Source organism: Talpa europaea, assembly GCF_964194135.1.
Source record: "Talpa europaea genome assembly, chromosome: 13".
Classification (NCBI taxonomy): Eukaryota; Metazoa; Chordata; class Mammalia; order Eulipotyphla; family Talpidae; genus Talpa; species Talpa europaea.
In genome coordinates, this window is record NC_140080.1 from 22,774,567 (window position 1) to 22,846,655 (window position 72,089).

At 41.6% G+C, this 72,089-nt stretch overlaps 1 protein-coding gene across 2 annotated transcripts; it reads right to left on the reverse strand.

Moving 5' to 3' along the window:
• Nucleotides 1-4,822: 4,822 nt before the first annotated feature.
• Nucleotides 4,823-38,785, reverse strand: MARCHF3 (membrane associated ring-CH-type finger 3; the record flags this gene model as incomplete). Of its 2 annotated transcripts, XM_084251893.1 has the most annotated exons (4): nt 4,823-4,981; nt 11,672-11,881; nt 35,601-35,805; nt 38,598-38,785. In XM_084251893.1, the coding sequence occupies 4 exons, from the start codon at nt 38,783-38,785 to the stop codon at nt 4,823-4,825; spliced, it is 762 nt and encodes a 253-aa protein (XP_084108019.1). The 2 variants fall into 2 exon arrangements, with proteins under 2 accessions (XP_084108019.1, XP_084108020.1); XM_084251894.1 differs by lacking the exon at nt 11,672-11,881.
• Nucleotides 38,786-72,089: the final 33,304 nt, after the last annotated feature.

A 72,089-nucleotide genomic window follows, 5' to 3' on the forward strand; every position in this document is an offset into this window, starting at 1 on the left:
AAATGCTGAATAGCACTTGGCTCATAGGAAGTAGCTGGCCCTCTGCTCATGTTTGCGGAATAAAATAGAACAGGGACCTGTATAGGCTGATGGTGATAGAAACTGTGTGAGGAAGTGAAATGTATGATTAACTTGATTCTTTGCACCTGGTGTCTACAAGTAGGCTAATAAAACCCCTGATAGGGTCCATACTGTCATTTCCTAATAGGATAACTGTGGCCCCAGCAGATAAAAAGTGTGTCCCAAAAGGAATTCTCCAAACAAAGCAAGGCCCTCCGAGTCATTCTTGCTCTATGTAGTCTTGTACACAGAATTTAGAGCCTCCCAGAAGGCACAAGATGCATGAGTTCAGTGACTCACGAGTCCTTCATTTCTGGGAACACAGACAACTGATGGGCTATATTTGTTTTTCTCTGTAGCACCAGATCCAGAACTAGCAATTAAAAAAAAAAATCTGTGATGAATTCTCAATTAGCCATAGGCTCCAGTATCAGAAAATGCAAGGAAAATTAAATCTACACATAATTCAAAGATTTCAATCAAGTCAGTAATTTCAGCCTCCAGAAGGGTCTCTTGCAGTTCTTTTTAGTCCCAAACACAGTGTGCCCAGTAAGTGTCTGTTATTTAAAATTAATCCCTCTTCTTTTTGAAAAGGACTTAAAACCACTTGTTTATGGTCCTTCAAATCAGTTATCAAAGTCATTTGTGAAAACCCAGGCTAGGGCAAAATAACCCACACATTAGCAATAATCCCTTCCAACAGATGAGACGGGCTGGGGGAAGATACCGCTGTTCATTCATGAGTAGCGGGGAGCAAAGCCTTATAGATATTACAGGGACTGAGGTAAATATCATCCCTGTTTTGCAGAGGCAGAAAGGCACAGATAGGTGGGGTTGCTTGTTCACAATCCACAGCTGGGACACCACAGAGCCAGCATTCAAACCCAGGTAGCTGGTTCTCTCAGGTTGTCGCACAGGGAAGCAAAGAACTGAATCACCCCACGACTAAAGAGTAAAGGAAAGGCAGTATGTCCCAAAGCCAAATCCCAGACACCGAGTGTTGTTTTAAATCCAGAAAATAAAAAAAACGGACTGCAGCACAGCCACGTTTTTCTGTAGAGCTGACACATTCTGGAGAGCATCACTACCTAGAGTGCACTAACCACGACTCCAGCCTTCACGAGCCCGAGCCCGGCCTCCGCAGCACCAGCCCTCCCACCAGCAGCCTGCTAGACTGTACTCCCTGTGCTTGCTGGAGGATGGCATCCAGCCAGCTCCATCCTTTCTCCCCACCTCTCATCAGAAATCCTGAACCCCATCTCCACCAGCTGGCCCACCTGGCATCCCACTTAAGGTAAGAAATCACAACTCTACCTTTCTTGTCCAGCACTGGGGCAACAAATGGGTGACTGATCTTCAGATGGTTTCTGGAAACACTCTGGATTAAAGTGAAACAGCAGCAACGTGCCGATTACCTTTCCCAGATGTCTTTCCTCTGCAGATTCTTTCGGCCTGGGGACACTCAGTGATGAGGGCGGGCTGAAGACGATGTCTGGTCTGCTCTGGAAGACGATGCTGCTCTGGAAGCCGTGTGGCATGTCAGGGCCAAGACGGAGCTGGAGCTGGAGCTGCCGGAGGCCATTGCCCAAGGGGAGCACAGGGCCCCTGGGAGGAGAAGGGCCTCCAGCTGGCCTCTCACCAAAGTGCCAGCAGCTGGTTGCTGTTTCACTTCATCCTCTCCTGGGGCTCCTCCATGCCCACAGATGAGTTACTTCCACTGAAAATGAAATGACTGTTGCTACAGCCCAGCTGAAAGTGATACTCCACAACACTCAGGGCATGGGGAAGGGAGACTAGGACACGAAAGACAGGTACAAGTAACTTCCAAGTCATGCATTTATTTCTCCTTAATTGGATTTTACAGCTTGTTTGAGCTTCTGCTTAGTTCTCCAAGGAGCTGTAGAGTTTGTGTGATCGCTCTGTGTCCAATGCTCTTCCCCCAAATGGGAACAAGCAGAAACACAGGTGCACATGGGACAATGAGAACACACTGGACTTGTGCCAGTTGTCAGTATCTCTCCTCTAACCCCCCTGCCTGTGGCTTCATTGTGACACGTTTGTCTCTACTGAATATTCTCAATAAAAACGGCCAAGAGAGGTGATTAAGGAGTACAGACAAGAGGGCTGTGTAAGAATTGGTGGAAGGGAGGTAGTGAACCACCAGGATCCTTTACCTAGCCCCTATTATTTCCTTTCCTTCACTCTGATCTTTCAAAAAGAAAGAAGGCAATAACAAACACAAGGCACCTTTGTGCCAGTTGCCAGCCCTCCCTCCAGGTAGATGCTGCAAGGCTTGGTGAATGAGGCAGAGCCTGGGCTGCAGCCCTCTGGCCTCTTGGCTGGTGCCTTGTGCATCCGCTGCACTTCCCTAGGTGCTGCTACCATGAACAACCTCAAGGTTAAGGGGTCAAAAGGGGATGCAGTGTCTGAGAACTTTCAGAATCCCAGGTGGGTCCTGGTGCTGACAGAACTCAGTATCTCTGAGTCGGTCACCTGGGGAGGGAGGCACTGATGCTGCTCTTGGCTGTCAGGAACGTCCAGCCCACCACTCCACGTTCAACCCAACTTCCTATATTTGGACTCTGCCTTATTTCCCAGAGCCAGGATGCAAACGAAGGGAAAGAGGAGTGGCGCAGGCACAGACTCAGACTAATTTTAAGCACTAAAGACCTGTTGACTCTTGATATTTAGTGTCCTATTTCATCTCATTGAACCAAGATAGGGAGACTTCTTTGTAGTCAAGCTCAACAGGAAGTGATCCTGGGAATCTGTTGCTTTCTTACTCCGTGGAGGAAGCAGAGAGAAGGGATATGGACTCTCGGTTGAAAGGTGTCACTGGCTAACCTGACAGCTCAGGGACCAATGCAGGGTAGACACCATTTATCAAATATATCACAGGGCTGAGATTCAGCAGCCACCAAGTTGGACTCTTGGCGCTGGAAATTTAATGTGTGACAGCTGCGTGCGGCCAGTGGTGTCCAGCATTTTAAAAAGGTCAATTAAGAAACGGTTGATGGTGGTGCAGCTAATGACAGCTCAGAGAGGGGAGCGGGGCCCAGTAAACAGAAGGGCTGAGATGTATATTACTGGAATTGAAGTGTCGAAGTGAAGCGTGGTGGGGAGGAAATCTATTGTCACAGGCCATAAAGCACATCTGAGTTTTGCAGCGTACAGCAGTACAGCTGTTTCCCTCCTCAGGCAGCGTGGGGAGCAGTCTGTGAATGGAGGGCTCAGCAGACAAAGGCGACACCTGCATCAGCTTTATCAATCTGCAGACAAAAATCATCACCCTGCTCACTGCCTGTTTCCACTTGGGGAGCATAAGGCAGACGCTGGAGTGGTATCCAGAATGTGGGTCAAGTTCTAGAAATCCATATTTTAAGCACTCCCCAAAGCCTTCTCCTCCCAGCGTGTGTGGGTGGGCAGGGGGACAGCAGAAGCCTAAACGCCAGCCTAAGCAAGTGCTTTCCTCAGACGACACATCTGCTGCCCTGCTTCTGTGGACATGCAAAACCAGGGTACAGCTAGACCCTTTACACTGTGATGGATAAAAGAGGGGCATGAAGCCTTACAAAAAGTCCATTTCAGTCTCTGATAGAATTGGCTTCAGGGTGGGGAAAGGCACTGTGTGGGGCTCGTTGTGTTTTTTTTTTTGTTTTGTTTTGTTTTGTTTTGTTTTGTTTGAAAATCAGACAAAGGGGTCTCAGATTGCTAGGACAGGCTCTTTTTGGCCACATCTACCTGTCAAGCTAGAAATTCAATAGCGCAATGGAAATGCTAATTGAAATGCAAAACAGGTCCAGGGTTCCTAGAAATGTCTAATGATCCTCCAATTCATTGTGAATGCAGAATTAAGATATGCACTAACTGAGACAGCAGGAGTAAGAACACCAACCTTTTGGCTTTCGCTTTTTTTTTTTTCCTTCTTTTTCGAACCTACTTTGGGAAACTTCACAGTCTAAAAGAGAAAAAAGTATTGCAATCAATGGGGTTTGTCTTTCACACACTGGATATTTATTATTAGAAAATAGCTTCTATCAGCTGTCAGTACCAAACAAGTTGAAATGAGCGTGCATCTCACCATAATTTATTTTTCCTTAATGAAATTTAAGTAAACAGCTCACTATGGGGAGAGCTGCCACGCCTTTTTTCCCCTTTAAAAACTGAAAAACTAAATGAAATTCAGTATAAAATCTCTTTTAAACATGACTTATTCTGCTGCTGTTATGCTGTTTCTTTGAGTAAGGGACATGAAAGACATGAAAAAGACCACTGGAGTTATCAAATCATCCCAGAGAATCTGCAGTGGAAACCCGGAAGCAAATAAACTAACCCAAACCAAACCCGTCCAAACCAAGAAACCAGTTTTAACATTGGCTTTTCGATTTTGAATATCATCTAAGTTTAATATATATATATATATTTGAAATAGTAATAAAAAAGGAAGAGTTGAATTGCATCTTTAGCAGGACAACCTTCCTCATGTTAAAGAGGTGTTCAGAAAATTCCATACAGTATCTGCTAAATAAACATGTTTGGCAGCTTAGCAAATATCATATGATTGCAGCATCCATGATTTGAAGTAAAACAGCATTTGCTTTCTTCTGGCAGGGTTCGTTGTTCTGAGTGATGTGCTAATGTGGCTCTAGATGTTCGCAGACCCATGGGCTTCGGTGAGGGTTTGGGGGTGGCTCAGTGCATGGCCCCAGTGCAGAAACTTCCAAACCCTCAACAACGAATCAACCAACCAAGTACACAAACATCAAACAATTGTCTCCTTTGAGTTCCTCTTGACAGAATGGAGGCCCAGCAAGGACTGCTGGTTAGAAGGTACGTTGACAGACTTTGGAATGAGGAGAATCACCCTCTGATTGGTCCGACGCCATTCATTGTACAATCGACAGTGGTACCTAAATGACACCTGGGGTTAGGAGAGGGAAAATAAGGGAAGGTTTCAGATGAGCAGAAGTTAATAATCCAAGAAACAAATAAGTCATTTAAAACAGCTCCAAACAACAGGGCAAGAACCCTGGGCACTACAGCTCCAGCAAGCCGCTTAGTATAGACAGGGAGATTGGGCACCAACGAGAGGACCCACGTGTGAACACATGCCCAGGGTTCCCGGAGTAGCATCCTTTATTCCTTCTCATATTGAGTAAAATCAGGCTGTGACTAGAAAATGAGGCTCATTCAGAAGATGCATTTATTTTTGGGGTAGCGTTTGGGCAACGCTTCTCAATAAAATATAAACTGTGCAGGCTGGCCGGGGAGAAATGGGTTGGAGATAACTGGCACCCTGTCCAGTTGTGGGTCCTGAGCAATGTGCTTTTCTGGTCCCACAGATTCTTTGCTAAGTAAGAGAGACACTGAGTCTGATAAAGGGTATACCCTTCACACCGTGACAAGTAAAGCCCTTACAACTATAGGTAGTGGCGCCCATGATCTCCAGCTCCAGCATCCTAGGATTTCCAGTGGGCACCACCACCCCTGGTGAGTTCTTCTTGAGACTCAGCTGGCCAGCTGCAACTTCCGAGGGTGCCCACAGTGCTTTGTGCCTGTCTCTTCACTGTACCTCAGTGCACCTGCTTTCCTCTCATTCCCCCTCTGGAAGCAGGACTTGTGTGATATTCATCTTGGCCTGCCCAGCACCTATCACAGTGCCTGGCACTTAGGAAGTTACTCAGCAGTGTTTGCCGAGTGAATCACTGAGTGAGTACACATACTACACTTCTGACTGCAACATGGCTTTGGACTTAGATCTCTCTTACATAACACATGATGGCCCAGGCAGTAAACTGAGGATCAACTGTGATGTAACTGTGCCTGAAAGGTGCTTTTTTTCATGCAGAGCCTGGAACAAGCCACACCTGTCACTTGTTTTCGAGAAGATGGGCATAAAGTTTTAATGGACTCCTCAGGAAATTCAGTCTGCATTTTTGAGGATGTATAAACTCCCTTTAAAAATGGGTGTAGGTTCCGGTGTGAGTGCATCCAGGTGACTAGGGAAATGCCCAGCAGCTTAGGCTGACAGATGATCTAGGTATTGGCTGTTTAATCATCTGGGTGGGTGGGCTGTATTGACCCCAGGACAGGGTCCATGGTGTTCAGACAGTGGGCTGACTGATGGCTTGGGCTCAGCATTTCGGAAAATAGAAGAGAGTGCAGACACTTTTTTTGAAAAGGGCTTGTTAGTCTTCATGGCAGGATCATGAAATTCAAGGCCACTCGCTCAAATTTCCAAGACTAGAAAGCAGATGCCGCAGGCTGAGTGCCAGAGAAATTTGGGTATGAAAATATAAGCTTTTTAACTCACACAGATGTGCTTTTCTCCAGAAGGCCCTGAACATGCCAAATGTGGATCAGGGCTTTTTGTGATGCTTTTTTTTTTTTTCCCCCTTTCCTTTTTTTTAAAGCTTGACTCTCATCTATTCTGTCCTGCTGCTGCTTGGTGGTACTCACGAAGGTAAGAGAGGCAGGTTGGAAAGCCTGCTGTTCAGGACTGAGGGCAGGGGAGAGGTAGAACACAGACAAGTACTAATGAAGAGCTTTGGCACTACAAAAGTCTGGAATCTGGAAATGTCACAGGAAAGCTGCATTTCAGATCAAGAGTCCCTTCGTCCATGATGGTCAAGGGTGGTGGGTGCACAGTGTTAGTAAGAGAAGCAGCTGTGGGCGCATGTGAGCAGCACCTTCTTGTACAGTGTGGAGAGCAGGCCGCAGGCTCTGGGGCCAGGTGCTGGGGCGTGAATCCCCTCTTCACCTAATGGCTCTGTGGCTTTCAGAGGGCTATTTACTGGTCCCAAGCTTTGTTTCCTTGTTTGTAAAATGCAAGTAATGGTATCTGCATAAAAAATGCATAAAAACTACTTAGCACAGTGCCTTGCACACATGTTAGTGCTCTTGACCTGTTAGTTTTGACGTGTTCAATATGGGAAAGAAGATGATAATTTTATATGAAAATCTGGGTGGAAAGGGGGTTGCGCTGTTTCCGCACAACCTTGCTCTCTGTGTGGTGGTAGCCCAGCGGCCGCAGGCTGCATCACTGGGGAGCTTGTTAAAGTATCAGAATTCGGGGCTCCACCCAGACCTAAGGAATCGGAGCGTGCATTTTAACAAGATCTCCGGGTGATTCGCATGACATTAAGCCTAAGAAGCAGTGCTTCAGGAGCATGGGGAGTCAATGACTTAGCAAGGTGTCCTCCCGGCTCCTCAGTCAGGACATAAAAAATCAGCCCACTTGTTCAGACAAATAAATGAGATCTTTTTATGCATTAATCTATCTTAATTGCTGTTAACCACCACCGTCTGCAGGCAAATTCAGTCAATAAGAAGAAAGCATCATAGGAATTGACTTCCTATCAGGGAGAATAAAAGCACCTGGGTACAAAGTTGAAGAAGCCACAGGTTGGCAACTGCCCTGGGTTAAATGCTGGCTTGCATTGCTCAGGTTGCTAAGACCCTCCTTCCCTGCAGGGGAACAGGACAGATAAAAAGGAGGGTTGATTAAGAGAAATTAAGAGGCACTATGGGGAAACAAACAGCACAAGCCAAAAAAGAAGCTGTAGGTATTGTATCGCTGGGAACTTTGTTTAGATATTTCTTAAACTTGTGAGGACAGAGGAGAAAGAACATAGGACCACCGTTGTAACAAACACAGGCTGGGCTTCTTGAAGTGAATTCATTTATTCATCCAAAGGGTATGTTTTAATCTTCTCCAGTAGGCATGTTCAATAGACGGTTGTGGCCACACAGAATGGCACAAGAGGAGTTGGAAAATATTAACCTCTACCTCTCCCCATCAAGGAGGTGACAGGTTGTGGTGGAAGATTTGCTGTAAAGTCACAGCAGGCTCTGGGAAATCTCATTATTTAATTTTATCCTGCCCTTTCTTTCTGGAGGTTATGGTGCCACTGAAGCACATTAATGGGGCCAGGGCTTTGTAAGTTGCCTTCCCAGAAATGGGCCCAACTCACTCATCTCTGATTGCACACGCCAGTGAGAAATGCCAATGGTGATCACACTCAAGCTGCTGAAGCTGTCTGGGGAGCTGTCTAAACCAGCCCCTCAGAGAATCTGGTTGGGATAAGTGTTCTACTGGAGTATTCCCCTTTTATAACAAGAATTTAAATGATTAACCCAAAGGACTGGGAGTCAGCTAGAGGAAATGATCATTTACTCATTTCAAGCTATGATTTAACCAGTTGCTGTGCTAGATGCTGATTTTCTCGATGACACAGTGAATGGAAGGACTTCCAGGGAAACCGGCACCAGAGAACTCCAACTCTCCCATCTCTAAACTGGGGCCAATTTCTTAACATTTAACGTGGACTCAGTTCTCAGCCAGCTCTCATGGCTGTCTATGCTTGGACTTCAAACGGTTTGTGATGTGGACAGGTTTCTGGTACACCTCCCCCTTTAGGCTCTCAGGAGGAGATGGCTGAGGCCTTAGCCTCCTGGGTGCCAGACACTTATGTTTTCACACACAGGACTCCCTGATTTTGCATCAAGACAGGGTCCTTGTGGCCACATCTTGAGGCTGCAGCACAGGCTCCATGTCCCTCAGCACAGAGCCACTGAGGCCCTTCCAGGAGGGCACCTCTGAGGATACAGCTGGGACTGACACTGTGTTTGTTTATCTAAGTCATTTTCACAGCATATTCTCTTTAAGCTTGACAGCTTGTTTACAATGCGTTTCTGCCGTAGGGCAGTTTCCAAGTGCTGTCAGCTTTGAGTTACAGCTCTGGCCGGGGTGCTCAGTATAGCATTTATCTGGGAAGGAGTTAGGCTACATTCAGTAACCTAACTGACGCCACCACAGCAAGTTTTTCACACCAGTCAAAGGGGAGGTGTACCCTACTTTCCCTCCAGGCACTCTGTGTTTTCTAGAGGGCTGGGGGGCAGGCAGAGTGGGGGAGCTGGGCAGTCACAGGAAGAGAGGCCCTGCCAGTGCTAGGTGCTCTGATAGATCTTCCCGATGTTATCCCACCAAATTCTCACAGAAATCCACCGACCCAGACATTATCACTGTCTCCTCCATTTTTTTTTTGCATGAAAGTAAAGATGATCATAGGGTTAGTTAAGTACGCTGCTTGAAGCTATTGGGATGTCCACAGCTGTACCCTGTCCACAGCTATTAATTAAGATGCTAAATCTTGGGTTTAAACACAGGTTCTTAGGATTCTAAGTGTAAGGGCTTTTTACTGTGCAAAAACTGCTTCTTAAAAAATATTTCAGGAATGAAATGTTTTATTACTCTCTTGAAAAAGCCTACTCAGGTAGGTGCCTTTCCTACTGAAACCTTCCTTTCAACTGAGATGGGATATAAAATGGGGTCATTTTTTTTACCTAAGTAATCTGTTTCTTTTGTCCCCCTTATCTCCACCCTTTTCAAAGTAGGTTTTCCAAAAGGCCTTAAATTGATTTGAAAAGTCCAAAATCTGGATTTACACCTTCACCTTAGCAATTCTTCTAGGAAAAAAACTGACTAGTAAACTCTAAACTTGGTAAAAACTCATACTTACTATTATTTTCCAAAGTATTTCTCCTGTACGCTTTGATTTCAAACTCATAACACCAGAAAGTTGGCAGGATGGCAATTACTACCACCCCAACTTTTCAGGGGAGGACACAGAGGCTCGGAGACATAAAAGACTTTAGAAGGTGCTAGTTAGATTATTAATTCTTTTTTTTGCTACCCCTTCTCCCATCACAATGACCTTTTCATTTCTGAGTGAGCTTTGCTGTTTGATTCACAATCAATCAGAACACATTGTGGAAGCCTAGACTTTTAAAGGAGGTAACAGTGATAGGGGGAAAAGGATGTCCTAAAGCTAATTCCATACAGGCTTCGTGGACTCCACCCCCCACCCCAGGCCAAAGCCAAAAGACATTGGGAACTCCAAATCCCATCACCACCAAAGGGAAGGTTGCTGGGACCTGAGGGTGGGGTCAAGCAGCCAGGTTTGGTATAAAACCAGACACGTGGGCTTTGGGGGGAGCAGGGGGTTCCCTTTTTGGCTCTCCACCAGCTCGCAGCGCTCGGCCAGCTCTGAGAGTGCCTTTGGGTTTCCAGGTCAGCGGATCGTGTAGGACGCATTAAAGACTTTATTTCCCTATTTTCTCCCTGAGTTGTACATTTCCTCATTTCCCCGTCCCTTGTAAATAAACCTTTTATTAACCTTTTGTGTGTGCCTGTAGTGGAGTATTAATAAGTCCCTTTTAAGCGCGCGGGTGAGGACCCACAGCCAGGCAACCCATTTTATATCGGGGCTGCTCCGTAACAATAGTACTTTTGCTTGGGTGCTTCATTAGGCCTAACTAGCCAGCAGACTCAAAGTCTGCACCGTGGCACACTCTCTATTTACCAAGGCTAAAGTCATGTCCCTCTTATTGAGGCTGAAATAGGTCCCCCACTTACTGTCTGAAAACTCTCATCTGAGGGAAAGGAACAGAACCAGAAGACCCATGCCATGAGCAAGAGGGAAATGAACCTGGGAGGGGGGGTGGTCAGGGTCACAGAATGGTAGCTGGTGGAACAGGGCTTAGGAGTCTGGGGGTGGGGGGTGGTCAGGGTCACAGAATGGCAGCTGGTGGAACAGAGTTTAGGAGACAGAGGAAGGTTTTGGGAAGTATGAACAACAGAAGCTTCCAGGTACTGATGTGGTGCTATGGGATATGGGAATGGTATGCTTTAGACAGGAAATACATATTGAATAACAATGGAACGTGCTCAGATTAGAAACCAGCAGACACAGGAGAGTGATGCCAGGAAGAAGAGGGCTTGTTTCTGAAAATATTCTAGAGGACAGTGATGTTCTGCCCTGCCAGTCCCAGAGGTAGACATAGAGAGAGATCAAACACTGTACTTTGTGGGTGTTGGCATTTGGTGCCTGAGCGATCACTGTAGCCCAGTTAGAAGACTGAAAAAACAGAGATATTTAAGAATTCTTCCTCATCTGCAGCAAGAACACTTATTGGGAAATGTTTTTCCTTTGGTGGTGGCATCCCAGTTAGATGAATTAGTGCCATTATGGGCTGCAGAGTCAATGTCTCAACACACAGAATAATCATCAGGTAAAGTGCAGCTCCTCTCAACAAAGACTTTAGGCTATGTCAGGATGTAAGAAGAAAATAACCAGCAGGAGGATTCATGATCTGTGCAGGCAGCGAGAGCTACAGTGGCCAAGTGAATCATTCATAATATACTACAATCCTGCCAAAAGCCAAGGAACATAAACAAGAAAAGAAAACGCCACACCTCCTAACAGATGGAGTCGTAGACTACTACAGGAGAGAAATGTCCAGGGTGTGTGTCCTTGACTGACGAATTCTCAGAAGCTGGGTCTTTTTCCTTACTTGATCTGCTCTATCTAGCAGCGCATGTATACACACACACACACACACACACACAAACACACACATACACACAAACACACACATACACACAAACACACACATACATACACACTCTCTCACTCTTTCTCACCAGCATCTGAAGGTCTATCTTCTACTGAGCAGGTGAGACATGCTACAGGTAAGAGGAAAGGCTGTGCCAGCTATGAGGCTGCCAGCTCCAGCTGGCTTGAACCCCTGGGCTATGGGCCATACTTACTAGTGTCCAAAAGAGGTAAATAGTGAAGAGTGCAACAGTGAGTGCAATCAGTCCGACGGCTTCGAGCCGACTACTAAAGTGCAGGTGGTCCACGGCACCCCGCAGGCAGAGCCAGCCTGAGATGGTGGCCAGGGGGGTGATGAACAAGAAGCACACCATGTCTCCAAACAAAGTCCGCTTCTCATGCTGGGGGCCTGGGTTTCTGAGCCACTGCCAGGGAAAAAGAAGCAGAGAAAAGTCAGAAAAGTTTAAATCCCAGGATGGAGTGTAGGCATTCTACTCCAAAGTGGTCTTTGTCTTTAGAATCTGTAAAAAGGGAATTCTGACCTGTTCTGAGGTCATGAGGAAACAGTAAGAGCTCATTCCCCATTCATGGCCGCTTCCCCCTGAATAACTGTGATTCTGATGATAATAAGACAACAGTGATTATTAGGACAACAACAACAGTGCCCTTGCTGTAGATGGCCTGGTGGTTTTTGAAAACAGTTCAGGGTTTTTGTTATGAATTATAAAGACCCTACAATGTGTAGAGGGTAAGGATGCTATTCTTGAAAGGGAAAAGTCGACTTACAAGAAGTTCTGACATGTGGCCAGAGTCTTCCAGTGCCTCAACACTGGCAATAAGTGCAGGAAAGGGTTAACTCAGCATGCCCCAACTGCTCAAATCCTCCATGTCCCAAGAGAAACTAGTTTTTCAGATCGATTCTCTAAGAGATGAGCTCTGAGTCCTTGTAACATTCTGCCTGATACAAGCGTTTTTGCATGCCTGAGGTCTTGGGTCACATGGTAGCAGTTCATTTATTCTTTATGCCATGATACAATTTATATTGAACACCCATTTTTGCCTTGGGGTTCTGGATGCTGAGTAGCTAAGACCCTGGACATAACATCATATTGCTCCCTATACTGGAGCAATAAACACCCTGGACATCTATGCAACAGTGAGTGTCCTTGGTTGATAGTGCTTCACACATGTCATAAATTGTGGCTGGAAAAATGAAGCACATCTGAGTGACATTACTGGGAAGGGACATTTGGGAGCTTGTGCTTGCTTTCTTCTGGATTTTACCCCATTTACCTTTTCTCTCTGCTAATTTTAATCTATATCCTTTTGCTGTAATAAACTATATCCAGGAGTAGAGGGTTTTTTTTTTTTTTTTAAAGTCCTTTAAATTCTTTTGGTCTTGGAAACAATCCATACAGAATAAGACTCTTCTGACTACATAAACTTAGTAATGCCTCCTCTTTCACATTTTAGGACCCCGAACCCCCTACTTAGGACCATCCCTGCCATCATACTTGTGCTATCTTGACTAAACCAACTCCCCAAAAGATGAAGGAAAACTGCACGCTTGTTGAAAGCTAGAGATGTGAATTCCTACAGGGATGGAAAATTTGGTTCTTGTCCTCCCACTTGGAGAATTGTTGAATGCCTGCTGAAATCTTTTCTATAATCCATTGTAGAGAAAGCTAAAGCTTACATATTGGTGTCAGTAACACAGGTGATGAGGCCTGATGACTTTTCTTCAGATTAACATTGAAATGTCTCCATGTAATCAGACATTCCCATTTGCTATTCTGTGTAGTGACAGAGGCCAAGGAGTCCAGAGACAGAGTGGGGTCAAATACAGATGAAATGGTGGGTATGAGTAGATACTGGCTGACTCCATCTTCTATCTAGTCCTACCAACAAAGGGAGGCCTAATATCTTGGCCCTCAAATGAAACTACTATGGAGTGTTCAGCAGACACATCAGGTGCATGGAGCAGCAATTCCCACCAAATCGTTGGCAGAAGGGAAAGAAACATGACAGGGAGGCCAGAGTGGGTGACACTGACTGGAGAGGGAAGGGAAGGTCATGTTTAAGAGTGGAAGCAAGAGAGAAGAGCTGCAACAGGATAGAAGAGATGGGAGGTAAAAGGCACAGAAATTTCCTGGGAGGTGCCCTTTCTCCAGTGTTAGTCTGAGGCAAATCTTAAACACCTAAAATGTTCAATGTACCACTTCACAGTGATAATTAACCTTAAAAATGGGCCGAGATGCTGACAGGTCAGCCTTAGCTCAGAAGTGGACCTGAATAAATATTAAAAAATAGATAATGGGGGGGCCTCCCCAGTGGTGCAGCGGTTGAGCGCTGGGCTGCGAAGCTGCCCACAGCCTCTGCAGTGTCAGTTCAATCCTGGGCTGGCCGGCGAGGGTCCCTTATGGCGCGCAGACCTCTCCTGCCGCCCGCTGCTCCCCTCAGCAGTGTCCTCCATTTGTCTGCCTGTTCTGCTCCCCACTCTGGCTCTGGTGAATTCTCTCACCATCCCGTGCTTGTGACTGTACCCAGTGCTTGTATGAATAAATAAATAAATCTTTAAAAAAAATAGATAATAGGGGAGTTGTCTGTGACTATAACTATAACCTATAAACATTTAATATAAATATTAAAAAGACCACATGCAAATGATATCAACCCTGTCTGTCATGTGTTAGAATGCTATCTCAGGCATCTCAGCAACTTCAAAGAAATTGGAGGAGCTCCTATTATAATTTTCTTGCTCAAATATTAGGAATGTTGCTATTAAGTGGAGAACAGAAATTTGCATTATTGCCCCAATTTTACAGAAACTCAGCAAGGTTAAAAGATTGTTCCAGGGCCTCCCATGGTGGGGCAGTGGTTGAGTGCTGGGTTGCGAGGCTGCCCGCAGCCTCTGCAGTGCCAGTTCAATCCCTGGCCACCGGGGAGGGTCCCACCAAAAAAAAAAAAAAAGAAAAAAGATTGTTTCAGGTGATTCACAGGTAAGAGGATATGAATATTTCATTCTTATCCAGATGCTCTATCAGTAAAATTATTAAAAATTAAAATTGCAAGTCATTCAGAAATCCAGATTCTTCAACAATGGTCATCAAAATGCAACTCCCCTTACAGTTTAGATTTTCCCTGGAACCATATCAGGGAGGTCCTCCTACTTTTATTTGTACCCCCACTTAGTGAAATGTAGTAAGCTCTCAGTAGATACACCACAGATGTGCACAGACATGCTGATCTCATTGGCTAAGACTTCCCTCAATTTTTCTTTTTAGCTGAGAAATTCTGAATATACTTTATTAAAACTAATTTAGTACTGTACTTATCTATGTGGCCCTTGACATTACCCACTGAAATGACACAGGTATGGGAGGATGTAATTATGAATCACCACTTACTTCTGTCTGATGTAAAATAAATTGTGAGGCAAACTAGAAATTACCATTGCTTGTTCCCATTTCTTAATTGTTTTTTGAATTCCAATCTTCCTGAAAAATTTCCAGGCCATTTTATAATGTCTATGGTCACCCAACACCCACATTTCCCCTTAACATTTTTTGGACAGGGAAGGGCTCAACTTATAGTTTGCACAGTTTGCTGGTGGTCACATTTAGGTCTGAAGTTTTCTTTAATAAGATACTAATATAGATACAATTAAGTTAAAATCTGTGACTTTTTCAGAACTTTGAGTGTTACTTAGCTCTTATAAAAACACAGGTCCTGTGAAGAACAGTGGCAATAACTTTAATTGAGAAAAAAATCATCCCATGCTATAGAAAGTACCTCTCCCAAAGGGCCCAAATATACTGACACAGGATACTCATATAAGAAGAGTTCATAACAGAAAATTTGAATATAGCTCAAATTTCTTTTTTTAATTTCTATTTTTATTTTTTTAGATTTTTAAATTATTTAAAAATTTTTTTTATATCATTTTTCATTTTTAAGCAACATTTGCTTCTCCCCACCCCCTCAGGTGTAGTCCCCATAGAGTTTCCTTCCCCAATGCACCCGTGCACCATCACCTCAGTCCCCTGTGCTCCTCCCTTCCTCCCTCCGATCCCTCTCCCTCCACTTCCCCTGCAGGATGTCTCTGATTTATAACTGTCTGTTTTTGCTTTGTTTTGTTGTGTTTTATACTGTTATTATTTTTTTACCCTGATGTCTTATTTGGTTCCCCTATGAATATAGCTCAAATTTCTAGTGATGGGGACTGTGTAATAAATTATGGGATTAACTTTAAATAAAATACAATGCAGAATTTCAAATGATCATGTGCAGTTTGTGTTTATGGACACGATGTACTGCTGAATTAAAAAAGAATTCTATAGGACAGAATATATAGTATGATCCTGTGTGTAATGATATGTTGACACATATACAGACATTTACACTTAAAAGGATTAAGTACATTCACATAGATAAAAACTAGAAGGCTATCCAGAAAAGTAGTAGCTATTCTTGGTAGTAGAATAATGTGTGATCTTTAATTTTCTTTGTACAGAAATTTTCTTGCTTTTCTAAAATGAACGTGGATTGTTTTGTATATGTTAGCTGTGTACTAAACATCCAGGAAGACACACAGAGTGAGAGATGGGGAGATAAAGGATGGGGGAGGAAGGTTGCCTAGCTTGGGTGTAGAAACTATGGCAGTAAAAAATCTATAGGTATGTCTCGAGTAAGCTTAGTGCTGCAAGTTTGGAATATATGATGCAATATCTCACTGAGTCTTCAAATTTTATGAAGCGGATGCTAACATTATCCCTATTTTATAAGTATAGTCACCTGGGATCAGAGAGGTTAGTAACTCACCCGAGGAAAGATACAGCAAGAGAGAATTAAACATGGGATTCAAACCAACCTGACTTTACTTTTCCTTGCTGCACAGATTTACATTTTCTTTCTGTACCAAATCGTGTCTCTATGTGTGTGCATACTAGATTTTTGCAAGCTTTCAGCGATGTAGGATATAAGTCCTACTGTTTTATTCAGTACATCATGTAGGTGAACGGTTGGCTGGCCAGGATGTTATCATGGTAATTTTACAAAATATTCTTAGGTTGGAGTTCTGTTCTGTTAATTCCTTTACCAAAACACAATGAGGTCCAATTTCTGGGTGTTTAATCTTAGCTATGTTATCATGTATTTTGGTTTAATTTATAATAGACAAAAGATTGGTCTCAATTATTATTCATTTACATTTCTAGCTCTTGCATGTCTTCTACCTCTCTTAGGAGTTACACTTATTATACATACAGTACTACACCTCAATTGTTCTTGTTAGTGTAAGGAATAAGTAATTTACTTATCATTATTGCCCTGGCATATGGTACCAATTAATTTATCTTGCCACTTGTGGACAGCTTGTGCAGCTAAAATACCATTCTTGAAGAGTTTCTAGTTTAACTTTAGCCTTCAGCTTATACTGAGTGGTTAGCTGCATTTTAAAAGTTGAGGTCAATGACAATACTACTTTGTTGGCACCTTTCATCTCATGGGCCCACCAGTATGGCTGCCAGAGGATCTGTGAGCAGCTCAGAGCACCCTTCCTGCCTTTTTTTCTCTGGCTCCATCAAAAAGAAAAAGCACACAGAGGTTGTACTGCTGAGAGCCCTGGAAGTGAGCTGTCTATTTTTCTGTGGTGATCTCATCCCAATCACTAACTTGTTCCAGAACTATGAGATCGATCTACTTTTGGAAAAAGGTACAAAAACTAACCAACACAGCGAAACAGAAACTTCTACTGTAATAGGCACTGTAGGGCCTGAGGCAGAGGGAATTAAAGCAGCATTCTACTACTAGGGGCATGGCATCATTCAGTAACTGTAAATGTACAACTGAGCTGAGCCAGGCACCAGTGCTTACTTTCAAGCTGGGTTAACTGTGGGTTCAGATCTAATGACAGTGCCCATTTGTTAAATCCCTTGCTGGTGGGTAAGGGTAAATGGGGTGTGGTGGCACAGGACATTCGATTCTGCCTCCTAGGGTCTGTCTGAGTTAATCAGCTTAAGTCTCCAAGGTAGGCAGGACAGCATGCAGGTCAGTTTGTACTAGAACCAGATTACACTCTGGTGACTAATAGCCCTGATCGATTGCAACTTTCCCCATGAATTTCCCTAATGAAAAACCACCAGGAGAATGAAAGAAACCAACAGAAGGGCTATCAACAGACAGAACTATAACAAATTTATGGAGCAGAGAAAAAAACCCCAACAAATCACCTGGTCTCACAATGCTGAATCACTTGGGTTTATCTGCCTAAGTGTCTCCAGTTACTCTGACAGTTGGCAGACTTATTAACCAAGACTTGCCTTTTTAAGGATGAGTCTGATTCTTGAAGCCCAGAACATCCTACACTAAGCTGTCCTGCCTGCCATGGGAGCTATAATGTGAAAGGGGCAATGCCATGATCAGAATATATGTGACAGGTCCTTTGCATGATTTAAAACGGAAGATGAAACTGGAAAACCATGCATGCAGGTGACTGGAAACACAGCAGAAAACCAAAATAAACTCCTACCAGTGTTTGAAATCCCTGAACTCCACAGTCTGTCAATGAATGAATTTCCAAGACAGCTGAAGTTGCAAGGAAGGAAATTCTGAATCCAGGGGAGCTAAGGAGATGCTTGCTCTAGGCTCAAAGGAATGCACCCCAAATGAAAACTTTACATAGGATTTGCTCATGACCCTAAAATGTCAATCATCAGCCTCCTCTCTCTCCTAAGCTGCAAATGTGCATATTCAACAGTACAGTTGACATCTCCACTTACCTCACATCCTTTTTTATTTTTCTCCCAGTCTCCTCCATATCAGTAAATGACAGCCCCATCCAGTCAGTTGCTTAGTCATCCTGTTACCTCTCTGTTCTACCCCACACATCTGGCCCCTTAGTCAGCCCCACTGACACTCCCTTCAACATGTATCAGCAATCTGTGTGCTCTTCTCCATTTCTACTGCTGCCACCTTCAGGGCCACCATTATGTCCTACTCAGGAGGCAATCACCTCTCTGCTTCCACTCTGGCACCCTATAGTCCACTTCCAAAGTGACAGTCAAAGTGACCTTGTAAAACATAAATCAGGTCATGCTGCTCTTTTGCTGAAAACTCTCCATAAGAATAAAGCTCAAAGTCTTTACCTGGTACTGCAAGACCTCCTGACTTCACCCCTTTCTACTTCTCTGCCATATCTCTTACTACCTCTTACCTCATTTCCATCCTTTACATATGACTGTTCCCATGTGAGAAACAGTCTTGCCCATATTTCTGCACAGTCAGCTCCTTCTCTTCATAAGGTCTCAGCTCAACGTAGCACTTGAAAACATTCCTTGCACTTGCAAACATTGCCTACCTAGATTTTCTACAGAACACAGAACACTCTTTGAAAGCACGCTGTTTATTTCTCTGTTCACTTGTCTATTGTTTTGCTCCCCACTTCAGTAAGAGCTCTCTGATTGCATGGATTCATTTTTTGTTCATTTTTGTATATCTTGAACCAGGAACAATGTGGGAACATAGATGGTGTTTAATGAAAATGAATTAATAAACATCTAAGGTACCTGTAGCCCTAACCAGAATTACCAGAAATGAATGACCTACCTATTACTTAGAGCAATTAAATTGATTGGTATGGAGAAGCGTTGTTGGCATGGGAACATCACATACGCAGGTGCCCCGCTTTTAACCTTCTAGGTTAAAAGGCTAGGCTAGATGTAGTTCTCTTGAATTATTGCATTTTTTCAGGTTCCCAAGAGAAATATCTACATATTATTGTTTTGTTGTTATAAAGTTAAAACCATAGTTTGTTTCTGCTCATGCTTTTTTTGCCTAAGATGCAAATAGCTATAGAATATCATCTATTTTTTCCATAGGTCATGAAATACCATGAGAAATTCAGTAAATTATTCAAGGTCTTTTGTATTGTTTAAGTCACAATTACTATCTCTTTTTTAAGAAAACTACTTTGAACTATGAGAAAAAATATCAAATGTCTATTTAAAAATTACATAACTTTAATTCAACAAAAAATGTGCTGAGTGTCTATTATGTGCTGGAATTTTTCTAAATTTATTAACACCAGATGCTGTTATTATTCCAATTTTGAATCAGGATAGTAAGTTTCAGTGATGCTGTTACTTGTTCAAGGTTACAGGTTAAGGAGCACCAGTATGTGAAATCTCCAAGCAAATGTTCTTTCAACTCATTCCTTCAGCTTGCTTTTGTACTACATAAAATCTTGATCCTAATATCTGCTCACTTCTGGGTTAGCGCTATGCAGGGAATAATATGTAGACTTGGAAGCAGGAGAGACATAGCTTCCAGTTGCCCCTCTTTTTGTTCCTCCAGATGTTCTGTGATCTTTATCAATTTCTTTTACCTCTTTGGGGGAGTAAAAAATGAGAATCTCCTTTAAAGGAGCAAGGACAGTAGAGCTCTGAGGGGGTGTGGTGTCGTGAAGGACCCTCGCTAATTTTCCTATGTTCCCACTTTTGTTCAGAACATCAGGTTTAACTAAAGAGCCTAACTACTGAGTTCCAGGCTTGTATCTGGCTCTACCTGGTACTCTCTCGATTTGAGGTGCAGCAAACATCTCAACATTTATAAGGCCCACAATGGAACACTGGATCACCTCCACAACCCCAAGACACCCACTAATGGCTGTCTCTCTCAGGCTGTTCCAAGCCATTATGTGGCAACACCAACACCTGGTGGCCCTTGTCAACAATGTCCATACTGTCTTTATCTTCCTCTTGCTCACTCCTCCACCCCATCTCCAGTCGATCAGTAGGCCCTTTAGAAGACATGGTGAACATGTTCATGTCTCTTTCTTTAGTGTCACTATTTTTGTCTAAGTCACCCTCATCTTTCACCTGAACCATGTTACAGCCTCTTCTCCCTTCTATTCCTGTTATCCTAGAATCCAGATTCTATAAAGTAGCAATATCACACCACTTCTCTTGCTTAAAACCCCCAGAGGCTCACCACTGCACAATACCGCACTTGGCTCACAAAGCCTTGTGTGATTGGTCCAGGTCTGTCTCTGGGTCCCACACATCCCTGATGAGTCCAAGGATGGAATTCATGGGATTTGTGATTTTTGAACTGGGGAAAAAGGAAATCACACCTTTCTTTTCACAACCTGTAACTGAAATTGAGCATTTCATTGAATTATGCAGAAACTCCTGGTATCTTAGTAGTACCTGTGACTTTGTCATTGAGAGAAATCACAGATATTTCACATCACATTACAACTGTTGCAGATATCTTGGCATACTGCTACTTCACGCAGTTGTTAAATCTTTCACCAAATGTGTTAAAAAAGCACTTATGTTTTATACAACAACTCTGTCTTTTAAATATTTTGATAGCTGTATTTTAAGGTAATTGGTTTTCTCTGCATTCCTATGTCTTTTATCTGATGCAACTAAGAACATGATTCTGAGAGGGAATCAAAAGGTCAACAGTATGCGGAGGGCCCACGAAAGAGTTTAAGCATTGTGAATCTAGCTCCTTTGACCTCTCATCCAATGCTCCCTACAGGCTTTATTTTTGTTTCAGTTTCCTGACTCCAAGACTTTGCAATGACTGTTCCTTCCTACCTGGAACTCTTCATTCCATGACTGTTTCCTTCTCATTGGCCACACCTCTGTTCACATGTCACTTCTTCAGAAGAGGCTCTCAGAAGTCACCCCATCTTTTCTCATCCCCATCATTCTTCACAATTGTTTGCTTTCTCTTTTATAACTTTTGCCATCATTAGAAAGAGCCGATTTATTTACTTATGATTCTGTATATTCTCCCTAGCAGTTAAGCTTGATTAGTATGCATCTTTCTTCTGGCCTATCTACAGTTATATCCACATTTCCTAAAATATTTCATTTGTACTTGATAAATAATGGCTAAAGAAATAGATAAATACTTCCAAACAAGAGTCACTTTGACAGGTGGGGATACTAACCACTATACTAACAAGGTGCTCAGAAGTCACTTTGAGTAAATATGAGTTTAACTAGAGTAGATACATACTTAGATAATATTGCTCAAACTAACTCTTCTGATCAAATACAGTAAAGTAATTTTTGCCACTGACACAGGCTTAGCAGTTGTTCTGGCATTCACAGTTATGATTTGCCTGAAGAATACATCATATTCAAGAACACTCTGGAGATTTGTGACTCTCTCTGAAGGACTTAGACCAATAAGTCAATTAATGGCTATAAAGTCCCATAAATACACGATTTGTGTCTAGGACATTGTAATTTAGTTCTGGCATTATTTAAACATGCTACACATATACTCACACTAAGAGTTCAAATTTTCTAAAGATAAGATTAGCAGCATAGCAGGATTATATGGTTAAACAATTTTATAGATTAATTTGCAACTTCGGATATAAACAAAATGGGAAACATTTCTCTAATTATTTTAGATCGTAATTATGTAGTGGTGACCACAGTAAAGTGGAGACTGCTGATTCGAAATATAAGAAGATGCTCCAGAATTATAACCTATGTGACAAGGTAAAGCCAGAAACATAAGAAGACATAAACAACCAAAAAAAGGGTGAAGAACAGAAATTTTCTGAAGAAATGGATAAATAAAATGCATGGTGTCAAAGATAGAAATCAGATTATTTATTCCAATTGATGATGGATATAAACAGCATCTCCCAGTCCCCTGAGCCCGCTTCAGTTTGGTTCTCAAGGAGATCCTGGCCCTCCAGTCTGTAAAGTTGCTGGTGTCTAATGCAACCGATCTACTGTTGGAGACCAAGAATTTAGATAATTACTCCCAGGAGGATAGGATCACAGGGCGTAGGGTACCAGAAGAGAGTGCCAAGTAAAGATTCCCAGTGGGAACATCGGACAAAAGATGAGAATATGATGAACAGCATGCATAGAGAAAATAAATCCCTATTTTGATAAGTGGGGATGTTTAAAGGAATAGAGATGGAGAAGTCAAATTCAAAATCAGGTCTTCAAAGTGGAACCACATTAAAAAATCTGTATTCCTCAGATGTAGTGAGACTGTAAGAAAACTATCCAAGAATATCGTGGAAAGCATCCAGTGAAAAGTAAATAGATGATAAAAGAGATATTCTCACCAGGGACCCCTACTTCCACAGTAAGCAAGAATGGGAACACTTTGAGAAAGGGGAATATTTCCTGCTAGATGGAAGTACTAAGAGAACAGAGGGATTTTTAGATTTCATGTCCAATGTATTGCTGCCAAAAAAAGACTCGATATATTTAGGAGGCTCTGGCATACCTTGCTGACATTAGCTATATCTCAGCAACAAATGGATCTGGAATCTCTCAAAACTCCACTTGAGGTAATGGCTTAACTTCACGAGCTGCAGTGTTCAGTGGTTCTTCTTTACTTTGATTCAAAACATTCCATTCTCAAATTTTAAATTTTTTAAAAAGATTTTTATTTATACAAGAACTGGGGTACAGACCAGATGTGCAGGAGGGTGAGAGGACTCACCAGAGACAGAGCGGAGAATAGAACAGGTAGACTGACCAAAACACACTGCTGAGGGGAGCAGCGGGCGAGACAGGAGAGGTCTGCCAAGCCAGGTGGGCATCTCCGCGGCCGCTCCGGATAGCACCCACACTGCAGATGCTGCAGACAGCTTCACACTGCTGTGCTCAACCCCTGCTCCACAAGGGAGGCCCCATTTTCAAATTTTAAAGGGAGCCCAGCAGCATTCAAGTAATGTAGATGATATGATGCACTCCATGCTTACATAGTCTAAGCTGTTTGAGATTTTCAAGATTTCAGATATGTCCTTTAGCTTCCTCACATTTAGACTAAAGTGCCTCTCCTCTTCATGTTCAGGCCAACCCAGCCATCTGTTTTTACTTCTTCCCTGGACTTTTTGGATACTGGTCATTAAGTACAGGGCCCAGATTATCAGGTAAAAATATGCCATGATATTATATGAGTAGTTGGCAATATTTTCCATTTTTCTGGCATTACTTCTCATGATTATATTCAGTGTTTGTCAACTATTTTGCTATAAATATAGTGGGTATGTTTAAGGGAAGACATTCTGAAGTGGAAGGGACAATAGCTCAAATCACATGAGTCATGACATCAGCAACTGGCATTTACAGAAGGGCAAACAGGAGACCAGTTGCATGAACACAGTTCCTGTCTGTGGGAAAGCTCTCCACCTGTTGGGACACACATGCATCTTTAGCCTGAGTAATCCTAAGATATGTGCCTCCCCTGCCCTCCCTCTCCCTCTCCAATGTGTCCCTTTTGTAAAACTAAGCCAACCATGGAAGAACCCAAGTTAATAACTAGCCAAGTCCTGTATATGTGCATCATTGAATCACTGGCTCTCCTTTTAAGACTAGCAAACCATATCCACTACTGTGCATACACAGAATTATAATATGGCCATATCTCAGAAGACGGTATTTTTACATTGACATGTTAAGAAGTTCCCCTTACTATTCATGTTTAAAACATTTTAAGGGTGCAGCAGATACCTCTGGAAAATCTACCTTTTCCTTCACAACTTATGCAACTATCTTTCTAGATAAGGGGACCCTGACCTAGAGTGTGAGTCTTCAGAAGACTGGTGATCCCTTGGAACTGTATTTGAACACATGATGTCTGTGCATTTCAGGCGAAAGAATTCAAACTGTAAGCAGATTCTCAAACATATCTAAGGGTAAAAGGCACTGTTCTAGAGCATTTCCCTTAATTGTCATAAGTCCAACTTTCTGAACTTTGATGAACTTAAAAATACAGGCAGAATTTGATTGCATTTTAAGGTTCATCATTTCTCCTTAGACCCTGGTTAAGAAAAAAACAAAATCAGCCAATGTCACAAAATATGGGGTAAAAAAGTACATAGTTTTAGGTCAGCAAAATCATGAAAGGAACCATATTAAATTAATGGACTTAAAGGAAGAAAAGGGCTCCTAATGGGCAAAAATTCAGACAATATAAAAAAAATAAATATACAAGTGATTTTTATACAATGAAAAAGCAAACAATGAACAGGGTTTTATCAAATTAACTGTGATAGGGAAAAGGATGAAAGGAAAAAACAAACAAACCAAAAAACCCAAAACGAAAAAACACTGTCATCTCTGTGCCAGTTTCCTCATTTCTAAACTGTAGAATATTATAGTGCCTAGATAAGCAGCACAGGGTAAGAACTCAGTAAAGGATATCTAGTAGGAGTAGGAGCAGCAGTAGTATATTACAGCAAACAGGATGCTGAGAAGAAATAAAAAATAAATAAAATTATAGTAAGGGAGATTAATATATATTTTCTATAAGGTGTGAGACTAGGCCCTGCAAACTTTATGCTGAGAGCCACCAAGGATGACATACTATAGACTTTCATTATAGGAAATGTCCAGAATAGGCAAACCCATAGAAGTACAAACTAGTTTAGTAGTTGCCTAGGTCAGTAGATGGGAGGACTAGAGGAAAAGTGATGTTTCATTTTAGGAAGATAACAATATTTTAAAATTAATTGTGGTAATGGCTATACAACTCTGTGAATATATACTAAACATCACTGAATTGTACACTTTAAATGGGTGATTTGTGTGGTATGTGAATTATATCTCAATAGAGCTTTTCTAAAAAATGTGACACTGGAAAAATGTTGTGGTTAAAAAAATGTGAGGTATCCTATAGATTTCCCTGAAGAATCCTGTATCTTGCATGCATTCTTATTTGTAGATATTTCCTTTTGGCTAGCCACCTTTTCATCTACTAAAGTTATTTTTTTCAAATATATATCTGACAGGTATCTCATGCAAACAGCTGAAAATGTGCATAGTATGATGAATGAATGACTTCTGGGTTTCAACATTAAAGTCATAGATTTTAAGCAGATGAACCACTGTTTAGGAAAACACTACAGCCATTTTATTACTTCCATCTCTCATGCCTTCCGTGTCCCCCATTATCCACTAACTTTAATGCAAAGAGCTTGCCTTTGGAAGGAGGTGAATTGTTTGGAAGGGGGATTGCATTGTTTTCTAAGATGGTGAATATTCTCCCTTCTTCTACCAATTTCTGCTTTACTGATTCTTCCCAGATATGCCCTTAAATGCCTATAAATTCTATTTTACAACGTTTCTGCTGCTCCTACTTGCCAGAATTTCATATATACAATATTAGCCATTTTCCCTCAGAGCCCTAAAAGATTTTGAACCTCACAATTTATCCCAACTTTCTATTTCTAATAGCATCATTGGAGGTAATGTGGTGATAAAATAATGAATAGAAAATACTTCATTTTATTCTTTTAATCTGTCCTCAGTCTTCACAAACACATCTTTACATGTTTTCATAAACAGCACACCTAAGAACGAAACCTATTTTTCAGTGTTCTAACCTAAAAGCTTCAATGTTTCCCCCTCTCTCCTTTCATGATATATAAGCACAAACATAACTTTCCTCTCAAATATCCATCACAGTCTAAATCTGTCCCTCTAACTCTGTGATAATGGATGGCAAGGCAACAGTTTTATCCTAAACAATCTCACAGGATCCCTGTCCAAGAATGAGGGAAGGCAGTGATGAGGTGTGCACAGAAACATACAATCAGTGAAAAACAGAGGAGGAAAACTAAAACCATAGGACCTGATGGGGTCTTTCTTATCTTTCCCCAAATGTGCGGCACCTTTCAAAAAAGTGAAGGAAACACTTGAAACAATTATTCAAGAGAAAAACCAGTGTTTTTGCAAAACAAGTTTCACCAATCTGAATTATCTAGATGACAGTCTTTAAAAAAAATTTACCGGGCCTCCCCAGCAGTTCAGCGGGTTGAGCATAGCACTGTGAGGCTGTCCCCAGTCTCCACGTTGCTGGTTCGATTCCCAGCCAGCCAGGGAGATTCCCACATGGCACAGCAGACCTCTCCTGTCTCGCCCTCTGCTCCCCTCAGCAGTGTGTTTTGGTCCTTCTGCCTGTTATGCTCCCTGCTGTCTCTGGTAGATTCTCTCATCCTCTGGCGCCTCTGGCCTGTACCCCAGTGCTTGTATAAATAAATAAACCTTAAAAAAAATCATAAAAAATTTTACCTCGTAAGTGTGTATAACCTTGTTAGGGTGATTAACCTTCACAACAGTTTGTGAAAAAAGGGGAAAGGACTCTTTACAATTTTGAGTTCACCCTTAACAATTGTGAGTTCACCAGACTTTCTAGTACCCACCCTCTCTAGGAGAAATCTAAGAAGAAATTGGTGACATAGTAACTCAGTAAAATGAAGACTCAAATGCTGACAATGAGTAAATACAGAGAAGAAAAAAAAGGTGTGTGAAGTCCCCTGGAAACTAATGACTTTTCTGTCTTCTACTAGGGTGGTGTACTTAAGAACTGTGTTTCCCAACTAGACTAGAGCATAAAGTGGCACAGAGAAGATACGCTATTCTACTATCTCAGCACTTAGTCTGGCACAGCTTGGGTTTTGTTTTTTTTTCTTTGATAGACTTTATTTTTGAAGCATTTTTAGGTTCATAGCAAAAGAAAAAGGTAGAGATTTATCATGTACCTCCTGTCCCCGGCATGCATAGCTTTCCCCATTATCAATATTTCCTGGGCACATTTGTTACCTACAATGTAGGTTGATGAACCTACATTGGCATCATCATCACGCAAAGTCCACAGTTTATACTGTGGTTCACACTTGGTGTTTTATAGGTCTGGGCAAATGTAAAATGACATGTATCTACCATGTCCCTGAGCACTGGCAATCCCTCCCTCCCTCCTGGCTAATGACTCTGGATTTAATAGATAAAGTCAATGTTAAGAGAAAACCAGGATTTTAATCATTTCCCCTACCCCCCATTTTCCCTTTCTGAAGTACATCTAGTCCCTCAGAAAAGCTAGCTATTGTTAAAAAACTCATCCATTCTGTGTGTGCTAGCGTATGCTCATGTCAGGGAAAGACTGAAGGTATTTTCAAGTGAGGAAGTAGGCAGCCACGTATGGTGGAAAAAGCACGTACTATGGAACGGAGAGATCTGAATTTTTCTGCCTTCTTCTATCTACTAGCCTTTGGCTCAAAGTTCCTAAGATCTCTGAAAGGTGATTTAATATCTTGGAGTCTTATCTTCCTTCTTTATAGAATGGGGCAGTATCTGTTACAGAGATATCGGAGACAATGCAATGAGATAGTTATATAAAGTGTATAGGATGTATTATTTCCCTTTGCCTGGGAAATAGGTAAATAATTTAAGAAGAAAACATCTTTGGGGTGTGAACATCTTCACAATAGAAACAGATGGACTCAAAATGAAACTCAGTAATGCTACTGGATTGAAGCGTCACATCAAGATGTGTGCCTGTTCTGGAAAATGAAGCTCTCAGCACAAATGGGCATAGCAGGTATTATTCAGTGAGTAACTGAGTGCTGAGCTCCCACTACCAAGCTAAAGATACTTCTTCACTTAGCTCATCCAAATACAATTATCCATTAGGCAGCATTTAACCATAATTATGTTCACAATATTTCACAGCACTCTTTGTTTAGAAATGTGTATTCTTTCCTTGGAGTTAAAAGTGTCAATTGTTGACACTTAGAACTCAAGAGGCAAGAGAAGTGCTGGCAGAAGCCCTCAGCGGGTAGCTTTATGCACATTCTGTAACTATGCATTTCAAATCGCACCATGGATTCTGCAATTTGGGTTCTCCCTTCAGTTGAGCCCAGGGCCTTGTACCTGCACAGGGCAGCGTCTGTGAGCTAAGGTGCCTTGTATTCCAGCAGGACATGGAGATGATTACCAATTGTAGCCATTCAGTGACATTTCACTGCTCCTTTGTCAGACTGGTGTTTACAAAGCTTTCCTGCCAGCTGCCCGGGGCACATTCACCTCCGCTGCTACCACCCCACACTCCCATATAATAACTTCTAATTGTTTGCCTTTCAAAGGAATAGACCCCTTGGTGGCCAAAACTAGCTGTATGCTATCTTCTTACATTTGGAGTTAGCTCCAAGGGCCTGGGGTCTTTCATGGTTATGTCTCCTTTTGTTTACTTCCCCTTGTTCTTGGCCAGATGTGGTTCAGGAAAACCTGGCTAAATTTTCTCCTAAATTTTTGTGAACATTTGAGGATGAATTAATGAAGACTACATGCATTCCCCCCCTAAGAGGCTGTTCTTTCTAGAGGTATGTAGTTTACAAAATGTTCACATTTGTTAATTCTAGGTGGGAGATAAACACCTTCTCTGTATTTTCTTTTTAACACAGAATAATTAAAACAAGAAAGTGTGTGAAGGAACTTTTGGTGTCGTTAAGTATCTGTGACTCTGTTCCTGACATTCTCAGAAGGGAGTGGTAGGGGGCTGCTAGGTGGACTGAAAAAAGGTACTCTTGAGAGGATGGATTCTAATTTGCATTTCAACCCAAGTTCACTGGAAGTATCAGTACAATGTAAAATAATAGAATCTGGTCATGTAATTCTTTTTACATGGATTTATCATATACTGGATATTCCCTCCAAATTAATCCTTTACTAGCAGTGGATGGGCTAAAAACAGGGCACCAAACTGCTAGCTCACTTCCATCTGGCATGGCCATGTGAACACTCGGTTGGCTTGCTTTTTTAATGAAGTGATTTTTAATGAAGCAAGCTGTGAATTTAATAGATACCTTAAAACAGCTTCTTTGTAACTGAGCTTTAAGTAACAAAGCAACTGTCAAATTAGCTACCAAAAAAACCAAGAGAAAAATCCAAAAACTGCAGGATCTAGGATTGCTGGACTCTGGTCATCAGACATGCTATCTTAACTGTTAGCACTAAGAATGGAGCCACACATCCATGGAGAACCTGGGGGGGCTGCTCAGTGACCCTGACAGAAGTCAGAAGTGCTTGGCCAGCACAGAGGCATACTGCAAGAGCGAAGTATTTGAATCATTGTATTCTTATCACTGTCTATGCTAGCATACTGTCTCTCAGTGGCTCATTTACCTTGTGATTTTGAACCAGCCATTTCAGTTCACTTATAATGTGGGGACAATTGGACAGAGACCATTAGGCTCAGTCTATACTACCTTGAAAGAAAGATGTTGATAGAAAGAAATGCAATGATATTAGAGAACTCTTTTAATAGTGGGAGAAGTCACTCAATTCTGGAATCTCAAATGTAAATGGCTGGCGGGTAATGCAAGTGAATGAAGAGACTTGGGAGAGAGTACGCCGGAAAGCAAGGCCTGGGGAAACTGGAAGCTGTATGTCCCACCTAAAGGCATTCAAATTCTGGAAATAAAAAAAGCACTACACAGCAGTGCCAGATTGCATCCAAGGTCACTAGATTGTGAGTTCTGCTATATTTTACTGATGTAGAAAGTAATGCAGAAAGAGGGGAAATAACTTGTTCAAGTTGTCACTGCAGGTCATGGGTGGCCAGGTCACCCAGGAACCCAAGGTTCCCAATGGCCAGTGCAGGGTGGGTGTTATAAGACTGAACCACAGTGGCCTTAAGGCCTGATTGGAAAGTCGCTGGCAAAGATTTCAGTCAGTGGGAGGGCCTTCGTTCTTTTATCCACAAAATATGTGTGAAGCAATGCACTCCAATTTCTTATATTTGCATTTCTTCTGTCTTTCATGCTGCAAGTCCTTACTCTGTCTTAGGAGGCCTTAGCTTTGCCTGGAGGGGGTGGGAAAGTTGCCTCAGGGAGCTGGAGTTGGAAAAGGGGACCTAATAAAGCAGAGGGGCAGAGCAGGAAGAACTTGTGTTCCTTGCCCTTGAGCTCAGGTGGAAGGGCAACCTCCCAGCGGATTCAACCAACTCCCTCCCACACTGCACCTTGCAGATGCTGGAATGAGGCCTTCTAGTCCATTCTGTCTCTCCAGAACACAAGCTGGAGCAGGCAAGAAAGGCCTGAATGCTGTCCCAGAAGACCTTCTGACTTTTTCCTCACTAAGGGATCTTGACCAAACATAACCACCATAAAACTGTGTCTACCAAATCTACCAAATGGGTTATATGATCTTTTCCCCTCCCCCCAAGGCTATAGGGAAGGGTTTGTTTGCACAGCACTTGGATTTCTAAAAGCTTGACAAATGCTGGCTGGGTATGAACCTTTTCCCACTCCAACCACACTTCTTTAATTCCCAACAACATTTCTTGCCAAGCCCTGAAGCACACTCACACCTTTTTACCTGATGGTACCAGTCACCTGCCATTCTTTGAAACTTGACAGAGGACTGATGACTGTGTAGGAGTCAGGATTTGTCACAATCATTGTATTTGCTGTGTGGCCCAAAGTAGTGTCGCTAATTTGTATTGTCAGCCTCATCCGTGTCTAGGATCGTAAGGGCAAAGGGTCAGTTTTTTGATTTACAACTATAACCCCAAAATACAACATATGGCTTGCAAATGGGGAAGAAGAGGTTCTGCATTCACCCATTTATTTATTGAGCAGATGTTTCTTGATTGCCTGTCACATGTGGTGATTCTGGACTAGCCACCTTTCTAGCTGGGTAGCTCACGAGTTGGAATGAAGAGGGGAGCTTGTCCACGTTCCTTTGCGGAATGGAGTAGGTGGTCCTCATGCCTCCAAAGATCCTCCACTGAGTCTATATCCCTAAGGCGTCATTCCCTAATTACCACAATGTTACAAGAGCTGTTGATGAAAATGAATATTTTGAAGCCAAAAGCTTACCATTTTACTTAAATGAATATATTAAACATCAAAACAAAACCCACTATGGTCAGAGTTGATCAGTGTCCCTACCTAATTGATATATCCATCTTAGGATTTAAGTCAAGTCTTAAATCTGTCAAATAGCAAGTGCCAAAGTACAAAGTAGTTTCTCCACAGCAATTCAATTCTGCTCCCTGAGGTACAGCTGGAATCGCACTGAATCCAGGGCACACTTTAAAACCATTTTCCTCCAGTGACTTAAAAAAAATTACAAATAAAAAGTTTGAAAAAAGCCCTAATCCTCACTTCCCTAGCTTTACATCCCATTATTCTGGGTAACTGATATGTGTGAAAACACTCTCAGTTTCAATTTAGTTAAACCTCTGACTCACAGGGAACAGCTTTTAAATTGTTCATAAAATTCTTATCAATCAGCTGGGCCTGTGTAAAGGAAATAAGAATCCAGAAACCTAATCACTTCTGTGAAAAAATCATCATGTCTCCTTGATCAGAGGAAGATCAGATCCCAGGATTTCCCTCCCCCAGATTTCAACCCTTTCTGGCTGTTCTGTTTTAGTCATGGTATTGTTGAGCTGATCTATTACTTCCTGAGTTTCCCAGGCAAGGTGGGTGTTACTGATACATATCTTAGGAAAGCCTAGTTCAGATACTCCCATCACTAGAAACTGATATTGCAAGCACGCTATTTGCACATTGATGGGCTTCCTTGGCAAACTGCTCAATCAGATATGCAATCATGGCAATAGGTTGGAGTCAAGGCACACATTTTGGGGAACAAATCATGGTATTTTTATTGTTTCCTTTGTTATAAAAGAATGGTATCAAAGTTCAACTTACAGAGAGAAATGAGGAAAACTAAAAATGAGCACAAAGGAGACCATAAAACCACCCAGACTGGTCATTCGGTGAATCCCTTTATGTGTCGTGGATGTCTATTTACTGCATTCTACCAGGTCATTATTTTGGGGGCTAATTCACCTGACAAATTGCCACTGGGTATACATTTTCCATAATCAACAACAAAAAAATGTAGCCTTCATAAGGAGCAGTGCTAGCTGTAGAGCTATAAAAGGATGTGTTCTATCTGCTTTTCCTTTCTGCCATGTATAATTTAAATCCTTTCAAGTTTTGCATGATTGGACACAGACCTTATAAGATTTATATGAGCTGGACTATGAGGAAATTCACAAAGATATGAATACACTAGATGATCACAATGTTGCTCTCTTGGGTTGAAACTAGCTCTTGTTATACTGGCTTAGAAATACTGACAAAAGAAAATATTTAGGGTATAAAATTGGCAATGAACTTACCAAAAGAAGCTAAAAGATTAGTGTGGTCAGACAGATAGATAGGTAAGTAGTTACGTGTAGTCATGCACACTTTCGTGTACACACACACAAAACTTATTAAGGCATAAATTGCATATCACACAATGTAATAATTTTAAGTGTAGAATCTAGTTGTACATAAGCACTCAAGTCTTACAGAAACCAAAGATATCATGGAGTTTCTCTACCTTATCCTTCATACTGCAGTTCAGAGAAAATGATCCACAGCAACCGGTGATAAAGTTTTACTTGCAGGTGGAAATAAAAAGAGGGCATTGATTTGACCATTATGAGTAGAAACTTGCCCTTTTGCAGGGAAGATAAGTAAAGACTTAGCAAAGGTGGAATAGTAAATGTATAGACATGAGTTCGAGTTCCTGACCTGTTAAAAAAGAACATCCAACTGCTGGCAGCAGACAGTGCAGGAATGGAAGTGATGAGAGAAGTGTCTTCAAAATGGTGGTGTTTTATAATTGTCTGTTTTTGCTTTGTTGTGTTTTGTACTGTTATTATTTTTTTACACTGTCTTATTTGGTTCCCCTCTGTTCTTGCTATAAGTGAAGCCATGCAATATTTTTCTTTTTCCTTCTGGCTTATTTCACTGAGCATAATACTGCAGGGGAGGAGAAGGGAGAGGGATCAGAGGGAGGGAGGGAGGAGCACAGGGGACTGAGGTGATGGTGCACGGGTGCATTGGTAAAGGAAACTCTATGGGGACTACACCTGAGGGGGTGGGGGGAAGCAAACATTGTTTAAAAATAAACAATGATGTAAAAAATTTAAAAATTAATTAAAAAAACAAAAAAAACCCCACAAAAATGGTGGTGTTAAGGAGGAAGCAAAGTTATATTGAATGAAGGATAGAGAGAATTTACTGTAGAGTGAGAGTCTGAGGTATTAAAGCAATTTCAACCAATGTTAATGCCTGGATGCTGACAAATAAAATTTATAAATGACTTTTCAACTGCTTCCTCTGGAAACAGGGGCTGTTATTATCACATCGATTTTGAAATTACATGTTATAGAATTTCTTGCTTTAATGAGAAGGCAGATCCAACTGGTAAATAAAAGTGATTAAAACAATTAAAAGACTTAAAATGAGAAATAAAGTAACAATACTTCTAACACTTAACCCAGTAGGCATGTTTTGCTGACTTACCAAAGAGATTCATGTTTACCTGAGGTAAAAATATTGAAATGCAATGCTTTCGATGAATAAAACTTCCCTTTGGTAAGAGGGGAATAATCAATTAGTAATGTCATCTGTTTAAAAATCTGCCTGCACCTGGTTCTTATTTGTCCTTCAGCTGAGAAACCAAAGACAACTTCTTTTTATTGCTTGTGGTCAAACAGCAAGTTCACTACGCCATGGGATGATCAAACGAGCGCCCCCCCACCCGCCCCCGCCTTCCAGCTTGCAAAGTTTTTGCCTTTCACTCTCAACTTGTTCAATCATCATTAACTCTGAAAAATGTCACATTCCATTTGTTCAATGAAAATTTCACCACTGGTGACCGTTTGGGGGAAGTTTTTGTAGGCGAGGCCCTAAATCTTGCAGAGCACCTCACACATTCTCAAGGTCATTTGCCTTGTTTCCTCATTTAATGACAGTTTCCTAAAATTCGAGTGTCTGTCTGTAGCTGACATAGGAAACTGTGAATGAACCTCTGTGAGATGGAAAGGACTCACTGGGTGTGTTATTAGAGAAAAAGTAATGTGTTCCCCACATGTACATGTGCACACACCCTCACCCCTTGGATATAAGTTTGCACATATTCACTGGGATTTTTACCATGCAAAAGTAAACGTTGTTTTTTACTGGGGAGATACTAGCCAAGAATGCTGGCTGTAGGCCATTTAAAAGCAGGGTTTCCTTACTCTGGGAAGCCAACTTCCCAGGAGAAGCTGCATCATCAATTTGTACCAAAGTTTCTGGAAAGGAGAAATAGACTTCTTTTTAAATTTTACCATTGGCTTCAGAAATCTTCATCTCTTTTATTATTTAATTCTATTTCCCTCTTTGCAGAGAAATTCTGAAATAAAAATCCTAATGAATGTGGCATAGGGTCAAGCCTCTGATGGGCACTCTACAAATATGAATTTCTGAAAGTCAATGTCAAGCAGCAAGATAGCTAAATTATGAGGTCACTTAATCCAGAGTATTAAAAAAAGCACAGAGTCTATCAGAGCAAGTCAAATAAGTTGTGTGCCATTTGGCCATCAAGTCATAGCTAAGATAGGCCTTAGTTACAGGTCCTGATAAAAATTTCAAGGTCAAAACCATGTGAAATGTATATAAGCACTCTGCACAGCCTTAGTGCCTCAGTGCTAACACATTTCCAAGGAGGGAAATGATGTCTTGCATCATTTCCAAGAAGGGCTTCTCAATTTTTAACTCTTTTTAATGCCAAAATTTCACTAGATCAACTGCTGAAATAAGGGATTATCAGCAGATTTGGGTTATAGGCACAATGTCTTTCTTGTACCTTCCAACTGGTTCACAATATGTTAGAATGTTTACTTTGCTAATATCCAATTTTTAATGGGCTAATAGGAGCTAGGCAAAAGAGAGGGCAAAAATAATCTGACAATTTCCCCCCAGTTTTCTCAGCTACTAAAAGACCAGACCCTAGGCCTAAAGAAGAATCATGTGGTTCGCAAAACATGAAAGAGAATGTCCTGCTACTTTAATGGAAATAACTTACCCAAGATCAAAGAGCTACTGAAACTCAGAAAGTCTGCGTCTATAGCCACTAAACCACATAACTATCTCAGAATACATAACCCAACTACCCATTTCTCTGTTGCATCAATGGAAGCAGATGGTATGCAAAAAAGAAAGACGCTTAACCTGATCTTCAGTTTTGACGGGGTGAAAAATGAAGATCAAGACTCTAAACTTTCTTTTCTCTGCACATTGATTTCTTCTACTCTTTTGTCTCTGTCTCATGGAAGTCATCTTTTTACTGTTGACTCCTGAGTAAGCTAGTGGACTCTCTCTCTCTCTCTCTCTCTCTCTCTCTCTCTCTCTCCCCGCCCCCTCCTCACACACACACTGAATGCAGTGAAGCTGCACAGGCATTGTGATCTGGGCATAAAAGCAGACATCATTTGCTCATTAGAGCTAAGTTTTCAGGATGTGCCCCAATTACTGACCTCCACTAAAGGCCTGGGTTTGCGCTCCACTGCAAACCTGAAGTGGCAGAGTTCACAGTAGCTGGTGTTTGAGGATGACAGCCAGTGCTCGAGGCAGCTTCGATGAATTGTCCCCAAGGTCCCCGTACATTCACACGGAGAAAGCAAGTCCTCTTGGCTGCTACCCTCATGGCAAATCCTGCACATTGGCCGGTCATTGAAGGGGCTGCAAGAGAAAGAGGGGCACCTGCTGGTCACTGGGCTGGAAACCACCCCCACACGGATGATTGTCTGGCTCTGTGTCCTTTGGACCATCCCCTGTGGCAGCTGCTCAGAGTAAACACCCTATGTCTACACTTGCACTCAGCCATGGGGTCAGTGATGGGGTCCTTAGGCATCTACATTTGCCAACACACAGCAATGTGGGGTGGATAATATCAAAGCAGCCAGGTATGGTCCAGAGCCAAAAGTGAGTAAAACCAAGCAACATGTTATTTGTCTTGAACAGAGACGTATTTCAGACAAACTACCAATCCAGAAATAAAAACAATCCCTCACCATTAAGAACTGAAATTGTTCTGAAATGATACCAGTTGCATCTTCTAGACAAACTGTGTCATTTGAACCAGATCTGGATTCTGCTTTATATCCAGAGGTTCTTTTTATTTCTCCTTTCAATAGGAAGGGGAAATGTGAGGGGGAAATATAACTGGCAGCCAACTCTGAGGTAGTCACACAAAACTGAATTCTCAATCAGACCACAAAGTTGGGTGGCAGAAAGGTCCTCTGAGCTTTCCTAGGATGCTCTCCAGCACACCAAGGACACTAAGGTGAAGGCTATTAATGAGTATGCCCTAGCGAGGTGACCTCAGTCTAGAGCTCTGCTTCTAGTTTGGAAAAATCACCCCTGCAGTTTCTGAGGTGCATACTGCAGTGGTTGATGAGGGGGGCTCTGGAGCCCAGCAGCCTGGGCTCCAACTCCAGTCTTGCTGCTTACCAGCTGGCTAACTTTGGTCAAGTTATGTCATCACTCTATATCTTAGTTTCCTGATCTCAGAAATAGGCATGATGCCTTTCTCATGTGGTGCCTGTGAGGATGAGAAAAGGTGGTTCATATTAGAAGCTAAGAATAGGAACCAGCAGCTAGTAAGTGTCTGGTTATGGTAGTTGTTTTCATTTGTGAAAAGACTCAGGTCACAGGGAATAAAACAACATGGCCCTTGTGTCCAGTAGAAGATGGCACCATTTCTGAGTGGATACTGTGTTCTGTGAGAGGACCTTCCTCTTCATTGACACATTGTCCCAGCTGTTCTCCAGTGAACTCAGATTTACAACTGTCACTGTTGTACGTTGAACCCCAGGGCCAGACTCTTTCCACATCTCCCAAAGATGACAGTGACCCAGCCCATTCCTTTCATTGACACCAGCTTTGGTCCAAAAGGAAACAGCCATGGAAACAGCACTACTTCCCAAAGGTTTTCTAGGCATGTCCTGGGAATGAGTAAGGGCTTAAAGAGGATTAGAACAGGAAAGGATTTCCTTCCCACACATGCTCAGGGAAGGAAAAAAAAGTTGGAAGAGTTGATTTTTTTCCTCTTATTATTCTTGGCCTCCTTAATTCATGAGACATAAGCATGTAAAACTCTGAAACCTAGTTTACATTACTGTGTGGACGGAGAAAACATAGTAATGCTACACACACAAACACACACGGGAGCACAGATTCAGGTATTTTAGCTTTGCGGCTTGTTCTTCCTAATCAAACAAGGTGTGTGGTGGCTGAAGGGTGATGGGTATGCATGCACTTCTCAGTTCCAGAGGAGCAATGACTTGCAGGCCTCACCATATTTTGAGTCCTAACCATTGGTGAGAAGCTCTTAGATAGGTGGAAAAAATATATATGAATGTTTTCTCTTTCCTTTGTGATGGCTGCACAGGATGAAAACGGAAGGGACATGGACCATGTTTACAACATGAGTCCATGTATGATGGCCACTACGTTCAGGATGAGGGGCAACAGAAAATGTTTCCACCAGCAGTTCTCCCACAGGTAATGTCTAGAGATCTGTCCCTGCACTGGAGCAGGAGTCTGGATTGCTCAGACTGAGGTATGAGTGAATGACTCAAAGTTTCAAGGCCAGAGTTTCAGCACTGATATCAGTGCAGTGTTGATATACTTTTATATCTATAGGTCAAAATCCCATTTATCCATTCTGAAAGAAGACTGGAGGAGCCAAGGCACACCTATTGGCTGGACAGCCTATAACTTTCTATGTGCCACTGGGCAGCAACCGCACAAGAGGAGACCCCCAGCAATAAAGTGCTGGCTTGGTTAAGGCGGCTCTGGGCTGCTCAGAACCTTTCAGCTTTGCTTTGTTTCATGACTCAGGAAAGACAAGTTTTAGGGCTTTTAGCAATTACACTTCATATGGTTGAATATGTGTGAAGGATCATGGGTAGGGACTCACAGGTTCAAATGTGAGGAGTCAAAAGAAGAGGCCCTCAAATGGGGTTGTGCCAGAGAAGAGACTCGCTTAGAAAGTAGCCCTGAACAGGGTTCCTTCCCATTAAACATTCACACCAGGAATGGCACTTGAAAAGTTTTGCCCAGAAAATCCAATTACTTTGGCTCAGTCACCTGAAATCAGGTCTCTCATTCTATTTAACAAAGTGCTACCTTTGTTAGCACCATGGAGACAACAAGAGTGTAATTACCGTAGCAATGTCAAAATAACAAATGTAAAGTAAGTGGACGCTGCTTCTTGTGGAATCCTTCCCTGCCTGGCTCTCTGCAAGTGTGGCTTTAAGAGGAAAACTTGACAACGTGAGTTGTAGCTTTGTACCCCATTGCTAGAGAAACAGTGATGACAGAACCTGGTGTAGTCCTTCTTTTTTCTCAAGACTTCTTCTCACCTGACACAAAGACTTCAGCACTAATTACATTCCCTTAGCATTTTCCATCTGACAAAGAGTTCCTCCGATCAATTATGGATTCATTTATTTAAACTGTGGTACTACCTCTGGGTGGCAAGAGTCCGTACTACTGTTGACAGCAGCTGCCCGTCCTTGGCTGAAACTTGCATGACATACTGTGGCTGCCCATTCACTAGGCTACCACAATCCTCCACGGTCTTCACCACAGGCGCAGCTGAGCTGGTGCAGTCTGGCAGCACTTCGGGCAGGTGACTGCAGCGGCTGGTTGTCATGGTAACAGACAGCAATTACTCTGCTAATGGCTTCCACATTCTACAGGATTTCCATCTAAGAGAGATCAGAAAACAGTTTACTTGCACTGGACGGTTAACAGAAAATGAAGAATTATAGGCCACCAATATTATCATGTCATTATTTAATATAAATAATGGGTAGCTTAGACGTGGCACACAATCTTGGTATCATTTAATGTGCATGCATGTGTGTGTATGCACATGCACACAGACATGTGTACACATGCACACATACACACAGAGCCAACAAGAAACAGTGGATGTGGTTCTCAACAGCACGGAGAACATGTTGATGTATATAAACATTGGGAGCTGAAGTAAAATCTGAAGGCAAGATAAGCAGCTCTGCTCTGGGCCACAGAAGAAGTAAGATTTTGTTGATATTCTAAAAGTTTCTAGAATCATTATTAAACCATTCCCAACCATTTTTTTCTTAAAGCAATTTTTTCTTTGTGCAGTTTCACTTAGAGATACTAGATTAAAAAGAGAGAGAAAGAAAGAAAGGAATTTGATCAGGCAGCCCCTTCTAGAACAATATTTGGTCAAAAAATGAATCATTCAACTTGTATACCACTTTTATAGCTTTTGTTATCTCTCTGTCCCCCTAATCACCTGAAATTAAAATTCCTAAATAATAAAAAAACTATTTTAGTGTTAAAGTTACCGATGAAATGATGAGTTTGCAGAGACTTATATTTTTTCTAATGGACATAACAATAAATATATTAAAAAATATTTGATTTTTTTTTGTTTGTTTGTGTACTACCTAGAGGAGTTTGTTTACTACCAGGAACACTGTATCATAATAGGAGAACGCACAGGCAAACAGAGAACTGATGAATGAGACCTCTACCATCTATTAAAAATAACTCCTGGTGGTGCAGGGGTTAAAGTCTCAGTGCCATCAAGCTATTGCCAGCCACTGCAACAAGCATTTGATCCCCATCTAGGGAGCTGACCCACATGGTGCAGCAGACCTCTCCTGTCTGGCCCACTGCTCCCCTCAGTAGTGTATTTCAGTAGATCTGCCTGTTCTGCTCCCCACTCTGTCTCTAATGAATCCTCTCACCCCCCACACCTCTGGCCTACACCCCAGTCTTCTATGTATAAGTAAATAAAAATAAATCTTTAAAAAAAAAATCCATTCTTAATAAGGGCCTTACCTCCCTGAGACATAATCTACCATATGCACTACAAGGAATTCTGTTCCTAATCCGTGTGGCCCAGGCTCAGATTGTGACTTCAAACTCAAACCATTCAGAGCCAGTAAAGTGAGGAATCCAACTGCATCCAATAATAGGTCTGTATGTGGCACGTAAGAAATAGAGGCTTTACAGAAACTTGCAGGAGGGATTATTTATGTCTAGAGGTGAGATGATACAGTTTCATGGTCCTTATAGGCTGTTTCCACCCAGTCTGAGCTCAGTAGTAGGCAGCAGGATTGGTGGCAGTCTGAGTTCACATCAATAACCAGGCTGGGTGGTCAAGACCCTAAGTCTAAATAAATCCTTCCCAAGCCCGAGAGGATTTTTGGAATTCCTCACGAGGTTATTTTCTCCCAGATATGTGTCTCTACTTGTTACATTTTACTTGACTCCTACAGGTCTGGAAAACAGGATCTCCCCAACTTCCGCAATGCCACCAACTGGATGTTGTCAGGATGAGGAAGCAGTGTTTCCAGATGAACTTGAGCTGACACGGTCCCTCCCCACAAGCACATGTCAAGCAGGCCTGCCTGCCGTGGCAAATGGATGTGAATGGAGGCCCTTCTTTGCACCGAGGTGTCTGGCTGGCTGCACTCCAGGGGCTCTCTTTCCTGTCCTCCTTGGCTGCTCAAGTCCTATCAGGATCTGGGGTTTCGCCTCTCTCGGGAGTGCTTTGGAAACTGGCAGTGGGGAGAGAACTGCAGATAACAGTCCTGGTCTGAGACCTGACATAAGTGCAGAGGTAGGAAAGCCCCCTCTATGGCCCAGTCACAAAGCTGGTGATAGCAGCTATGGAGCATTCAGGAATGCAGTTAACTAACAGAGTTTTGCTTTTTATATAAGATTTGTTGAATTATTTTTATTTTACAATCTAGAGCAAGAATACTTGTCATAAAAAGTGCAGAAAAACACAGAGAAACCAATAAACCTTACTCATAGTGTCACCACTGTAAACTTTTGGTGAATGTCTCTTTATTTTTGGGTAGGGTTGAGAGGATGAGGTTGAATTCTAGTTAGGATTGGGTAATTTTTTTTTTTTTTTAAAGCCGAGCTATGGTAAATCTCAAGCCACAGAGCAAAAGGATGTTCAAAGACTGTCTTCTAAAATTGTCTAGTCCCCCCTCCCCTGGCCTGCCTTTATAAAAACCTCATTGACATGATTTCAAATTCTCATAATGCCTCACAGTCACAAAGTGTAACTTCCTGGCACAGCTCTCTTGCTTCACAAGGCAGCCATAGATTAAGAGCTAGGAGTGTCTTGGCAGGAAAGGCAGACACAGTGACCTTCTTGCAGCATGGAATCATTATGTCTGGGTGCACTCTGAGAGTCTATTTTCGGGTTATGCATAACTCCAACTCAGAAGGCCAAATGCTCCCTCCCTATACTTGATGGAACTGAAAGGAGGCAGGAAAGGGTACACAGAGTATAAAGATGAAAGCAGCGGTGTCAATGGTTAGGCTGCCCTTAGCAAAAGGACTGTCTACTCAGGCACATAATGTCCCCGAATTCATAAACTTGTAATCTAGATTAAGTCCTCTTCAAAGGAAGTAATTCTAAGTGTATAACCTAAATATGCAGTAAAATGTCCCTCAGGCAATTCTAGAAGTAGAGTTTCCTTTAACCCTATTTTATACCTGTATCATTGCAAATTTCATTTGCAAATTATATTCTTCATCTTACTTTTTTCTTCCTCAAAGGCAAAAAGGGATATTATTGGCCATCTGAAAAGTTAATTCCATTCACAATGGGTGTGAGCAGAGAGCTGAGCATAAAGGAACAAAGGGTACCTTTACTCTGCTTTTCCTATAAACAGGTACTGGCTTTTTCTCTTGAGCTATCTCTACACAACTCTGCACCCAACTTAGGATCTGATTGACTCATTGTAGCACTCATTGCAGACACACCAGCATACCTACTGACCGGCACAAGAGAACAACCTTGAGATACAATGCTACCATCTCCATGATGCGTTCTAATACTCCCCAAAGACTAAGTCTTGAATTGAAAATGGGATGGAAGCGATTACATGGAGCACAGGCATCTCTGAACATGGTGGGGAGGGCTGAATTGATTCCAGCCCCGGAAGGGCGGATCTCATCATTCACTCAGGTGGAGGAGGAGAGAAGGGAACACATTTCCCCAGTCTCAGAGAGAGGAAGCCAAGGGGTGTAGATGGAGTCATGGGGCAGGAGTGGGCCTCCAGGCTGCATGCACCAATTGGCATGCACACGTTGCTGCTGGGACAGTGACAAATGGCCACAGCATTTCCCTGTCTTGTTCAGAGCCGCCTGGGAAAACAGCAGGCTGTTGCCGGGGATGCTAGGAAGAGCTGAACTGCCGGTTTGCAGCCTGGCCGTGGTCTCCCACTGGTTTTTCTGCAAAATTTCAAGCACCATTCAAATGCTTTCTTATCAGTGTCACTGTTTTGTGGGAAAGTAGCTTCCTAGTCCCCCCAAGAATTCTGCTTTCTAGGATTTCTCCAGACTAAAATACAGTGCGGGGAGGGGAAGATGTCTGTGTAAACTAGAAACTTCACAGTGTACCAGTAGGATAGGTTCTTCGTTGGTTAGGCTTGTCTTTCTCAGGCTGAGAATAAAACATGATTTGACACTGGTCAAATTCAGCTGTACACAGAGGAGAGAGTGGGGAAAGGTGGCTAAGAGGGAGATGGTAAAAAAGGAGGAAGTGGCTAAATAAATGAAGGTCTGATTAGACAATTGTTAAGATAAAAAGACCAGTTGTTAAACTGTGACCTCCTTAAAGGCAGAGAGCAGGTTTTACAAAAGCAAGCATCCTACCAGGCTGCAGCTATTTGTTGTCTGAACAGGCACCATTGGTAAGTGATTGCCATGGGAACATGGCTGGCATTAGGAGGATGCTTCTAGAGGATGGGAGGCGGGGTAGGGAATGGAAGAAAGATTTGGTCACCTCTGCAGCCTTCTTGCCTTGCCAGTGCCTTGAACCTCCAAGAACACCACAAAGCTATGGGGGAAGGCTCTGTTCTCAGAGACAGGACATCCAAGCCTACACTTTGGCTCGCCATTCACCAGGGTAAATCACTTAGCCTCTCAGACGTAGTTGAGATTTCCTACATATCTGAAATTAGGGCACGAATGTTTCCTGAATCACCTCGTGAGTCCTACAATAAGATAATGCATGTGAACGTCCTTTGTCAGTTGGAAAGAGCCATGCACAGAGAAGGTCACATTTTATTACTGTTAACCTTAATTCTTGCTCTTTTTCTGAGCTGGGCTGCATCTTGTTTCCGTCTTTGCAAACTGTCTTCCCCTATGGTAATCATGCTGCACTCTTTGGCTCACACTTGAACCATGATATGGTACCATTTGACCTCTCTGGGCTCCCTAGCCTTGTTTCCTTCAGAGTCCCAAACACAGGTTTCATTTGTCCATAAAAATGTTGAATAAAGATATAGGATGAAAAGTTGCTATTATGCTTGAGACACTCGGGTCTATTTGTTACAGCAGTTACCACTACCTTAGCTCATATAGCATGAAATAAACAGAACAGAAAACATAACCCAAGTCACTCCCAAGTTCTCTCAGAACTGTTATTTCAGTGCCAAGTCAACTTCAATCTCTTAGATCTAGGATGAGAAGGCTCTTTGGAGTGGACTCTTTTATGCTGGCTTCTCTGTTTGGGTATAAAAGTTACTCAAAGGTTTATTTAAAAATGAAAGCAAGAGCATAAGATTACTGTGCTGGTTAGCACTGACTTGGTTATGTGGGCATCTGGGGCCCACGTTTGGAAGGGCAGTCTGGAGTACAACTTTAGATTCAGCCTTGATGCCTATTCCAGAGATATTAAGAGGGAGGCTCCTCAGGTGGCAGTATGTCCTGAGATGGTCCTATGTCACCTTCATAACCAAAATTATTCAACAAAAAAACTGAAAAAAAAAATTCATTTACTCACTCTTTCATCCATCAAACTAATACCTTTTGACAATTTACTATGTAGTCCTAGGAAGTTTCTGGTGGTACAGGGTGTAGCTATTCCAAGTCCTGCTTTAAATTGCAAGGAAGGGGCCTCCCTGGTGGCCCCTTAGAATTCAAATCCAAAAATCTAACTCAGAGGGGAAAGTTCCTGGACAGGTCATTAATGCTATTTTTTCCCATTTCAATCACCTTTATCTCCCATTCACCGGTCTCATTAGGAAAGGCTTTGCTCCCTGAGTATGTCTGGGAGATCCTTTTTGAAGGGATTCTTTTGAAGCAGATTTTGCTCAATTAAAACCAAGATCAGGCTTTTAGATCCTGCATCAGTGTTAGTGAGAATGAGGAGTAAGGAGAGAATGAGGAGTGAGTGTGCAAGGAGGAACCCCACTTTTGCAAAACACTATGAAGCTATCCACAGCCTCTGCAGCACAAGTTCAATTCCTGGCCGGCCAAGGAGCTACCCACATGGTGCGGCAGACCTCTCTTGTCTCGCCCGCCACTCCCCTCAGCAGTGTATTTCAGTCAGTCTGCCTGTTCTGTTCCCTGCTGTCTCTGGTGAATCCTCTCACCCTCCCCACATATCCGGCCTGTGTTCCAGCTCTTGTATGCATAAATAAATACATCTTTAAAAAAATAAATTGCAAGGAAAAGTACAGTCTACCAAACTGTTCCTCAAGGTCTCTCCAGACTGAAGAGTCAGAAGATATGACCATTCATGCCCTTGGTAATTCAGGGGAAAACACCTCAAGCCCTAAATTTGGGGCAATGGACCTAATAAGTAGGGACAAGTGTCTCTCTGCTCCCTCATAGCTGTGCATCACTAACACTGATGCAGGATCTGGAAGACTGATCTTGTTTTTTTTTTTTTTTTTAAAGATTTATTTATTTATACAAGCACTGGGTACAGTCAGACGCACGGGAAGGTGAGAGAATTCACCAGAGCCAGAGCCGGGAACAGAACAGGCAGACTGATGAAATACACTGCTGAGGGGAGCAGCGGGCACAGCAGGAGAGGTCTGTCGCGCCATGTGGGACTCTCACTGGTGGCCGGGGATCGAACCGGCACTGCAGAGGCTGTGGGCAGCTTCGCAACCCAGCGCTCAACTGCTGCACCACCAGGGGAAGCCCTGATCTTGGTTTTAATTGAGCAAAATATGCTTCAAAAGGATCTCTTCAAAAAGGATCTTCCAGGCATACTCAGGGAGCAAAGCCTTTCCTAAAGAGACCAGTGAATGGGAGATACAGGTGACTGAAATGGGAAAAAATAGCATTTATGACCTGACCAGGAACTTTCCCCTCTGAGTTAGATTTTTGGATTTGAATTCTAAGAACCACCCAGAATATGAATGCTTTTTGATAGAGCATTTCTCTGGCTTCTCAGGCATGGCATAACTAGACAGTGCATCACATGGCTGATGACCTGACTTACAGTATCCCGAATGTTCAGAGAAATGAAGGCAGCCAGGAAATCACACACTGACCTTCCTTTCCAATGAGAATGGAACAAATGACTAATTTCAAAACCATTAACATGTAAAAATGGCATATTTCTTCTGAGAGCAAGGCACAAAGGCTCTCCAAGGAGATTGCTGGGACATGATTACCAGCAACATTTAAGTTTTCAAAAACACACCAAGGAGGCCATTCACTAAGAATGTGTAGCAGCAAAGTAGCTGCTTCATTAAACTTAAATACCCGCAGCAGGGCTGCGCTTACAGGCCCACGCTACCAAATTATACATTTCTTTTCTGGATGCTTCACTGACCTCATTATGTAGAGCAGAGAGTTTGTCATTCCAAATAAAGTGACCAACCAACTCTTTATAAACATGTCCATCAGGCACTTGATGAGTCTGTAGAGTGTAACACTACTAGCCCAGTGAATTAAAAAAAAAAACAGAACTTCTCCTTTTTTCTCTCATCATTCTCTGTATGTACCCATCATCACACAGAGCAGTAAAATGTACCCATTTGTATGTACCCATCATCTCTGTATGTACCCATCATCACACTTACAGAGCAGGTGAAATGTCTCTTTCGAAGCATGAGGGAGGTTTTGATTTGGGGGTAACAGCACTTTCTTAAGGAATGTGTAAACACCACCAATGAAACAAGGGAGACAAACAGCATAAGGAAAGTTGGGTGGAGCGAAGGACGTAACACATCCCCAGCGTACTACTTGGAAGTTATATCCAGAGTTGTTTATCATTTCTCATTCATCTCATTCTCTCAGTCACAGGAAGTACTGGACCATTTTCTTCACTTAAAATAACTATATTTTTTCTTCAACCAGGTAAAAATCCTCTAGTTCCGCGAAGGCAAGTCAAGTAACAATTATCATATTTATACATATTTTTTTCCCTTCGAGAAGTACTTCATGAAATTAATTCATATTTTGGAGGCTAGCCATTTTTTTCATTTAATTTTAATTATATAGATGAAAATGGCAATTAAAAACCCCACAACAACCCTGTGTGTTCAAAGACACTGCGATAGCTGTATTACTCTTGTAAATAACAACTGGCTCCTGAGCATGGAGTCCTGCTGAGGTGGGGAGCAGGTGGGGAGCAGAGTTGCACCTGGGGGCACGAACACAATTAGTGCACATCAGGAAAGCTTAAACACCAAATTTAAACAGATAGGGGGCAGCAGGCAAAACAGGATGAGATGTTCATGGGGCATTACTTGGAGATGAAAAATGAAAATGTATTCTACAAATGACACCCAGTCTGTCCAGTGCCAAACAGGTACTTGTCTAACATAAGGAAAGGGGTAGAGGGTATGGCACGCTGCCCAGATATCTGATCATATAGGAGGAAAACACATCAGTTACAAATGAGAGCTTTCAGCTCTCAGAACCGGAAGTTGCTGATTTGTTGTTAGGTTCATACATACTTTCTTCTAGCATCCAACTGAATGCCCACCATTAAATGGAAGTTGATTTGGGGTTTATTCTAAGTTGTTCTTCACCCTCCTCTGCACAAACAATTCAGTACTAGCAGTACAGATATGCTAATTCTTAACTCCAGCTCAGTCTCCTGCACCCTAGAATAAGCCAGCTGCTGGGACTTACTTTAAGCCAGGGTTCCTTGTGGCTTTCCCCTTTTGCATTTCACCATGGGGAGGTTGCAGTCATATCCTTTCACAGAACAGCTCAAGTTTTGCTTTCTGCCAGGATTGGAGGGGGAGCGCATATGTGTAGGTCTCACTGCAACATTTACAGAATCATTAGAGACATGATGTCTCCAGAATCTGGAGACATTTGGTTGCATTATTCTCCTTTACACACAAGGATCACTGGAAAGTTGATCAGCTTACCAAGGAATGGTAAGGTAAATGCAGAGCAGGGACTTAAAATGCCTTGTATTTTGCATTTCAGCCTTTTTTTTTTTGCTATTTATTTCTCTCTATATAGTTTACATCATTATTCATTTTTTGTACAGTTAGCTTTCTCCTCTCAGGTGTAGTCCCCATAAAATTCCCACTACCAAGTCACCGTGAACCCTCACCACAGTCTTTTGTGCTCTTCCCGCCCCTGTTTTAATCCTTCTCCCTTCCCTGCCCTGCTGAATGTCTCTGAATTATAGTTGCCTGCTACTTTAGTCTTTTCTGTTTTTCCCCTGATCCCTAATTTGGTTCCCCTATATCCTTCCTATAAGTGAAGTCATCGATATTTTTCTTTTTCGTTCTGACTTATTTCACTGAGCAAAATTCCCTCTAGCCCCATCCATGTTGCTACAAATGGCATGAGTTTAACTTTTTGATTGCTAAATAGTATTTCATTGTGTATATATACCACATTTTCTTGATCCAGTCATCTGTTTTGGGGCATTTAGGTTGTTTCCATATCTGTAATGCCTGTCTTTGGCATTACAGATGGATACCATATCATCTGCTCATATTACTAAAGGTCCCCCAAAGCCCACTTGTTCTTTCACATCTGATCTAGAGACCAAAGTCTGTGTGTTTCTGCATTGCCTTTGTACATATTTGGCTTTCGATTCAGGAGTCCTCTGGTAGCTTCTCGGGGAGAAGCCAGATCCCTAGTTTTAGATCAGGGAGTGCTGGTTTTGAACTGCCACTGAGCACTTATCAGTGGAAGAGTTATAGGGCACTGCTCCCTGGCAGAGGACCTAGGGTAGCTGTAGGTGAAGGACACTTGTTAATGGGCAAGTTTAAGACTATAGTGCAGCAGGATTATCTCACAACATCAGGGAGCAGGGTGGGGAACAAAGATCCTTGCAGATCCAACCTCCAGATCCACCCCTTCTGTTCCTGGACACCAACCTCTCTTTTCAAGCAATCATCTCTTGGGGGTAGAACTGCCAACATCTGTTCAGACAATCTTGTAGGAACACAGGTAAAAAGCACAGAAACATCCCTGGCATAACTCTTCTGTCCTTAGACTCTGCTCCCTGTACTTTCACGATGCACACACTCACATGTACATAAAAAACCCAGAGATTCTTTTATTGGATCCCTAAAATGTGTCTGGTCTCCTTAAATCATCAGAATACAAGCAAGCACAAGAAAACAGCAACACTTAGCTAAAGACCGAGCTACCTGAGATCACTTTATCACTTAATCTAGTCAGTGTTGTATATCCTGGATTCTCGTGGGCCATGAAACTGGTGAACAATGAGGCCTCTCTTACTTCCTACTTACTGCAATGCCAAGTACTTACTCAATGTAAAGTACGTACAAACCCTTCAAAGGAATGTCTGAGGCATTATTTTTTCTAATCAGAGCACACATCCTGCTTCTGCACTGTTCCTTTGGCTGCTTCTACCAGCTTAACACATATCTTGATTTTGGCATTTGAGTCAGTCCCTGCATCTTGCACAGGCCCCACCTGGTAGAGCGTTGGGTTTCTCTGATGTTTTTTCAGCCTGAGGAGCAGCCATCTCTCTCCCTGAGCTGCGGGGGTGGTGAGTTTTTAAAAAGTCTGTTAGAAATGTCCCAGCACATCAGACAGAGGGCTGTCTTCTCACCAGAAAACCTCCTTAGGTCCCTCAGCTACTCAGTAAGAAGGTCCTAAATCACTTATCTGGTCTGTTTCTTTGTATATCCAGCCCTGCTAAAAACAACGGGTAAGGTTACCTAACTTGATTCAGTCTATTTGCTAGAAACAAAAATAGCTTAATATGGACACTGAATTAAATTACTATTCAAGACAAAATCAAATATTATACAGAAGTCTACTTTTACTGTTAAATTATCATTTGATAGTAGTTTTCCTTCAGAACAGATAAAAAATATACCATTAATAGCAATAGTGTAAGAGTATTTTTCTATTTTCATAGCACTATTCATTTCCTATTCTCTAAGTGCTTAATAAATACAGTGGGCCTTTACTGCCTTCTAGGGTGAAAATAACAGTTATACCCCCATGGAGCTCATTCATTTGTTTTATGGGCCAAAAAATCTCTAGCGTGTCACAAATTAACACAATGTTCCCGAGGAAAGTATTTTATTCTTGAATCTCCAATTTCACTAATAAATGTGAAAAACACATGTAGCCAGATAAATCCCTGGAGACCAGTCACTGCAGATGCTGAAGAAAGCAAGTTATTCCAGCTAAGATCAGCACTCACTTTCACACTGGAGATTATTTGTTTCCCAAATTCTCCTGCAATTGCTTGATTAAGCAATGGAATTTCTGTCTAGCCTCTAGCCAAAAAAAATCCAACAAAAGTAGTTTATTTTTATAACTTCCTAAAAATTATTTTATTGAGGTAATCTTGATTTACAACACTGTGTTTCAGGATATATATGAATTTTACCACAGCATGCCACCACCATAGCACCAATAACCCTTCATCATAATGTACCCTACTTTATTGGATGGCTCTCCTCTTTGCTCCCCCCACCCCCCAGCCTCAATTATACAGTCAGATTTTTAAGGTCTGTTTTGGTGCAGCGGTTGAGTGCTGGGTTGTGAAGGTGCCTGCAGCCTCTGCAGCGCCAGTTCCATCCCCGGCCACCTGGTGAGGGTCCCACATGGTGCGCAGACCTCTCCTGCCGCCCGCTGCTCCCCTCAGCAGTGTACTTCATTGGTCTGTTTGTTCTGTTCCCTGCTCTGGCTCTGGTGAATTCTCTCACCCTCCCGTGCTTCTGACTGTACCCAGTGCTTGTATAAATAAATAAATAAATAAATAAATCTTTAAAAAAAAAAAAACAGACTTCTTTTCCTCAACCTACTGAAGATAGAGTTTCCATATGATCTAGCAATTCCACTCCTAGGTATTTACTCAAAGGACACAGAAACATTAATTCCAAAGAGCACCTGCACCCCTATGTTTATAGCAGCACTATTTACAATAGCTAAGCTTTGGAAACAACCCAAATGCCCCAAAATAGATGACTGGATCAAGAAGATGTGGTACATATACACCATGGAATATTACTCAGCAATCAAAAAAGATAAACACATGCAATTTGCAGCAATATGGATGGAGCTGGAAGGGATCATGCTCAGCGAAATAAGCCAGAAAGAAAAAGAAAAATACCAGATGGTCTCACTCATAGCAGGAATCTAGAAAACCTAAACAAGGGACCAGGAAAAAGAATAACTGTAAGAAAGAAAAAATCAAAATCAAGAAACAACGATGAACCAGGGACACACTATGGGGTGTGGGTGGGGAAAGGAGGGTTGGGGTCAAAATAAGGGGGTTGCAATTGTATGGTGAATATAAAAATAAAATTAAAAAAAGATTATCTTTAAAAATTAAAACCCACAGATGATCTTTTTCTAGCCACAGCACCAATGAAATCTTGAGAGATGGTACTCTTTTCTTTATTCTGTTATTCTTTTCCTTAGTATTTTTATTATAAAGGATTTCAAATAAAATAGAAAGAATACTATAGTAAACCCAATATACTCCTTCATCTCTATCTAACAATCAATCAAGATTTTCCATACTATTTTATTTTCTCTCCAACCAGATCTCCTTCTCTCCCTCCCTTTGTATCTTCCTTCCTTCCGTCCTATTAAGACTTTTAAGCAAATCCAAGACATTATATCATTTCACTGCTACATACTTCGTCATCAATTTCTAATATAACCACAAAGTCATTATCACACCTAATAAATTCCTTGTTATCAGCTAATACCCAATCATATTAGAATTTTTCTTGCTGTTTAGAAAAATCTTTTTGTTGAATGATCCAGATAAGATACATAGTTTGGATGTTATGTCTCTTCAGTCACTCACTTGCACACAGCTGCCTCTCTTCTTCTCCATGCCATTTCTCTTGCTGAAGAAACTCATACAGGTTCTCTTTGAGCCTGTCCCAATAGCCAAATTCTTAGTTTGTTTTCATGTGGTATCATTTAACTTGTTCCTCTATCCCTTGAATTATTGGAAAGCTGTGGATTAGCTTCATTACATTCAAGTTAAACTCCGAGGTAATGCCAGCTCACAGGTGGTCCTCACTGCATCCCGTCAGGACTCAGCTAATGTGTGGTTGTACTTCCACTTTATTTATTTTTTTAAGTTTTTTTTTTTCAAGATTTTTATTTTTTATTTATGCAATAGCTGGGGTACAGGCCAGAGGCGTGGGACAGTGAGAGGACTCACCAGAGACAGAGAGGGGAGCAGAACAGGCAGACAGACCGAAAGCACTGCTTAGGGGAGCAGAGGGCATGGCAGGAGAGGTCTGCTGCACCAGGTGGGAATCTCCCTGGCAGGCCTGGAATTGAACCGGTGCCGCGGAGACTGCGGACAGCCTCACAGCACTGCGCTCAACCCACTGTGCCACTGGGGAGGCCTGTACTTCCACTTTTTTTTTTTTTACAATGTATGAATTATTTTAAAAGATTTATTAATTTATTTATACAAGCACTGGGTACAGTCAGAAGCGCGGGAGGGTGAGAGAATTCACCAGAGCCAGAGCAGGGAGCAGAGCAGGCAGAAGGACTGAAGCACACTGCTGAGGGGAGCAGCAGGCGGCAGGAGAGGTCTGCGCGCCATGTGGGACCCTCCTCCGGTGGCCGGGGAGCAGCTGGGGATCGAACTGGCACTGCAGAGGCTGCGGGCAGCTTCTCAACCCAGGGCTCAACTGCTGCGCCACCGGGGAAGCCCTGTACTTCTACTTTAAATGGATTCAGTGATGTAGCCTGATTCCTTCTTTGGTAAGTTCCTCATCAATACTTTTATTGGTCTGCTACAATGTGGATGAACTGGAGGGGATAATGCTAAGAAAAATAAATCAGAAAGAGAAAGATAAATACAAGATGGGTTTTATTTATATGTGGAATATAAAGAAACAAAAATAAAGGACTAGACAAAAGTAAACCGAAACAAATCCTAGAAGATTGACTGTAGAATTGCGGCTAATAGAGGGTAAGAGGAAGGAGGGAGACCTAAAGTGAAGGGGACCTAACGGAGTGTGGTGGAAGACTATGAGTGCTTTGGTAGTGGGTGTGGTGTGATACTACACATCTGGAAAGATTTGAACTTATTCCCTTAAAACATATATAGTGTTATATCTCAATAAAAACAAAATGCAATGAAAGAAGACCCTACCTCTAATGCTCTGATAACTGCATACATTGATGATACTTGTGTGAATCAATTATTTCATATGGGGACCTCAAGATTATGCTGTTCGAGTTCTAACTTCCCTTCCAACTTGGTAGATGGAATTCTTACATAAAGAAGTTTGTGGGTCTCCCTCATGGTGCAAGGGGTTAAGCACTGCACTATGAAGCAATCCTCAGCCTCTGCAGCACGAGTTCGATCCCCGGCCAGCCAGGGAGCTACCCACATGGTGCAGCAGACCTCTCCTGACTTGCCCGCTGCTCCCCTCAGAAGTGTACTTCGGTCAATCTGCCTGTTCTGTTCCCCACTCTGTCTCTGGTGAATCCTCTCACCCCCCGCATCTCTGACCTATTCCCCAGTTCTTGTATGCATAAATAAATAAATCTTTAAAAAAAAAAAGAACTTTCTTTCATCAACCAGCACAATCTGGTTATCCAGACACAACTTGTTTGAAAAAGGTATGATTACTGTCAAATTATTTTGATTGCCAATTTTCAAAGTAAGGAATTGGTGTCTTAGTTACACCCTATAGTAACTGGGTTGTTTTTATTCTTGTTTTTATTATTCTTAAGGCCTCCCCAGTAGCACAGCAGGTTGAGTGCAATGCTGTGAAGCTGTCCACAGCCTCTGCAGTGCCAATTTGATTCCCGGGCGGCCAGGGAGATACCCACATGGCACGGCAGACCTCTCCTGTTTCGCCCGCTGTTCCCCTCAGCAGTGCTTTCAGTCTGTCTGCCTGTTCTGCTCCCCGCTCTGTCTCTGCTGACTCCTCTTACCCTCCCGTGCCTCTAGCCTGTACCCCAGCTCTTGTATAAATAAATAATTCTTTTTAAAAAATTATATAAAAAAAGGTCTGCCTGTCTTTATTAAAATTAAAAAAAAGTTAAATTGCTCCTTTCACAACTAAGCCTTCTTGAGTATAGAAAACTGTACTTGTGAGTTAAAGGGACACAGAATAAGTTGTGGGCATGGCCCCTGCCATCCTGTAGCACTCTGCCTGCTGAAAGGCCAGGCACAGTTTCCCTCACCTGCTTTGGGGTGTCTAACTCTTGTTTTTAAGGTTGACAGAGTCTTTCCTAAGGCCGAATATTCCTCACAGACATCAGCTTTCAGCATTTATGATCCCTTAGGAAAACATCAGTAATTCTACAGTATCCCCTTTTTTGCTTATTGTGACACAGATCACTTGGTGTCATTTGCCCCTGTAGACTTCCACTTTCATATTATTTACTGACTTCCACTTTCATATTATTTACTGAAAACATTTACAGATACCTCAAGCATGTGGAAGCAGGCTACAGCTCTATGCTGTTTGAACTCTCTAGTTGAGGTCATCGAGCTTGTATCAGCTGAAACACTGACTAAGAGCCATCAGGAAGCCATTCCTGTTCAATGATGCCTGTAGGTGCCATCTGGCATGGCCACACCCTGCTCCAGGGCTACAAGATGACACATTAACATGCTGGGCAAGCTTCCACTTGGGCAAGTATTTGCACTGTGGGTAAAATATGCCCATATATGAGAGAGCACTTTTTTCTTCTTCTCACTAATAAGGTTGAAAACATTTAGGCCATTCATAGGTATTCCCCACTGAGGTATTTATAAAGTCTTCTGTAACAATTGCTGGCAAGAGTCTCTGGGACTGACAGGGAACCAGGGTCTTTCTTTTTTGCTCTCTAAGAGCAGGGACATTTTCTGCCCATTATCGCCTTGTTTTACTGACAGGCATCTGTCAGTTAAACATTAAAACAGAATGATAATGAGAAGATAATATGCTGGCTCTGGCCACATACTTGAGAGGGAAGCACTCATGAAAAATGTGTATTTTGGGAAACCTAGATGCTTATCTGCCCATCTGCATTCCTATTTAGTTAGAATTTGAGTGTAGAATAGCAAAGCAGTGAGAAGAGGAATAACAGGGCTGGAAAAAGAGATTCCTAAATGGCCTGCAGACACCAGGGATCCCTGCTCTTAGAGGAGGGAAGATGAGGGGGATGGGTTAGGAGGTACATGCCAAAGAGGAGGAGCAAAATGGGAGTAATTTTTTTCTTCTGGATTTACTGGAACTCATTCAGAGCTGCTGAATCAAGGAACTGTCAGAAAATGTCTCCCATGATTTTCACACATTCTCAAAAAAATGCAAATGCTGGAAACAGAAGCCAAAAGGGAAGTGCACACTTTAAATAAACTAATAAAAGCAATTCAACGCCTACTGAGAATCTTTCTAGTAAATGGTTCTCTGAGAATCATTGTTACTCAGATATTTGGATTTCCTGTTGTATTTTTGGTTCCTGACTTCTTGGCTAATGAAAATAAAAGCATATCCTTCTACACACACACACACACACACACACACACACACACCCCACACACACACACTTACACACTTATAGGCGCTATATACCATCTTTTTTAAAATCCAGCAAAATGTCAATTTATTTAGTTAATGACTGTAATACAATGCCATCTTCAGGCATGCTAACAATTCACCATAAATCTTACCATTCTGCACTTAGCTATGGTGCCCACGTACACTGAGGTATAATTTCTACTGTAAACTTCTAACATGAACACAATGGAAGGGAAATAGGTGGTATCAAATCCAGCGGAATAGTCAACTAATGCAGATGTCAGAAATCATAAGTCTAACTGGTAAAAAGAGCCACATTTTTAGTTTTGAAAACAAAGTGGGGAGGTTATTTGCTACAGTGTTCACCTTTGGTTTGAATCCTGGCTTTTCTATCTCTATCTTGTCAAGTTGAGAATAAAATGGTATCCATCTCATATTTGAGAATGATGTGAAATAATGTACAAAGTGCCTAGCATAGTGCTTGACATGAAGCAGCCACTGCTAGCTGCAATTATCATGCTAGGGCCACAATAAACCCAGGAGACACTCCAGGAGACACTATTGCTTTTGATATTGCTATTCAAGTCAACAGACATTTATCACAATATTGACACTAATATGGGAGGAACATTATACTTTGAGAGGCACAGTGAAAGGGCATGAACAAAACAGGAGCTTCGGGATCAGGGACATGAATACTTCTGTCAGTCACTAGGGTTCAAATCTTATTAAGTTACTGGACTTCTCTGCATGTCAGTGAGCCCATTTGGGAAAAAGCAGAAAGCAACTTCCTTACAGAGTTGTTGTGCAATTACGTACAGGAGATGCAAAGTGTCTCCCTCAGAGGGTGACTCTCAGTATTACCTTTTATTGTTATTATATTTTTTAAAAGATATATTTATTTATACAAGAACCGGGGTACAGGCCAGATGTGCGGGAAGGTGAGAGGATTCACCAGAGACAGAGCAGGGAACAGAATAGACAAACTGACCGAAATACACTGCTGAGGGGAGCAGCAGGCTACACAGGAGAGGTCTGCCGCGCCATGTGGGTATCTCCCCAGCCGGCAGGGATGGAACTGGCACTGCAGAGGCTGTGGACAGCTTCACAGAGCTGCGCTCAACCACCTGCGCCACCAGGGAGGCCCTATTATTACTATATTATATAACGTTATATAATACTCCAAAGCAGGACAAAGGTGCCACTAAATGGCGTGATCCTGGAGTGGATGATTCAGCCAGAACTTGGTAGGGCAACAATGGCCTGAGATCCAACACACATACTGAGACACGCTGGGAATCTATGGAAATTAGGTATTAGTGAAAAATGAAGTAATGGTTAAGAGAATATTACCTTTAAACATAGCAGAATAGGAAATTGTCTCTATTTTGTCCAAGGGCAAATACGAGGCTGTGGGGAGCCAGTTTGGGGCATTTTAATTCCTGGAGCTTTCCTTCTGTCCTCCCATAGTTTGCTCAAGAGCCAGGCACCATTTTGGCCCCAGAATAGAATAGCTGCTCAGAGGCATTTAGAGTGGCCAGAGAGGAAGGCGTGGTCCCATTCTTCTCTGGGGAGGACATGCCTCTGCACTTTTCTTGACATGGGATATGGCAAAGAGGAAATTTATAAGTTTTGGAGATTTGGGTAGTTAGGATCTGTACACTTCAAAGAGGATGGAATACATGCTTTTTATCAAGTTCTACTTTAAAGGTGACATAAAATTTGGGTCCTGTCTATGAGGGCAGAAGAAGCAACCAAATCTAATCCATGATGACAGTATGTATGTATGCCAATGAGGCATGCTGATTTCTCTAGCTTGGTTTTTTCATTAATTGGATTCATTTCTTAGGTTTACAAATGATGATCACTATGGTAAATTCAATAACAGAACTTTCTGCTCTAAACATGGTATTCTGTTCAGTATCTTTTTAGAGTCCTTAAGTGGTTTTGATGTACATCAAACTAAGAGCTGGGGGAATTAAAAATTACACAAATAATGAAGATGAGTTCCTAGGTGAATTACCCATTACTGTGGAGATTTCTGGATATTTTCATTAAAAAGAGTAAAAAAGGCCAGCTAATGATACTTGTGAATCTACAAATGATTGTAAAGTCATTCTCTTTATTTCTTTCCAACTCCCATAAGCCTCTTTTATTAGTTTCAAGGAACAAAGCTCCAATCTGCTTCAGTAAACTGCATTATTTTTTAAACTACAAAAACATACGTGGTTTCTTTACATGAGCAATTCTCTTTAATAGCAATGCAGTCATTGGGAAGACTGCATTAAAAGGTATGTTTTATAGATCTTCCCTCTACCTTCTAATCTCTCTATACTTTTTTAAAGCAATATTATTAAGATACACTGCATTTTTTAAAAAAATATAAGATCGTGGCATATAATGAGCACTTAAAAATATTTGCTGACTCATTTTATGAATACATGAATTCACTATCTTGATATCATATTCTGGGCCCATGTTATTAAATCACACAATCATAGGGATGATACAGACCTCCTACTTATAAATATAATACCCTGTATCTGAATTCTCTTCTAAGTAGTCTAGTATCTTCTCTGATGGTTGTCTATGCCTTCATTTAAAAAATTTTTTTGAATAATCTTTATCTTCATTAACAAACTTAAACTCAGGTACTTCTATCTACACAAATCACTTAGGAGAATTAAAAGTCAGAATATGAATTTGAATATTTAACCTAGAAAAGTCTTGCAAGCATCTTCTTTCTAATTCCCTTCCCCACTCACCCATATGCACATAGTTCCCTTAAATTGGCTTGAGACCATTATTGGAAAAAAATGAAAGACTGAACATATGAATAAATGACTGAATAAATAAATATCCCAAACATTTCAGATGTAAAGCAATTCCCATTTTCCCATGAATTCAGGACACTTTGAAAATATAGGAGGGGCCTCCCTGGTGGAGCAGGGGTTAAAGACAGCGTTACCAAGCTATCACCAGCCACTGCAGCATGAGTTGGATCCCTGGCTGGCCAGGGAGCAACCCACATGGTGCAGCAGACCGCCCCTGCCTCGCCCGCTGCTCCTTTCAGCAGTGTATTTCAGTAGATCTGCCTGTTCTGCTCCTGACTCTCCCTGGTGAATCCTCTCAAACCCTCACCTCTAGCTTATACCCCAGTTCTTGTATGCATAAATAAATAAATTTTTTTAAAAGAAAATATAGGAAAGGAGGATCTCAGGCACAAAGTTCTCAAACTGTCTCCTTAGGCCCATGTTACTGATTTGCTGTGTGTGTGGTAGAAACATGGTAGAAGTTATGTATTTCTGGTACCCTGATTTGGAACTCATGGATACATTTCTTACTGGTGACAAACTGGCATATTTCGGTTGAAATGGTACCATTACTTCCATATTCAGAAACACTAGTAAGTGATTAGGTTCTTATAACTTGGTCCTGGAATTCAATCATCACATAATCAGGTTTCTATTTGTCACAATATACCATATTTACAAGCTGAGAAAAGCTTGTCTATTATGTTTCTGAACTATATGAAGTAGCAACACCACCAGAAACAGCTACATTGTAAAGAAAAAGGTTTTGCTCCTATTCCAGCAATCACCTGTAGCTATTGGTTGAGATAAACAGGCTGGCAAAGGTGAGCACAATTTGCACAATTTGGTCACATATTCTTTTGGGTGTTTCTGTGAGGGTATTTTTGGATGAGAAGAAAATTTTAAATCAATAAAACTGAGTAAAGCAGATTGCCCTCCCAAAAGTGGGTGAGCATCATCTAATCAATTGAAGGCCTGAATAAAACAAAAAGCTTGATTCTATACTGAGTAAAAAGGAAAACCTCCTGCTTCACTGTCTTTCATCTCTTGTTTTTTTTCTGTTGCTAGACAAGAACTGAAATGTTGGTTTTCCTTTGGTCTTAAACCTATAGCCTATGGACTGGAATTTATACCATCATCTCTTGGGACTAACTCACACTGCAGATAGTGAGATTTATCATCCTCCATAATTAAGTGAGTCAGTTCTTCAAAACAATTCTCTACCTTCCTACCATCCTACTGGTTATATTTCTCTGGTGAATGTTGAGTAATACACCAGAAAACATCAAAAAGTCGATAATCTGAAAAGTATATATGTAATGTACATGTACTTGTGACTTTAAAATTTATGAAGTAAAATTTAAGCAAATTCCTGTTTTCCTTCTTTTTTTATTTTTTTAGATTTATTTTGTTTTATTTATTTATTTATTTATACAAGCACTGGGTACAGTCAGAAGCGCGGGAGGGTGAGAGAATTCACCAGAGCCAGAGCAGGGAGCAGAACAGGCAGAAGGACCGAAGTACACTGCTGAGGGGAGCAGCGGGCGGCAGGAGAGGTCTGTGCACCATGTGAAACCCTCCTCCGGTGGCCGGGGAGCAGCCAGGGATCGAACTGGCGCTGCAGAGGCCGCGGGCAGCTTCGCAACCCAGCGCTCAACCGCTGCGCCACCGTGGAGGCCCCTGTTTTCCTTCTTGATGATGTTCACATTTTGTAAAAATAATCCATGACCAAGAAATCTGACCACATACTAAGAGAGTAGATGACTGGGATATGATGGGCAGAGATGACAGGGGTGTACACACACTAAAAAAGCAATTTGGCATTATATATCAAGAGCCTTAAGATGGTTGTGCCTTTCCTCTTAGGTATCTATTTTTAGGATACAATGTGACACTTTCCTTTAAGGAATCTATTTTAGGGATGTAAACAGAATTGCAGTGCTCTTTTATACTGTGCAGCATTCCATTCTAGTAGCACAAGATAAGTAACCAACAGTTGGGAAATGAATTGAGTATATCCACATAATTACTTTGTAATAAATGTTTAATGGCACTGGAAAATACAATGTAAGGTTATATGGAAAAAAGAATATTTCATACTATTATTATTTTATGCTGTTTGTATTTCTACATTTTGTAAAATAAAAAAATAAAATATATTTGTATTATGTTTAGAAAAAAAGATTAACAAACAACACTTTATAACCCTCAAGAATGGGAAGCATATTAAATCACCTCCTGGGAAAACAAATGATAAATACAAAAACTGAGCCAGAGCAAGTCCAACCAAATCTCAAAAAAGCACATGGCGTCATCATAAGTAATCCAAAAAGCAATCAAGAGGATTTCCTCTATTCCATAGGTGTAGAAATGACATTACATATCTCCAGGGAAGAGAATTTAACAACCTTTCTCTGAGGCTGCCTGCTCCAGGAAACAGCTGGCTTAGCGGGAAGACCCCAGGGTCAGGTCCCAGAGGTCTCAAGTTCTTTACATGAACTGATGTTGGGACCACAGTGTCTCATTTATCCTTCCTCAGATTCAGTTCTTTCATCAGTAATACATGAGAACGAAATGAGCCTATAGGAGCTATAATGGGTGTTGTCAGAATAAAACAAAGTGGTAAATTTGCAGTACAGAGCACTGTACCAAAGGACAAATGGTCATAAGTGGTTCTTACCACAGGTTCATGACTGAATCCTCCTGTGGCCTCTTCGCCACCCTTGGTGGCAGCCACAGATGTCAACAGTGAAGAGACAGAATAACCCAGACAGGAAGCTGTCTCTCCCCCCCCCCCCGCCCCCCGCCAATACATGTGCCTAAATTAACACTTGATTTTTTTTAACCACAAAATCGCCAATTTAGATTAAAATCCATATACTTAACATGAGTCATAGCCTTGCTAGAAAAGACAAATCTATAAACACGAGCTGTAATAGTCACCCAAGCTTTTCTAAAAGAGCATTTAGGGCCTCTCCGGTGGAGCAGTGGTTGAGTGCTGGGTTGCGAAGCAGCCCGCAGCCTCTGCAGCGCCAGTTCGATCCCTGGCTGCCGGGCGAGGGTCCCACATGGCGCGCAGACGTCTCCTGCCACCCGCTGCTCCCCTCAGCAGTGTACTTCGGTCCTTCTGCCTGTTCTGCTCCCCACTCTGGCTCTGGTGAATTCTCTCACCCTCGCGCACTTTTGACTGTACCCAGTGCTTGTATAAATAAATAAATAAATCTTCAAAAAAATAAATAAACAAAACAGCATTTATCATTTCTGTTTGAGATTTATATATCCAAATTACCTGGACATCTACTGTCTATGTAGCCTTACAAGAACTGGTGTATATTTTCATGTCTGCTTCATAAGTGTGGAAACCAAACTAATGGGAATTTAAGATTTCTCCCCAAAACCTAAAGGCAATGGAAGAACTTGGTAACACCATTTCAGACCCAATCTCTGTGCTTTGCTATCATTATAATTATTTAATACTGATTGAATGCATATATATTATGCAAAGTGTCTTTAGTCATTCTGGTTGAGGTGAAGAGTGGTGTGATAAGGAAATGTAGGGTGGGAGGAATAAAAGAAGTAAAAAAAATCTTTATTCTTTCAAAGTTAGAGTTAACAAAGTAGGTGATTTCTCCAAATATGACAAGCATATTCCACAAACTTTCCTGAGTTTCTTCATAACACTGAACAGTTTCCTTCAACACTAAAGTTGAAAGGAAATGGGCATGTTCTTTTGATAAGACTAATTTTGAAACAGTAAGAATTCTTGGTATTTAATACTTGGGCAAGACTGTGTGTAATGGTTGCAGGATTTCATGATTAGATTTTGTAATACATAGTTGGAGTGACTATCACTGATATTGATGAGTACCTTGGAGTTTTTCAATCTATATTTTACTAACTTAAAGGGCAATAGAGCATAATCTTCAGCTCCGTTGATTGAGTCTATAGAATTTTTTTTTTAAGCTAGAAGTTAATGTGTAGGGAAAAGATGTAGACAATAAATACAAAATACAAAATACAAAAAAAGTTGAAATTGAATCACTTTCCTTAGCATTCCCAAACTCTCACTCACTCACTTCTTTTCATATCTGGGAATCACCTTTTTTTCTAGGCATCACAACTCATCCATTTCCCATCTTGCGCAAGGATTAAATTTTCCCCCATATTACTTTAGAAGTCTAGGTAAGACAGTTCTGTGAGATGTCCTTCTGAATTATAGAGAATTAGAATCTGGGTTTAAGAGAAATCATTTCACATGTGCATTACAATGAAGAAAATGTAACATTACCTTTCTGTTTTGCATAGGCCAAAAGAAACAATTTTCTTATTTTTCACAATGAAAAACCACACACCTCTCCTCTGCTATTAAAATCAGTTATTTTGGTAGTAGGGAAGGAAATATGATTGTCCTTTCATTGAATGAAAGCAATTTCTGTGGATCTATTAGTCACTAAGGTTATAAAAGGTTATTTTTCTTAAAACCTTATAAATCCGGGGCCTCCCCTGGTGGCGCAGATGGTTGGGGGCAGCGCTGTGAAGCTGTCTGCAGCCTCTGCAGCACAGATTCGATCCTGGCTGGCCGGCAAGATACCCACATGGCCCGGCAGACCTCTCCTGTTTCCTCTGCTGCTCGCCTCAGTAGTGTCTTTCAGTAGAGCTGCCTGTTCTGTTCCCCACTCTGTCTCTGGTGAGTCCTCTCACTCTCCTGCACATGTGGCCTGTACCCTGGTTCTTGTATGCATTAATAAATTAATTAAAAAAAAAAACAAACCTTATAAATCCTGCCAGAGGTTTCTCTCTCTTTGGATATGAAATAGCACATGTACAAATTACTGTTGTTATCTGATTCTACAACAAACATAACCTTATCTTAGGGCAGATTTTAACCTATGACTCCCAATTTTTTATTGTTATTTACTCATTGACAACCCCAACGCCTTGAGTAAACCTTCCCTATATGAATAGTTTCAGTCATATAATCCTTACCTTCATGCCCTTTCTATTTCTCCCTGCTTTCTTTCCAATTTGAAAGGAAGTCTTACCTAAGTGGCAAGTGTAGACAAAGGTCTCAGGGGTGGTTGGGATAGGAGAACACTCATTAAAACTCCCTTGACTACTACCCATTTCTTCCTTTCTCATCCCTTACTTCTTCCTATATCATCCATGCTGGGCCAGCACCTTCAGAATGATTCCTTTTGGTTTATGGTACAGTATTAATAAATAAAATATAGAGAACTGCAATTATCTTGGAAGAACTAGAAGAAATTCCTGTTAGCACTTTGAAAATAATTGCTGTAATTATAAAAAGCAGTTGTAATTTTAACAGCCAGAGATTCTTCTAGACTAAAAAGTACTTAAGCCCCGAATCTAAGACTTGAACAGAAAGGAAATTCAAATACAGCTGATTCTTATTTTTCAAGGTAGTTATGTTCTTTTTTTTTTTAATTTTTTTTTATAGAGGCATGTTTTATTTATTTATTTGTTTGTTTTGTTTTGTTTTGTTTATACATGCACTGGGTACAGTCAGAAGCGTGGGAGGGTGAGAGAATTCACCAGAGCCAGAGCGGGGAGCAGAGCAGGCAGAAGGACCGAAGTACACTGCTGAGGGGAGCAGCGGGCGGCAGGAGAGGTCTGCGTGCCATGTGGGACCCTCCTCCAGTGGTCGGGGAGCAGCCGGGGATCGAACCGGCGCCGCAGAGGCTGCGGGCAGCTTTGCAACCCAGCGCTCAACCACTGCGCCACCGGGGAGGCCCAGTTATGTTCTTTTTTTTTAAAGATTTATTTATTTATACAAGCACTGGGGTACAGGCCAGAAGCACTGGAGGGTGAGAGGATTCACCAGAGACAGAGTAGGGAACAGAACAGGCAGTGTGACTGAAACACACTGCTGAGAGGAGCAGCAGGTGAGGGAGGAGAGGTCTGCCACGCCATGTGGGTATCTCCCTGGCCAGCTGGGAATTGAACCCATGCTGTAGAGACTGCAGACAGCTTCACGGCACTGCACTCAACCTGCTGCACCACCGGGGAGGCCCAAGGTAGTAATGTTCTTCTGTACATTGCTATCAACATTGAATTAGTGATAATGAACCATTTCTCGTAAGGGAGTTTCCATCAGGCCTCTGGTCACAACATTTTTGTCAGTCAATCAATACATGACCTTGTTTATGTGAGTTTCTGAGTAAAGACAGTTTATTTACTATATATTGTTGATTCATTAACAATCGAACTCAGGGCCAAAAATACTATTAAGTACCTAAATTATATTTCTATTGTAAATTAGATAATGAAACTTATACAACTTATGTTTTCTTCATTACAACTGCAGTACAACTGTGTATTATTTATTTGTTTATTCATTTTTAAAAAAAGGCAAATGGGCATTGATTTTCAAAAACTAATGAACATTACTGTGAATGGTAGAAAATATAAAATTATGAGTTCACAATATTTCCTCCAATTCCCTGTTTTAGAAAGAGAATAATGAAAGTATCAAGTCTGAGTTATCAATTAAACAGACACAGAAGGTGATTTTTATAATCTAGGTAAAAACTACCATTAGTACATTATGACTTATTTCAGTGCAGGAAAGATGTTCAAAATTTGGTAGAATGATGTACCATTACTAGATACATGGAAAGGGGGAGATGCTTAACTGATCATGTGAAAAATGAGGCCTCTGTCCTTTTAAGTTCATTTGTGCTGAACTGCATTTCAGGAACTTTCTAACACTGCAGTTAGGATTAGAAGTTCAAACCTATTTTTAAAAAGTTGTTGTCTTCTCTAAACTGTGGGGGAAAATCTTGACACCATCCACCCAACGGGGAGATACAATAAATAGAAGGAAAAAAAATCAGGTGGGAAAATTCACACTTGTTAAAAACAGTTTTCAGAATTATGCTTGGGTTGTCAAAACTTAAAGGGAAGCATATGTTAGATGTGATAATAGTATCCCTAGGAGTAGAATCCGAATAAGGCAGGGCTGATGTGTTTCTAAGTCTAGGGCAAAATTAAAGTAAGCTTCTGGTAGTCACTGCTTGCATTTGGGCCCTTATCCCAGGACAAATTTGTTGGTTCCTCAGTGAGAGCACCAGGGAAGTGCCTGGGGGGTTTGTCTGTTGGGAGAACTACCAGTCATTATTCAGACCCATTGCCCCTAGGGTTTCCATCCATCACAGGCTCCTAGCTGCTCAGCTGGTGGAAGAGGTCTTAGAAGGAACCAAGAGTTCACCTCTGTAAGTTGTACATACACAACAAGAGTTCACACCTGTAAGTTGTACATATACAACAAGGGTACTTACAATAACAATGTACAGCTCATCTCAGATTATCTCCTAAATGACTCTGTACAACGTTAATTTAATTATTGTTGGTTTACAGAATTGTGGTATTGGACTGAAACTCAAGGCTGCAGTCTTCCTGCCTTGTGTTTCTTACCTAAAATTAACTTCATAACCTCATCACAGTCCTTTTAGAGACTGAAAGGAAGCCTTCACGAGCATTTTGAGATATTTAATTACCTTGTGGCTTAAAAAATGACATCAAGACACTATTTTCACCATTTCCCATGTGGTTTCAGAAGCAGTACAAACCTTGAAAGCCTCAACATGGCCATTGTAGCATTTACTGATGAAACCTTAATTTTTTAGAGGATTTAGTAGTTACACTTGGCCAGAAATCGGGAAACCTTTTCTGTCAAGCACCAGATAGTAAATATTTTAGGTTTTGCAGGCCATAAAATCTGTCACAACTATTCAACTTCTCTACCGTAGCATGAAAATAGCTGCAGACAATAGTAAACAAATGAGCATGACTATAAAAAACTTTAAAAATGAACAACCTTTAGTTATAGACACTGAAATATGAATTATTTCATGTCATAAATATTAGTCTTTGTTGCACATATGTTGAAATATGAATTTCATATGTAATAAATATTAGTCTTTGTGAAACAGACATTTAAGATCATAAAGATCATTCTATGGGCTGGAAAAAAAGCAAATGTAGTCCCAGCCTCACAGCAGTTTACCATCTACACCAAGGACTATGGACACATACGTATAAATAAACCACAGAGAAATTACTATACACCTGTAGTTGTAAGAAAACAGTAGGGAATGAGTAACTTCTATTAGCTGGAGTTCAATGTCTGTATATTTTGCTCATGATTGCACTTTGGAAAGTCTGTCTTAGGCCATGTAAGCCACTGGTAAACTTAGGAGGAGAAGGGAAATCATCAGAACTTTCTACAAGAAAAGCCCCAGTGATCATTAGATTTCATTTTAACTATGTGACTATCTCAGGACAGTTTTTGACATGCTTGGGACTTCCTCAGAAACACTGTTACTCAGATATTCTTGGACTGGAATGCTGGTGGCACTATATCCCTACTCAACCTATTCATTGCACCCCTACTCAGCACTGGAAGGCCTTCTTTTACTATGATTTAAATTAATCAGGGATGCTAAAGTACCTTGGTGTCTTATGGAAAACAATGGTGGGGGGGGAAAGAGAAGGTAATAAAAGACTAAAAATAATATTGGGTGTTCACTATATGACAAGTACTGCTCTAAGCATTTAGCATGTATTATCTCATTTAATCCTCATAACCACTCTCTTAGGTAGAGATTTAAAAAAATATATTAGTAATAGTTGGATGTGATGGCAAAAAGGTCACACAGTCACATAGTGAAGTAGTGGGACTAAAAATGAACTGAGATATCAGATTCCTGACCACCTGCTCTTAACCACTCAAAAATTCAATATGGGATTTGCCACTAATGACTGTCACTACTAGATATTTCTCTCACAAGATATTGTGTTACAGCTGTGGGCCTGTGTGCACACATATGCATACACACAGCAGTCAATATACCTGGACAGTCTTGGCCCTTTCTGCACCATTACACTCCATACTCCAATCTCTGCACATATCCAAGTATTGGCGTTTACATTCTGAGGAGGTATGTTGATCTGGGAAGTCCCTGAGTAGTAAAGGAATGTGGGGCTAAAACTCAAGAGACTTGGCTTCCAGCTCAGGTATGAACTGTGTGGCTCTGTATAGATGACTCCATCTCTGGAAGATAAGATTTCTTCTTTTACTCAATTACACTTATCCTTGTAACATTTCTACAATCAAAGGATAATATATGTGCAGGTATTTTATAATCTATGAGGAAAGAGTGACTTGGTTGATATTTTTATTTCACGCAGCTTATTTATTTTCCTCATTTTTTCCCTTAGTCATTGTAAGAAAATAATACATTTGACTATCTTACTATTTCTCAGACTACCATCCCACTCCCCCCTTTTTGCCTACCCCTTCTTTCCATGTTCCTCACTTTTTTTAATTCACTCAGGAGATACACAAAAGTCAGTAATACAAAGAAGATCCCTCTCCTCCCAGATGTCAGAGAAGACAAGTCAGATAACTGGTGTGCTCAATCCAGCTTGTAAGTTCTCACTGATTTCTTTCAAAGTTTTATTATCAGCGAAATCCTATTGGCTTCAAATTGGCAAAAGAGGGAGTATTTACACCATGGAAATAGACATATACTAAAATCATTTTTCCTTCCTCTTTTTCCTAGAGAGCTAGTTGTTGAACATTTATCAGCACATCACTGGATAAAACAGCAAAACAATAGAACATCACTGGTGCTAAGATAGAGAGAATATGACAGGGAGGCACTTATTGTTGTAGGGGGTAGGTAGAGGCATTCAGATGTGTAGCCCAGACGAAATGAGATTAAAACTGCATGAGATTAAAACTGCAACTTCCATAATGAGAGGAAGTAATAAAACAAAGGGGAGGGAGAAGAGGATTTTAGGGAGAAGTAGTAACATGGGCAAAGAGCAGATGAAGGAAGTTTCTTAAGGTTGTTGGGTAAAGGGGAAGGGAAGAAAAGAACAGAATGAAGCTGAAGAAATAAGAGGTTCAGTTTCATACTGAAAGTGATGAGTGGCTAGTTGTGGTGTTGAGCAAGGCAGGGTAATGGTTATTAGTGTGCATTCAGTGTTCAAGAGATGGCATTTGAATTCTGGCTTTGCAAGGTGGGTGACCTCAGGCAGGCTTTTTACTTCAGCTGAGTTTCATACGTACATCAAGAGTAACTATAGTAAGTACTCAGGCCTCTTGGGATGATTGTGAAGCTGCAGATAAATGCTCAGCAATAGGCTGGCTTTGCAGGCATCCAACCACAGACCAACCAAACACAGAGCAGATGCATACATTGTGCAAGGGAAGAGCTGTTGCCCACTTTAAAACATTGCTATTGTGACAATCTAGGGCAATGTTTTTCAAACTTTGGGTGGTGACTGGTGAGTGCGTTATGAAATCAATTCTGTGAATACTGAGCAGAACATAAAAAAAAAGACAGAATTAAATGTTTCCTAGATTAAAAAAAAAGTGGGGGGACTGGAGTCCACTGTATCTAGCAAGGTAAGTTTTATTTTTGTATAGGTGTAGGTATGGGGTTGCCACTCACCTGAGGGCTATAGTTTAAAACTGTGAAAGCCCCTGGTACAAAGTGAAACTTTCAGTGACCTTTGGGGGTTGGGAGAGGGAGGGTGAGACAAGTAGGGCCAATCTGGCTTTCCCCTATCATAGGAACTAAAAATGTCTCAGGGAGGGATTTATTCCCCTGGGTTTCTAAGGCCTTTCAGCTCCCAATAAAGATGGTACCGATAAAGGATGCTCCTTGGGCCAGGTGGGACTATAGGCTTTATCTGCCTTCTAGCAAGCAGGGTAACTAACAGCCCACGGAAATGATCCAGAAGTCAAACCCAGGAAGGATGGAGAGGGTCTCTTCTAAGTAGGAGGCGAAGCAGTACTAAAGACCGCCATCTACCCTGTTTTTAACTAAGCCCCAGCCCCTGCTGTGAGCCAAAGTCAACGACTAAAACCATCCAAGCAAGCTGCTGCCCAATGGCTTGGCACATGAAGAAAACTTGTAGTGAAACTGACATTTCATTTGATGTGTCCCTGAAAGATAATTCTATATGTGAATAGATTTTGGAATGATTTATTTTCATCATATGTCAAAACATATCCAATTTGCCCTATGGAGTTGCAAAAATTATTTGGCATTCCTTTTTCCTTTGAGACTTGAAAAATGGAAAGTAATGGCAGATGCATGGTCAGTGTTTGGAAGGGAAAAACAAGCACCATTCCCTGGGTGATTTAGTTTCCTAGAGTTTTCACAGGGCTCATTCCCAGGCATATGCAGCTGGCACTAGATTAGCTACTGACATTTATTGACAGAGGAATTAATCTTCACCAATGATTTTTTAAAAGTCCATTCTTTATAGGAAGTTGCTATAGAACATGAGGGCTCCCTCACTCCCCGCTTTCCCTGCTGACAAAAGTGGATAAAAGCTCTTAAATCCCTCACTCCACTGGGGAAAGAAAGGGGGCAAAAGAACAAAGAATAACTTTTCCCAGGTTCAGATTAATACATGTTCAACTCAGAAAGTCACTGAAATCGCAGCCATGAGGGGACCACATCTCACAAGGTTTGAGAAGTGAGTGTGTGAGAGGAGAGTAGGGGGGTGGTGAGGATGGGTGAAGGCAGAGTGAGAAGTACCACAAATATGCTACTATGTATTTAGCCAGAGAAGACACCTCTACTAATCTGGGCACCCACTTCTTTGTTCAACTGCATTTTCCTACCATGCTTCTCAGCCATCAAAATCATTTTTTGGTGGAGGGAGAATGCTATATCCAGTACTTACATCAATAAATCATTCCCATTATCCAAACACCACTGAGAATCCCTCCTAACCTACCAGGGTAGGCTCTGTTGGCTAGCTTCAATGGAAGAGCCCAGTTTCTCACTCAGTCTGTTAATTTCTGTTGATCATCCATGGTGTGCACCAAACTAGTTGTGCAAAAACACACAAAGGAGTAGAGTAATGTTGTCCTTAATAATCTCCATGTTTTCAGAGAAACAATACACTCAAAGACAGAACACATGTAAGAATTGAGTTGAAAGCAGCCGAAGGCCTCTCTGGTAGTGCAGTGGGTTGAGCGCAGCACTGTGAAGCTGTCTGCAGCCTCTGCAACACGGGTTCGATCCTGGCCTGCCAGGGAGATATCCACATGTCATAGCAGACTTCTCCTGTCCAGCCCGCTGCTCCCCTCAGCAGTGTATTTTGGTCAGTCTGCCTGTTCTGTTCCCCGCTCTGTCTCTGGTGAATTCTGTCACCTCTCGCATGTCTGGCCTGTACCCTGGTTCTTGTATGCATGAATAATTAAATCTTTGGGGGAAAAAAAACAGTTTAAAAAAAAAAAGGAAAGAAAGAAAGCAGTATAAATTTGTGGCACCGCAATTTCTCTGTTTTGTAGAGTTCTGCATAATGATCTTCAGGTTAGACTTCAGGGGGCTTCTTTCTTTTTATTTTTTAAGATTTATTTTTTATTTATACAATAGCTGGGGTACAGGTCAGAGGCGCAGGAGGATAAGAGGATTCACCAAAGACAGAGTGGGGAGCAGAACAGGCAGACAGAAAGCGCGCGACAGGAGAGGTCTGCTGCGCCATGTGAGAATATCCCTGGCTGGCCAGGAATTGAACCTGCACTGCAGAGACTGTGGACAGCTTTGTAGCACTGTGCTCAGCCTGCTGTGCCACCAGGGAGGCCCCAGGGGGGTTATTTCTTAAGTGCCCAAGGATTTCATCATGTCTGTGTCGCCTGTGACAAAGGCTGTAGCATGAAACCTGGTGACAGTTACAGAAAGATATGAATGTACAAAGAGGACACAGAGGAAACGCAGCAGCAACAAGAAACTATCAACTGTGGATGGAATGTCCACACAGCAGTATTATTAGAAAGTGTTAAAGAGGCCATTAGCCTGAGGTGGTTCTAATACCTTAGCAGTGAACATAAGCAAACCAAAACCTAAGCCAGTAAATCTCAAAGTTTAAGAAATCAAAACCTAAGGACAATCAATCACAAATAGCTGCCTAGGCATTGCCACATAAGGCAAACACAAGCATAGCTGATCAGATAATTTCCTTGCTTTGCTTCTGTCTCTTCTTTCTAAAAGTCTTTCTCTCAGTCCTGCTGGTGGAGTGCTACTGGCCACTTCCAGTTTGGTGTTACTCCATTTGTATATTTTAGAGTGAATTTTATCTCAATTTTAAAAACACTTTCTCTCTAGATACCTGACTAGATTACTACTTTACCTCCACCAAAGCTCTGTTTAAATGTCATTTTCTCATCAAAAACTTCAGTCACCCCTGCCAGAGATCAGTTTTTCTGATCTCTCTTATTCTGCTATATTTTAATTCATATAGTAGGTACCAGCTTCTAGCATAATATATACTTCATTAACTATGTTTTTTTTTTTTTTTCTCTCTCCTCCTGAAATGTAAGCTCCATGAATCGGGAATCTTGTGTATTTATTCACTCATGTAGTAAAAGGATATAGAATAGTGTCATAAAATCAATAAATAGTGACAGAATGAATAGATTAATATCAAGCAGACATTAAAAGTGATACTGCAGAACTGTTGGTGGGAGTGCAAACTGGTCCAACCACTGTGGAAAGCTGTGTGGAGATTTCTGGACCTACTAAACATAGAGCTTTCATAGGATCCAGCAATTCCACTCCTAGGTATTTACCCAAAGGACACAGAAACATCAATTCCAAAGAACACCTGCACCCCTATGTTTATAGCAGCACTGTTTACAATAGCTAAGCTTTGGAAACAACCCAAATGCCCAAAAATAGATGACTGGATCAAGAAGATGTGGTACATATATACCATGGAATATTACTCAGCATTCAAAAAAGATAAACACATGCAATTTGCAGCAACATGGATGGCGCTGGAAGGGATCATGCTCAGCGAAATAAGCCAAAAAGAAAAAGAAAAATACCGGATGGTCTCACTCATAGCAGGAATCTAGAAAACTTAAATAAGGGACCAGGAAAATGAATAACTATAAGAAAGTGAAAATCAAAATCAACAAAAAACTATGAACCAGAGACACTTTTAGGGGGGCGGGGGCGGGAGGGGAGAGATTGGGGTCAGAATGGGGGGGCTGCAATTGTATGGGGAATATAACAATAAAATTTATTAAAAAAATAAATAAATAAATAAATAAATAAATAAAAGTGATACTGCAGAAGAATATCGAATCATATGGAAAAACAATTTTTTCCTAAATAAAAAAATGGATTGTCAAACAATCCATTACAGTACATATATACAGTATGTATAGTATGATCCCTAAATTGGCAAAAAAATAGGAAAATGTATTACACATTAAAAGTACATGAAAGGGGCGAGGCAGACCTCTCCTGTCTCACCTGCTGCTCCCCTCAGCAGTGTATTTCAGTCAGTCTACCTTTTCTGTTCCCCACTCTGTCTCTGGTGAATCCTTTCACCCCCTGTATTTCTGGCCTGTACCCTAGCTCTT